This window comes from Eschscholzia californica, unplaced genomic scaffold (assembly GCF_041429995.1).
Source record: "Eschscholzia californica isolate CP2 unplaced genomic scaffold, dmEscCali1.0.p SCAF_2, whole genome shotgun sequence".
Classification (NCBI taxonomy): Eukaryota; Viridiplantae; Streptophyta; class Magnoliopsida; order Ranunculales; family Papaveraceae; genus Eschscholzia; species Eschscholzia californica.
Window position 1 is genome coordinate 45126097 of NW_028238309.1, and position 72089 is coordinate 45198185.

A 72089-nucleotide genomic window follows, 5' to 3' on the forward strand; every position below is an offset into this window, starting at 1 on the left:
CTTATGAATTTCTTTGGAGTAAAAATCTTGTGACGTTGTTACCAATTGAAGAAGGCTCTGAAGAATTGAACTCCCTTCACAAACGGTTCGGGATGAGCCTCTTGAGAGAAGGGGAGGCTGATGCAGATAAAGTCGGGGTCGGACGGCCTCATCAATGTGAAGGATAGAGTCCTTCGGTTTGAAGGAGATGTCCTTTGAAGGAGTGTCCTTCGACTAAGGTGGCAATGCGTACAATTTGTTTGTTAGGATGACGACGACTTTATCCGGAAGATCATCTAGTCCGGTCCAATTAGGGATTGTAATGCTTAGCTAGAAGCCGCTTACGATCGTTGGATCACTTCGGTAATACGCGGCTAACATAGATCGGATCCTACAACGTGTTACACCAAAGAGTGGTAGTTTAATCGGAGAGAGTTGACTCGTGGGAGCTTGCCTATAAATGGATATAATCCAGTCTGATTGTGCTCAAAAGATAGAAAAGAATCGAGCTCGAAAGGGAAGCCCGAGAAAGGGCAAAAACCCACTTTTAAGGGCAAAACCCACTTTTAAGGGCAACCAAGGGATTCCCTTATAGGGAGATCCCTGGCCGACCACTTAAGGGGTATGGGCTGGACAGACTAAGCCCATTAAGGGCTAGTCTGGACGGCCATAGCATGAGGAAACCCTAATTAGGGTTTTATCCCTAATTAGGAGGTTCAGTTAGATTAAACTCTAACTTGTGCTTATCTTTTCTGAGAGACTTTTAGGATTCCTTATTTGAGTAGGACTCTACTAAGGTAATTCCTATATAAGGACCAGTTATGTGAACAGAAAATGTGTGGATTTTTCTCAGGAGAAAACTTCATCTCTCTCACAATATACAGCTAATTGGAGAGAGAGGGTTTTAGAGAAAAAGTTCCCAATCTATCTATGGAGTCAAAAGAAGAATGGTTCTTCTTCTCAACCTTCAATAGAGTTCTAGCAGACAACAAAGAAGGGAGATCAAGTTATTTACTCGGGTGAGGAGCTACATATGAAGCTCTCATCTTCTTCGGGATAAAATTAATGAAATCTAGTTTGTGGGAAAACGAATCCAGGTATTCTTCTTTCAGTTTCTAGTTCATTATTAGTTCATGCATATGATCCTAGTTAATTAGTGTTAAACATATGATGTTTGAGATTCCGCGTGCAACACTAGTTAGATGATTAGTGTGTATTAGATACGTACAAAGCCCTACACAATGGGCCTCACAGTCGAATCATCTAGAAGGCCAATCGCCCTAGCCCATTAGGGTTAGTAGTAAGTGTCTAAGTTTGGTTATATTCCTATTGAGTCTAGGTTTAGGAAGTTGCTATGTTTAAGTATTTCGATATTTAGGAATCCTAGTTTGAGTCTATCTAATAGAGCACCGAGTTCTTATAAAAGGGACGTTAAGTTTGTCATCTTTCAGAAAATTACCAATCAAAGTTTATTATTTTATCGTTATTCTTATCGTTTTGTATTCAAGTTTATTATCTTCTTTATTTTCGCTGCATCTACATCACAGAGAAAACTAATGTACAATTTTAGAATTTTTACTTGAAGCAATTGAAATAGTAAGTTCGTTAACGTAATACAAGTCGTTACGTATAATGCAGCAAATTGCAAACTTGCTGGTAAAGAATTTCAGAAGGTACACAAACATATTTTTCGTCTCCTTGTGTTGTTCACACTGTAAATCTTATTTTCAGAGATATTGCAAAAGCAGTTACTTAGTTTACAAATACTTATAGAAGTGGAGAAAAATATTGTGAAGTACTTTCTAAATCACACACATGCTTTAGCTTTATCTAGGAATCATTCAAAATTAGTACTTCTCGAAGTGGCAAAGACTAGGTTTACTTCACATTATATTTTGTTGAAGCGAGTTGTTAATTATAGAAAAGCTCTTGCAATTATTATTCTTAGAACATGGAAAGATGTAGTAAAAACTAAAGAAGAACACAATCGAAAAATGAGAGAATTGGTTACAAATACATTTAGTAGTGAAATATTTTGGGATGATGTGGACCATATATTAAGCATCACCAAACCAATATATTTCTTAATCAAGTTTTGTCAGAGAAGGCCAAAAAGTTGGTGAAATTTATGAAAGAATGGACAATATGCTTGGTGAAATAAAAGATATTATGTGTGAACGAAAACATGTTGACAAGTATTCTGAAATTGAAAGTTTTGTGTTCAATAGGGAGTGAAAAATGAATATTCCATTGCATTGTCTTAGATTTGCATTGCCCCAAGGTACTATGATCCTCTTATCTTGATTCACATGCCTAGGTGGTACAATAAGAAGATCTCTAAATCAAGACAAGAAGGTATTGATGGGGTTTTGGAAGCATTGCGTGAAGAATATGGGACATTTCACTTAAGAAAAGGTATATACGTCATGATGTATGCCCAAACTGATGTTGTAATATGAATGTTGTCGATTGGTGGTCCACATATGGTTCAGAAACTCCAAAATTGGTTGAAGTGTCAAAAAAAAGTAAGATTGTGTTCGTATTACTATTATTTATAATTTTCTACTATTATTTTCATAGTTTTAAAATGTCTATATTTTTATTTTTAGGTATTAACTCAACTAATTACTAGCTCATCCGCTGTAAGGAATTGAAACATATATTCATTTATACATAGCGTGAAGAAAAATAAGTCGAATTCTACAAGAGCGGATAAATTGGTTTATATTCATTCCAATATTCGTCTCCAATCACGTTTCACTAAGGGTTACAAGGAAGATCCTTACATAAAAGTGGGACACCGATCCTGAACAAACACACCTAAATAATTCCATTACCAGCCTAAATGATACGCGTCGGAGTTCCTTAGTAAATGATCAAGTTCATGATGATAATGAAGAAGATAATACACTATGTAACACTCATTCCAATATTAGTGACATGTTCAACACCCAAAAACATGCAATAACTTGCCCGCGTAATTTAGAAAGACTTAACCCATATTCGACAGAAAAAATCATCAATTGATTTCTTGAGAGTAATAGCACTAGTATTAGTGACATGTTCAAGAGTCAGGACCCAAAAAACACTCAATAACTTGCCCTTTGTTGTCCATATCAAACTACAATCGCCATTTACTCCTTGATTGATACATCGCGAGCCTCGTCAATAAAGTAACTATAGAGATTAGAGAAAAAATGTGCACTAACCTTGTACACCTATACCAATTTAGAAGAATGAAGTAGATTATAATATTCAATTGTTGGTGACTTAGTTCTCGAAGTCTTGGTGGGGCACTCTTGTATTGAGAGAAAGCGATGATAATTTATAAAGTAAAGATTTGGTCTTTCTAGAATTTTAGATCTTCTTAATAAGTAGTTATAGATATATAGAAAAAAAGAAATTGTTGAAAAAAAAATCATGAGATTTGAAGATTAGTTAGGATATATCTATGTACAAACTAGTCTTCTAAAGTTAGAAAATCCTAAAAATGGCTAGGAAAATATGGCCGATTTTAGAAACCTTAAAAATCCAAACTAAAGTTAGTTAACCCTCCCAAAGCTGCCTTGAGCTCCGACCAATCTGCTAAGATTCAATTCACGTCTAAGTATGGACGGAATAATCTACAGGGTTATTTCCCAAATGGCCCCCAACTTTGTGACCAGCTTCCTGCCTAGCCCTCTACTTTATTAATAATTCCCATATCGCCCCCTTTTTCAGTTACCGTTAATTTTTCGTTACTCTCTCTCTCTTCCATCTCATCACCTCTCTCTGCCACATCATTGATCACGCCACATCATCGTCTTCCCTGACAGGTTTCGCCGGCTGGCCAAATTTCCTGTCGGCGACCTTTAATTTTTTTCTCTCTTCTCTATCTTTATTTTTTTTTTTATTTCTCTCTCTCTCTCTCTAAACACTCTGGCGAAGGGTAATTTTTTTTTTTAGAACGAGAAAAAAAAATTTGAAGGAGGTGATGAGATGGAGGAGAGAGAGTAACGGAATGTTAATGGTAACTGAAAAAGGGAGCCATATGGAAATTATTGATAAAATAGGAGGCTAGACAGGAAGCTGGTCACAAAGTTGGGGCCATTTGGGAAACGCCACCCTTCAACCATTAAGCCAATAGCTTAATGATGTTAATAGCAAGCTACAACTACTTAGACTCTTAAGATATATATCTTTTTTATCATTAAATATCGTATATTAAATCGTAAAAGTTGAGGGGGGGTTTGTAGACCCTAGACCCTACGTGAATCCGCCACTGCTCGTGACCTTTAACATTTAAGCCAATGCCTAAAGGTAAGGCGGGAATTGGTATGGGACGAATACCCACGAGTCATATCATTCATCTGGTCGGGTCGGTCAGGGTCTGAAACTTCCTGTCCCATTAGGGCTCTCGAGCTTAATCGGGCAGGTTGTTTTAAAAAATTTATTGTCCAAAATTTATCCAAGTCGTCAAACCTTTCGGGTTTATTGGGTATCAGACCCTAGGGTCTCGGATTTTCAAGACCGAAGTACGTCTAATACTAAGATTTTATTAATCTATTTTATACATCCTTTTAGCGGGTCACCACTATATTTTGTCATCCTGGTCACCACCAGCATACAACCATCACATCCACGGTCCACCACCACTCCTATATGTAATATGTATATATAGAAATAAATATATATATGTATATATATATATATATACATACATGTGAGTATAATATTATATATGTTATACGTACGTACGTACATACATACATACATACATACATACATACATACATACATACAACAAATTTCTCTTTCCATGAACGATTTTCGATTTTCAAGATTTTTTTGGTAGCCCTACCTAAAGGTCCATTTGCCCTATTTGACGTGTACCAGTTCTCTTAACAAAAAAAAAAAAAGACATTCCGATTACATGAAAAAGACACCCAAATGAAGACAACCACAAAAACAATACGTATGAACAAGAAAAGACTACAATTTGATTGATTTCTTTAACACTTGGGTCACCGATAACATTTCTGGCAAGTAAAATAGAGAGAAAAAGTTTGATTGTGATTGAGATAGCAATTTTTGTTTGTCTCCTTTCAACATCCATGCCAGTTGCTGTTTCATTGGATAATTTTCCAATTTTAGTATTTTATTCCCAACATTTTCTTCAATCAAAAATCGTATATGTTGATGTCTTGTTGGATCAATTTTCATTTTGTCGACTCGCCACCATTCCGATTACATGACCTGCCTAATTCTCCTAATAATTCTTTTTGTTGGATCAATTAAATATTCCAACTGTTTCAACAAAAAAATAAAAATCAAGTATTCCAATTCCATTTTTTCAATGTCTTACTTAGGTTGTGGTGGTTTGTCTAGGGTTTTGATCTATACCATTTTTTGTAATTCTCTCACGGTTTGTGAAATCTTGAACCAAACTGAACGATTTTATGTCTGGTGATGTTTGAATTTATGCTCTATTTGGTTTAATGAGGATTTTGGATGATAGAGATCTCACGACTTGTGAAGTCTTTAACGAAACTAAGTGATTTTATGTCCGGTGATGTTTGAATTTATGCTCTATTTGGGTTTAATGAGGATTTGGATGATAAAGAGTTAAAGGTCTTTATCGCGTGTTTATAGAAATTTAAGAAACGGGGGATAGGTTAAAGGTCTTTATCGTGTGTTTACAGAAATTTAAGAGAGTCATACTTTGAATTACTTTTATGTTGTGTTTGAAAGGTAATATAGGATCTATGTCTCTTACCCAAGACCTAGAGAGTGGAAACCAATTTAGTAACAACTCTAATTTAGAGTTGTTGGCAATTTTGAACTACGTGTCTGAGGATCGGTCATATATGTGGAATACTTTTTAGTTTTCTTTAGAGGAAGAACTATTTAGGATATCTGGGTTCGTAATCTAACCTAGAACAGTCAACTGGTGATCTATCTAGGATTCAAAATTAATGGTATTCTATTCATGGAATTGGACCAAACTATCTTTTTAGTTAAAAAAACAGCTTATCTCTTTAACAAACTAGGCCCCAAAATAAGTTTTCAAAATGTTCTTTAAGGACAATTTTAAGGACACTTTATTTTTTAAGCTCGAAAATACCCTTTGTCTAACTAAAAATATCAGGAAACCCATAAAAAATACGGAGGAAGTTTCTTCAATGACTGAAATTGGGAAAACGAGCGAGGGAAATTGATCGATTTCGCGAGCTGAATCTATAGGGTTGAAGTTGATCTCTTGCTATCACATCATCAATCTATTTTAGGTTTAGGTTAGTGAATCTCCTTATTTTTTGTTTGAAGATGATTTTGAGGGTTTTGAGTTAGTTATTTGTGAAGATTTCGAGAGAGAGAAAGTTGCAATTTCTAATTTTTGAATCTTTAGGGTTGAAGAAATTTTTTGTTATGTTAGTTCCAATGTTTATGTTAGTTTTGATGTTTATGTCCAAACTTCTTTGTATGATTTATATGGAAGTTGTGGAAGTATAGTTGATGCAAGGAATGTGTTTGATAAAATCCCTGAAAGAGATGTCCGCTTGGAATGCAATGTTAGTTGGTTATACAAGATTTGAGTTGGTTGAAATAGCTAAGATGTTGTTTGATGAAATGCATGTGAGAAATGTTTCTTTTTGGACAATCATGATAGGTGCTTATGTTCTAATTGAGAATTTCATGAAAGCTTTGATAAAATGACAATTATGAATTTTTAAGATTTTTAGCTAGTTTTTGGTAAAGCATTCTGGAGAGAAATTCTAATTTCCTGGTTAGGGGTTTTGAGGGATTTAAACAAGTTTTCTTCACAATTTTCATCTGATAGACAAAATATTATAATGTGTAACAAATTTCATGTTAAATCAATTCAAAAACCAAGTTGCAAACCATTTACAAGGCACTACAAGGTATTTGCAAGGTCATTGCAAGCCTCTGCAAGTTGTTTGCAAGACACTGCAAGATCATTACAAGGCTCTGCAAGGATATTGCAAGGCAGTGCAAAATGTTTGCGAGGAACTGCAAGGTGTTTGCAAGGCAATGTGTTTACTAGGCAATAAAGATATTTGCAAGGCACTGCAAGGTGTTTGCAATGCACTGCGAGAAGTATTCAAAGCAATAATAGAATACAAAATGTAACTTTAAGAGCTTGAAATTTCTTTGGTAAATGTTGTGTTGACCTTCTTTTTATTGGGGTTCGGGGGTGGAGTCCCCGTTTTTTGCAGAAATTTTCAATGCAATTAATAAAACAAAAAAAATGTAAGATTAAGATAAACATTTAAGTATTATGTAATTGTTCTTGTAACCCTTTCAAGTCAATTCAAAAAATAATTTGTAAACCTTTTGCAATGCACTGCAAGCAGTTTGCAAAGCCCTACAAGCTCATTGCAAGACGTTGCAAGACATTACATAGTGTTTGGAAGGCACTGCAACGAGTTGTAAGGCAGTGCAAGGTGTTTGCAAGGTGCTGAAAGGTGTTTGCAAGCAAGGGCGGAGCCATGACTTAATTTTATACCTAGCTAGTTTAGTTTTTTTTTATAAAGAAAACTTGTACTTACGATAAATATATGCCCGCAAAAACTAATGTGTAGATGTAATTTTTTTTGTGTCATATTAAGGTTTTGCATCATAATCGTCACAAGCTATATATATCTTAATTATCGAAGCGACACATTGTTTATAAGTTGATATTATAATCTTTTAGGATGGAATAGAGGAGTTCCACCACAGCTTTTTATTGATCACCCACACAACTATGAAAACTAAAGGAAGAAAAAAAAAGAATATAATAGTTAGTAGTTACTATATATTATTCTTGATAAGTTACCTTTTGAAGGGGAAATGGAAACAATTTCTTGATAGGCATTATGTCAAACACCTTACGTGCATTTGATAACTTCACACGACCTTAAGACTACATGAAAGAAAAAGGTATGTAATTATGTTGGCTACTCAAAAATACTTGAACATGAGTGAAATGTAACATTTTATTATAAAGATAATAATAAAAGATTATTCAAAAGTGCCCAATCTGAACACCAAAACACTAAAATCAGTAACATTTATTTTTAAAATGGAACTGCATGAGTTGGAGATCAGCTCAAACAACAACAACATAGCATCATGGAGGCTGATAAGGGAGAAGCCCGAAAGGAGTTAAGACTAAAACCCCATAGGTTGAACGATTTCTTCACTCGTTTCTGTTCAAACACTAATGAGTTTTCTGGTTATGAGTTATAAAAGAAGTGCAAACTATTGAATTACCCCTATTCCTTAACCAATTTTACGAAATCTACCCCTGGCTGCAGCCAGGAGTAGTCTCTTCTAAGCTCCGCTTCATATTCTGTAAGGTGCTATCAAGCTAATGCATACTACATAATTAACATATTTGAGAACAAATTATCATAAGGGAAATCACATTCCATATCACATTCACTCATCAAATTATTCACAAACACATTCATCCATTTATCAAAATATTCACAGCAAAAAACAAATTCAGACGTCTTTTTTCGACTTAAACAAACATTATTTATCATTTGAAAAACACTTGAGCAACTATCTTTCCCCTCAATTTCCTCATTTGTTATGGTTCAACCTCCATTTCTTGGATATCTTCGCCTTTTGCAATATTCGAAATGAATAGGCATATGTACAACGCATAATCAACTCTGCAAATTAAAAGACAAGTCATTTAGCTGATGCAAATCAATTTAAAATATGATAGTCCACATCTCTCACGAGAGTGTCCAAAGCCTTGGCTATAGGTGTACGCTACCGCTTAGTAAGTGTCCAAGCCTTTTGGGAGGGCTCTTAGAGTCATTGGCAAGAACAAAACCTCGTACCTGTGCGTGGTGGCAAAACAGGGGACAATATCGATAACTGTCAAGGCTTGGGACATCACAATTTGGTATCACAGCCGAGGACGGCTCTTTGCTGAGGGTAGGGGGATTGTGATAGTCTCACATCGCTCACGAGAGTGTCCATAGCCTGGGCTATAGGTGTACGCTAAGGATTAGTAAGTGTCGAGGCCTTGGGGGGTGGGGCGGGGGGGGGGGGGGGGGGGGGGTCTTAGAGCTCTTGCCAAGAACAAAACTCCATACCTGTGCGTGGTGGCAAAAGTGGGGACAATATCGATGACTGCTAAGGCTTGGGGCGTCACACAAAAAATATTTTGCAACATAGTTGCAAGGTGTTTGTAAGGCACTGCAAGGTGTTTGCAAGGGTGTTTGCAAGGCATTGTAAGGTGTTTGCATGACACTGCAAACTCATTGGAAGCATTTCTTCGAGCAGGTCTTGTGCATCATTTATACGACCGGATTTCAGCAAAACACCAAGAATGGTATTGTAAATATGAGTTGTGTTTTTTTTACGAAGATTTGATTTCCTTAAACAAATCAACTTCAATTATAACATGATCAAACATAAATAACAGTGGGAATACCTTGAGTTTTTTAGTTCGTTCGTTTGATCGGTCTTAGAGAGTCAATCAATTGCTTTATAGAGAATAAATATTTGACAATGAAAATCAGTGCTTCAATTTTTGTAGTTCTTTAGTTCGATTTTAAAGAGGGAGAGGGAAATCGTGTTAGGTTTTAGAGGGAGAGAGGGAAATCGTAAAGGTTAGGGAGAGAGAAAAAATTGAAAATTATTATTTTTTTACTAAGAAGGTCAATTATGTCTTTTCACCATATTAGAGAATTACATAAATGCCACAAGAAGCTTAAGCCGATAAAACTTTGATGAGTCCTTTTTAACTAAGCAAAAGTTTTTTAGGAAAATATGGCCAAATTTTCCCTTCTTTTTTTTTTTCAAGTTTTTGGAGTCATTTAAATGAATGAAGATCGATAAACCACACCCTCATGACATTACAAGGTTATAGTTTCACAGTTCATGATGGAATTACAAGGTTAGAAATTGTTGATGTTTTCACATTAATAGGAAACATAATGAGATCCCTCATAATTTAGCCAAAAGTACTAAATTATTAGGTAAGGACTTCCTCCATCATACAACAAACTTTGTTTTTTGAATGGTAACCTTTTTCACCAAAAAACAAAGAAATTGTCGATGTTGAAGATCCACCAAGGATTTTACATTGTATCTTAGATTATAAGGGGGAGTGTGGGAAACATGTTACTCAGCACAATACTTATTATGAAATGCAATGGGGTTTTCTTTTAGGTTCGAAAGTTGGAAATCAAAGACTTGTGAAGAAGCTGGTAAGTTGGGTAAGCAATTTTTGTTTGCCAAACAGGAGACTAACATTAACCTAAAAAAGAGGTTAAGTAGGAACATTGTGAACAGTGAAAGTCAATTTGCCGAGTTAGCATTTGGAATAACTATAAGAAAAAGCCTAAAATAAAGTTGGAGAAGAAGATGATAAAGATATCTCTAGAAAGAGAAAGAATGTTGTGTAACAATTAGCTTTAGTCAAGGGCTAAACGGTCTATTTGATTGTTTGTCAAAATATACAACCCAAAATAAGTGAATTTGTCCGAATATGAATATGAGTTTCATTTGGAAATTAATCTGATTTTTATGCTTTTAGGACGATTTAAATTATAGGATATGGTGTGGATACATCAAATGATAGATTAAACCCATTTAATGCTACGAAATTTCACTACAAAACATGACGTTGACATATTAGAAGATTTTTATTTTGTTGCAAATGACATATTAGAAGATGGATCAGTCATATAATTGCCATGAGACATTGTTGTAAAGTCTCCAAAGCAATACATATGGACCTATAAAACTGTTTCTTTACCTTTAAGAGGCATTAGTTCTTGAGAATCAGTCTCATTTCATTCGACTCCTTCCTATCTTCTAATTGTGAAAATCAATAAGAGAAGAAGAGAAACATTCTAATGAAAGCTCTGGATTTCATTGATAAAACTAGGTTTACAATATAACAAATATATAGTAAAGATAAAAGACTAAAAGGCCCTTAAAGAGCAAATTACTAAACGATCCCTAACTATAATATATTATTCTAACACTCTCCCTCAAACTCACGGTGCGGTGTTGAAAAGCATCGAGAGTTTGCTAGCTAAGAAACGAAAGCGTGGAACCGAGTGTGACTTGGTAAACAAGTCAACAATCTGCATAGTGGATGAGACAAATGGCAAATTGATGGTGCCTCGAGTGAAATGATATCGAGTAAAGTGACAATCAATCTCAATGTGTTTGGTGCGTTCGTGAAAGACTGAATTATGAGCAATATGAATAGCACTTTGATTGTCACAATACATAGGAGTAGGCTCAGAAATGGAAACTCCCATGTCTGCAAGTAACTCACGTAACCAAACTATCTCAGCTGTCGTAGACGCCATAGCACGATACTCAGCTTCAGTGGATGATCTAGATACAACAGTCTGTTTCTTGCTCCTCCAAGAAATAAGATAATCACCCAAGAATACACAATAACCTGAAATAGACTTACGATCTGTACGATCGCTCGCCCAATCTGCATCTGAATATGCTCGCAAAGTCAACGAAGAAGTCGATGAAAGAAGTAGACTTTGAAAGCAAGTACCTCGAAGATATCTCAGGATACGAAGAACAGCTGCCCAATGAACTGTAGTAGGTGAACCCAACGAGAACCAATGGTACGTTTACCAGAGGGCAAAGGTACCAAATCCCATGTATCAGTCTTATGCAACGCAGAGAGTTCTTCAGCCATTACCTTTTGCCAAAGAGGATCAACGACAACTTCCTTATAGGAAGAAGGCTCAGAGTGACAATGAATAGATGCTAAGAAAGAAGTAAAAGATGGAGAAAAAGTAGAATAAACAAAATCAGGTAACTGAGTGGACTTACGAACACGATGAGGATAACGGGAAGGTGGATGTGCAATCTCATTAGGAGGTTGGTCAGCCGTAGGGATTGAAGGGGCATCACAAGTGAGAGGAGCATCAACAACATCAGGTGCAACAGGTTCAACATGAGCAGTACGAGTATCACAAACATCAGAAAATGGATTAATATGGATTAAGTTAAAGGGAGTCACATCATGAGCATTAGCAGGAATAGAATAATAAGGTATATGCTCTAAAAATACAACATGACGAGAGACATAAAATTTATGAGTAACCGGATCATAACATCGATAACCCTTCTGACCTTCACCATAACCAAGAAACACACACATGGCAGAACAAGGAGATAACTTGCTACGCTCAACACGAGGAAGAAGAACAAAACAAATACACCCAAAGACTCTTAAAGACGAGTAGTCAGGGGCATGCCCTATCAATTTTTGAAATGGAGACAAACCTGAATAATGGGAAGTTGGAATTCTGTTAATTAAATTTACTGCAGTGAGAACGGCTTCACCCCAATACTCACTAGGAACAGAGGCAGACAATAGCAAGGAACGAGCAGTTTCAACGATGTGCCGATGTTTCCTTTCAGCAACACCATTTTGTTCAGGAGTATCTGTACACGAAGATTGATGAACAGTTCCGTCCATAACAAGCAATTCACGAAACCTATTTGAAGTATATTCCCCACCTAAATCACATCTAAAACACTTAATAATAGAGGAATATTGTGTTTTAACCAAGGCTCGAAACTGTTGATAAACATCATAAAATTCATAACGATGTTTCATAAGAAAAACCCAGCAAAAACGAGTGCAATCATCAATAAAGGAAACATAGTATCGAGAACCTCCTTTTGTGGGAACTGGAGAAGGACCCCATACATCAGAATGAACTAAAACAAAAGGTTTAACTGAAACAGACAGACTCCGAGTAAAAGGTAAAACAGAAAATTTTGCAAGTTTGCAACCACTACAATCAGAAATGTTCTTAACCTGCAAATCTCCTAATGCACCAGTAGACACTAAATATTTTAGCCTAGATGCTGAAACATGACCAAGACGAGAATGCCATAAGTAAAAATTAGAAGAGGAATGACTCAAACGAAAGGATGACAAGTCAGGAGTGGAAGCTGCAACATCAGGTACTTGCAGCTTCTCTACAAAATATAATGCCCCGCGCCTACGACCTGTCCCAATCAGCTTCTGAGATTGTACATCTTGCACATAACACCCCGTGGAAGAAAATAAAACCAAACATCCAGAATCACACAACTGACTAATAGAAGCAAGATTTAAAGTAAGATTGGGAACATGAAGAACATTCTGAAGAGATAGATTAGGTGTGACAACATAACCAATACCACCTAATGACATTGGTGTGCCATCAGCGGTTCGAACCGGAAGATCAGATATATGCTTTAATGAAACAAAAGATGATAAGTCAGGAGACATGTGACGAGAAGTTCCAGAATCTAAAATCCAAGTTGAAGAAGGCATACCTGAAGAAGAAGAAATGCCAGAAAACAAACCTTCAGAAGAGGACAAGGCATGAAGTTGCATGGCTAAGAATCTCTGAAACTGATCTGAGAGTGAGTCTAATGTAATACTAGAAGACTTACAAGCTAAAGGGCCTTGCGGAGTAGATGTGGACATAGCTTGTGGCAGATCTGCAACGAGAAAATAACTTTCCTGCAAAAACCAAACGGTCCCCTGAACAAAAAAAAACAGTCCTTTAATCTCCAAAACCACCTACTTCAAACCCAGTCAAAACCACCTCCTAATTTCCACCAAAACAGCCTCCTAATTTCCACCAAAACCACCCACTAACAAAACCACGTTTCAATCCACCTTAATATCCAAAACCACCTATTTCAGACCCAACCAAAACAACTCCACATAATTACCAATCAAATTTCAAATTCCAAAACTGCTTTCTAAGCTTTACACAAACCACCTTCACCTTGTTTTGCCCCACACAAATCCACCAACAGTAAAACTACCTTTTAAATAGCCATCAAGAAATACCAAAATATCCCAAAACCACCTCTCTTTTGCTAGTTCCTGGTTTCATCACCCATCCATACGACCTCTCACTAAATCGCCAGTACCAAATCCTCTTTAAATCTTGAAATCAACCAACTACCACCCAACAAAAACACGTTCTCACCTTCTTCTCTCCTCCTCTAGTTCAAACCCTAGAAAATAAAATTGAAAAAACCTAGGCTCTAATACCATGTGAAAATCAATAAGAAAAGAAGAGAAACATTCTAATGGAAGCTCTGGATTTCATTGATAAAACTAGGTTTATAATATAACAAATATATAGTAAAGATAAAAGACTAAAAGGCCCTTAAAGAGCAAATTACTAAACGACCCCTAACAATAATATATTATTCTAACACTAATCTCCATTACTCTGAAAACCTTCATCACTATGGAAACTCCTAACTCTGAATTTATCCAGAAGTTTGCAGCACTAACCACGACGGATGAAGACATTCCGACGGTAGACAACACAGATAGCATAACTACAGAGGAACTCCCAAAGAGTGGTCTTCTCAAATTCATTAGTAACAAAAAGGTGGAAATCGGTTTGGTTATGATGAGGATCTCTAAAGTTCGACATGGTCCTCACAAATTCACACATATTGAGATCTCGGACAATGTTTTTCCCATATAGTTTGTTACTTCTAGTAAATTAGGTCTGGCCATAGAAAGTTCGCCTTGGGTAATAGTCGAGGATCTTGTAGTCTTACAGATCTGCAACCCTCAGTTAGCCCCAAGCGAACACAACTTTGACATGGCCTGGTTCTGGATCCAATTCCATGGAATACCTATTGGACACTTAAATTCGACAACCCTTAACAAACTGGCTGGCACATTAGGAAATTTTAAGTCTACTACTCTTGAAGACGCCTTTAAACGAAGCGTCTTTGGCAGAGTGTTTGTAGAATTAAATATCACCAAAGCTTTACCCCCAAGAGTTAATTTGAAACTCTCTAATACCAAGTTAATCTCTATCGAACTAAGGATTGAGAAATTACTACGATTTTGGACATCGTGTGGTCGTATTGAACATTTAATCAAATTATGTCCGTTCGTCCTTCAGTTTTGTGACTTATTAAAGATAAGCACTAACCCTCAACATCATGCTCTCGTAACTAAAGCCCCGATCCCTCGTTACAACGAGTCTTTCTGTGTCCCCTTTGCAGCCAGAGAAGTGGCTAAGGAACAAGGATCATTTTCCCTTCTGGATAACAGTACTGGAATATTAGGTCCTGTTCCTGAAACTCCTATGTCGGAACCTGTGCCCCCAATAACAGAAAGTTTAGGCGACTTACTAACTAAGTTGGCGCAGGCAAAAAAAAAGCAAAACTAACTAATACAGGTACTGTGGGTCCCAGCAGATCGGTGGAATATCAACAGATGTACTCAGAGATGTTGACTTCCTTGTCAATAGGGGTCTACAGGAGACTCCAATTATGGTAACATCACCGACTTAACAAATGCCACCGGATACACGGAAAAGACACACCAAGAGATCAGCCAACCACATCTCTGATGACAACATAACTATAAAGGTCACGGCAACCCCAATGTCGATGGAGCAATGAGTTGCCTAACATGGAATTGTCGGGGTCTCATGAACGACCCGACAAAATCAACCTTAAAAGCATTCCTCGATTCCACCACTCCGGATCTAGTGTTTCTCTCTGAAACCCAGCTTACTTCTATTTCCTCTATGTCCTCTTTTAATTGTCTAGGTTTAAATAAGCATTTTATTGTTCCCTCTTCTGGTCGCAGTGGAGGTTTGTTAGTTTACTGGACCGACACTATTGCTGTTAATGTAAATTATTTTTCCAAAAATTTAATCCATTTAACCATCACTCGTGATTCGTCCTTCACTTGGGACTTATTTTGCATATATATGGCCCTCCCAGACTAATTGGCAGAGCCAACTTTTGGACGGATCTTTCCCTCAGAATCCAAAGCGTAACCGATCCCATCTGCTGTATTGGTGATTTTAATACAATGGGTTCTTATTCTGATAAGTGGGGTGGTTCCGGTACCATTCCCCTTCTTAACCAGTATAATACTTTCATCAACTCTACTGGCCTCTTGGACCTTGCTTTCAATGGTCCAGGGTTTACTTGGACCAATAGTCGAGCACATCACCACCTTACGAGGGAGAGACTTGATCGGGCGATTTGTAACGCTTCTTGGCTTCTCAACTTCCCAAATGCGGGTCTTTTTCACTTACCTAAGTATAATAGTGACCATGCCCCCATTCTCTTGCGCCTTGAATCGCAAGATAAAACTCTGGACACTATTGCCAGATACGAGATCCACTGGACTAGGCACTCTGAGTTTACTGAAACTTTTAAGACTGCCTGGGAGTCAACCACATGTAATTTTCATGACAGAGTCGTCAAAGTTAAATCGTCCCTCCGTGTTTGGATTAAAAGGGCTTGTGGGGAAATAGACTGAAAATTCTTAGGAAAAGATTGTTAGACATACAAGAATGTCTACCAACATTAGATACCCTTGACATTGAATCTGAACTGCAGGAACAGATTTTTCACTTGGAGGAATTACACAGAACTAAAGTCGAACAAAGATCAAGACAAAAATGGGCCCAAAATGGAGACCGAAATACAAAGGCGTTCCATTTCTCCATGACTCAACGCAGACAAAAAAATAAAATCACTCAACTACAGAAAATGTCAGGAGATGTTTTAACAGATGAAAAGGACATAGCATCAGAATTGGTTGCTCATTTTCAGAACTTGTTCTCTTCGGAACCAGTGGGCCCATACCCACCTGAGATCTTACAAGCACATCAAGCCATATCAGTCGAGGCTCTGAGAAGCATTTATTGCATTCCCACTGAGGATGAAATAAAGCAGGTGGTTATGAACATGGGGTCATCAAAGAGCCTAGGACCTGATGGACTTGCCACTTCTACCAACACAATTGGGAAGTAGTGGGAGCAGCACTGGTAGAATTTATACAACAGGTATTCATCACATGTACCTTCGACCCCAGTCTCAACACTACTACTTTAGCCCTCATCCCCAAGGTAAAATCTCCACAACTGCCACAGAGTTTTGGCCGATTGCTTTATGTAATTTTGTCTACAAGTTCATCACTAAAATCATCGCTAACCGAATCCGCCCATTTTTAGATAATTGTATAAGTTGGAACCAAAACGCATTTGTCCCTGACCGACAGATTTTAGATAATATTATGATCACTCAGGAGCTTATGCACTCTATGCACATTTCTCTGGCCAAAAAAGGGGGTTTCGCCCTTAAAATAGACATGGCCAAGGCTTACAATCGGGTTGATTGGACTTTTTTAAATACGATTTTATTAGCTATGGGTATTCATGGCCCTATATTGGGCTTAATAATGCACTGTGTTACCTCGTCCTCCTTCAACATACAAATTAATGGAGGTCTTTATGGTAGTTTTGTGTTGAGTCGTGGCCTTAGGCAAGGGTGTCCTTTGTCACCCTACCTTTTTATTCTCATGCTCCAGTCCCTATCACTACTGATTTCACTATATGAGTCTCGAGATACATTTACATGATACAAAGCAAATAAAAACTGCCCTAGCATCTCCCACTTATTATTTGCTGACGATCTTATCCTATTTGGGAATGCCAGTGGTCATACTTACTCGGCATCAAAAATATCATTGCCAGTTACTCTAATTTTTCTGGACAAATGGTCAACCTGGAGAAATCAGCAATCTACTTTGGTTCTCGAGTCCCCTCGGAGATGAAGAATAGATACGCCCACGACTCCATACTCCAGTGATGGATGGACATGCCAAATATCTGGGTTCTTTAATAAGAAAACCTGGAAACAGAATCCAAAGTTACAATTGGCTAATGAGAAATTTAATAATATGCTAGCAGGATGGAAATGGAAGATGGTTACCCAAGCAGGCAGAACAGTATTGATTAAGTCTGGTCTAAACTCTTACTGTACGTATCCATTCAGCTTAAAAAAATCCCCAAACATACTATTGTTAAACTTGAAAAAAGCGAACGAGCTTTTTGGTAGGGACACAGTATAGATGAAAGAAGAATTCATTTCACAAAATGGGACATCATCTCTAGCCCAAAACAACAGGGAGGGCTACGTATCAGAACACTTGAGCAAGTGACTGACTCTCTCATAGCAAAGATAATATGGCGTACTCTGACAAATCCAACATCAATCTAGGTTAGACTTATGAAAAGTAAATACTTCAATCAAGATAATTTTTAGAATAACAATAGTTCAAGTTCTAAGTCAATATTGTGGCAATCAATTATAAAGATCAGACCATTTTTTAGACAACATGTACTGTGTTAGTAGGTGATGGATCAGATATTAAGCTTCAACATGACCCTTGGGTACCAAATATACCAAACAATACCCCTATACCTATCTCACCTTTACCCACTAATATTCATTGGGTGTCAGACCTTATTGATGTCCCCAATCATAGTTGGAACCTAAACATGAATCAACAGTACTTCGATCCTGTAACTACAAATGCTATTTTAGAAATCCAATTAATTACCATCACTATTCAGACCAGATAAATTAGTGTGGTGCCCTCATCCTTCAGGAAAATTTTCCCTAAGTCTTACTATGCTTCTATTCGTAGCCAACCTGCACTACCCACCAATATCACTGATTTTCTTGGATGAAATTGTGGGGCAAAAAAAATATGAGCCCCAAGATTCAGATGTTCATTTGGCGTTTAATACATGATGGAATAGCAGTTTTAGGAAATATAGGCAAGAGAATGCAAATCACTGACCAAGAGTATATGTCAAGATGGTACAGAAACTATACAACATCTATTTGGAGAATGCCCGAAATATAAACAATTCATGGAGCTTATTGAACCAAATTTTCAACAGCAATTAACCACATACCCTATTTCCAATTTATAGAATCTACTAAATCAAGGAGAAAGAGGTGATAAAAATTGGAATATATACTTATCTCCTTTGGTCTTGGTGGGTGGGAAGAAATGATCTTCACTTCAATGGTATCCAACCGAATCTTCCTCGGATCTACAGATCGGCAATGCAAAACCTCAGGTATGTACCTTCACTTAATACTCCTAACAATCCAACTTCAGACTTGCAGATATCGCACTGGAATCCCCTTTCTTCTGGGAAAATAAAGATAAATGTTGATGGAGATTTCACTCTGGAGAGAGGGTCAGCAGCGGCCATTGCCAGAAACTCCAGAGGTGAGATTCTAGCGTCAAAAAGAGAAGACTTCGACCCGAAATCAGCCACAGTGAGCTTAGAGCAGTTCGGTTAGGGTTGCAAATGGAAACCCAATTGGGGATCTTGAGTTTTATAATAGAATGTGACTGCCTCTCCATCGTTGGATATTTATCTAACGGCTCAGAGGATGCACCATGGCGTTTAATAGATCTTATAGAAGATACACGCGTACGGCTAATACATGCCCAGGCAGAAATAATTTACTGTCCAAGAGAACAGAACCAATTAGCGCACCTGTTTGCTACTCCACCCTAATTCTTTAAGTTTTGGTTTTAGTCCTGCATTTTTGTTAATTTTATCTTTTTTCATGTACTTTCTTGTATCTGGATGCTTGATCTATTTTATTTGTTTTCAAAAAAAAAAAACTTATTAAAAATATGTAATGGGTCTCTAATATGTAAACCTACAACAACTCAAACTCAAAGGCTACATCCTTATACTCCCTCTGTCTCAAATTAAGAGACCCAGTTTCCCTTTTGGTTTGTCTCAAAATAAGAGACTTTTTTTCCTTTTTATCATATAAAATTCATTAAATTTCCAACATTACCCTTTATCTCTATATTACACGTTTGTGCTCAAATATATATTGGCCAACAACCAAAAAGGTAACTACATTAAAATTACTTAACTAAGAATTCTATAGAAGTCTATTTGTATTTGCTTGATTATTGGTAACAATCTAACTTGGAGGAAAAATACCATCAAATTTAAAAGTAAAATACCATCTAATATTAGGAACAATTTATATTGTATCCAAAATAATTTGACCATTAAATTGAAATCCAATTTTCCTCCCCCTATTTTCGGTAAAGAAATTCATTTTAGATTTAGTCTAAAAAAGAATCACACAAATCTGAACATTAAATGAGGGTATAAGTGGAAGAAAAAATACGTGCAAATTTTGAAAGATTTTAGGTCTGGGTCTCTTAATTTGAGACAGAGGGAGTAGTATTTTTAGGAGACACCATACCAATTAACTGGAAACTGCAACCTCTTAATATTGAGGGACATCAGACCGACTAAGCTACCAACGTATGTACTCTAAACTGTTAGAGCATCTCCCGCGCAAAACTCAAAAAAACCTCTATTCATCTTACGTGTCAAGTTTCAATTGAGATTTTCACTCTTAGGTGGCGAAAATAGAGATCCTCAATTTTTTTTTGTCTCCAATGCAAAATTCTAAACTTATTTCATTTACTTATGTTGCATAGTTATTTTTGTAAATAAATAATTAGTTATTCAGAAAATTTAGAAGACTCGATTTCTATTAGTTGAAAATTAAATAATTTTATTCAAAAAAAATTAAATATTGATAAGTTGGATAATTAGAGATATCTGAAGGGGACATTTTAGAAATAAAGTGTCATCTTGAGATATTTCTATTCTACCATCGACAATGTCATCTTTTTTTTTTTTGTTGAAAATCGACATGTCATCTTAAAGATCTAAATATAATTTTGCATTGGAGAGAATTTTTAAGAAAAAACTTAAAAATTATATGTAACAGTTAGAGTTTCAAAAATTGAGTGTTGCATTGGATATTGTAGAGTGTTTTGTCTTTCAGAACCAACTCAAAACTGATCGAATCGTCCCACCAAAAGATGTGGAAAAGGATTGGTGACTATAAACCAAACAAGTAGTGATATGGAACATGGAAGTTAGCAATTCGACTCTACTAGAGTTACTTTAACCTCCAACTCCGATTACCCTAACCCTACTCATCTCGGTGTATTTCAATTAATAACGCACCACTTTTGTCTTGATTTTAGAGCATCTTAAACTAATTAATGACTTCTCGTCTTACAATTTCTCGTATGACGAATAACTCGCAAATTATCACGATAACTCAAATTAAGTACTACAATAATTTCAATTAATCGAGATTAAAGTCAATTAATCACATTAATAAGATGTGTTAGTTATTGTTTTCTCGAAACAGTATAACAACCACCCTGATGCACTTGCGAGATTTTTGTTCTAAGGTATCACTCCATTTTAGAGAGAGAAAGTAGAGAGAGAGAGAAAGTAGAGAGAGAGAGAAAGGGATCCGGAAGAGACATTTGAGGAACAGTGGACGAGATCTTGAAACATTTGATTTTAAAAGACCGAAAGCATCGGAGAAGAAGAAGTAGAAATTCTGCTTTAAAATGGACTGTTGATTTACTACTACTGGAGTATTATTCAGAGGTCTGTATATCTGTACTGAGTCTTTTTCAGAAAAACAAGAATAGAAATGAAATTCAGTATGAGAATTTCATTTCAAAGGACTGATTGAGTTCAAGTTTGATTTTGATTTTCCCTGAAATGTGTGAAATCATTGTCTATTTGATTTAAGTTTGGTCTTGATTTTAATTCATGTGTTTAGTTACTGAATTGAAGAATCAAATTGAAGGAATTTGTTTGGATTTTGGTGGATCTCTTGTTTATTTGGAGGTCTAGAAGAATATTGATTGGTTAATTTGTTTGTAAGTTTCAAAACTAAAAACTAGGGTTTTTTTTTTATCAAATATAAGGGATAGAATAAGAACCTTGTTAGAGTTTTAGGTTTTTATTACAGTTTACTTGTAGACAAGTCTGGAGATTTCTGGCAGAGAAAAAGAAGAAAGGGAGTTTGGTTTCAGATTTAGTTTTGTTGTTAAGTTTTGATTTTGTGGAAATATCTTCTTTGTGCTTTAACTGGTTAGTCCAACTTTATTCTGTTTGAATCACTTGTAGAATGATAGCATTTACTGATTCAGCTAAAGAATCAAACAAAGAGATGGAGAAATGCTTGGATTCTCAACTATGGCATGCCTGTGCTGGCGGTATGGTTCAGATGCCCACTATAAGCTCGAAAGTTTTCTACTTCCCACAAGGGCACGCTGAGCATGCTCATGGTAATGTGGATTTTGGAAATTCGTTGAGGGTTCCTGCATATGTACTCTGCACAGTTGCTGGTGTGAAATTCATGGCTGACCCTGAATCAGACGAGGTTTACGCTAAGATGAGGTTAGTTCCGACGAGGAACGACGAGCCTGATTATGATGAGGATGGGGCTAATGGAAATACAGGATCTGAGGTTCAAGAGAAACCTCAATCGTTTGCCAAGACTTTAACACAATCTGATGCTAACAATGGTGGAGGTTTCTCTGTTCCTCGTTACTGTGCTGAGACAATTTTTCCTCGCTTGGACTACTCGGCAGATCCTCCTGTGCAAACTGTCCTTGCGAAGGATGTTCATGGAGAGGTTTGGAAATTCAGGCACATTTATCGAGGTACCCCACGCAGGCATCTCTTGACAACAGGATGGAGCACCTTTGTGAATCATAAGAAGCTAGTTGCTGGGGATTCGATCGTGTTTTTGAGAACGGAAAGTGGGGATCTTTGTGTTGGAATTCGAAGGGCAAAAAGAGGGATTGGTGGTGGACCAGAGTGTTTATCTGGGTGGAATCCTGCTGCTGGAAATTGTGTCTCTCCATATGCTGGGTTTTCTGTTTTCTTAAGAGAAGATGATAACAAGTTCCCAAGGAATGGTAATGGTGGTGGTAATACGTCCATGGGTGGTGGTTCGAGGGGTAAGGAGAGAGTGAGGCCTGAATCTGTGATTGAGGCTGCAACTCTAGCTGCCAATGGACAGCCTTTCGAGGTTGTGTACTACCCACGAGCAAGTACTCCAGAATTTTGTGTCAAAGCCTCATCTGTGAGGACAGCAATGAGAATTCCATGGTATTCAGGGATGCGGTTCAAGATGGCTTTTGAAACTGAAGATTCTTCAAGGATAAGCTGGTTTATGGGAACCATATCATCTGTTCTGGTTGTTGACCAGATCCGCTGGCCTAATTCACCATGGAGGCTTCTCCAGGTACCCTTTCGCTCCTCCAATATTTTGTCGATAGTATGCTCTAATCTCTATACATCATCACCAACAATTTGGAGTTATTTATATTTCAGTTTATATAACATATTTATACACAATGATCTAGAATTTGTTTTACAACTATTTATTCTTAGAAAAACCAGCATTTGTGAATCTTTTCAGTTGACACCAATCTATTTCTTCTTATTTGAGTTTGAATAGGATGAATATCAGTAGAGAATCTCAAGGTAGTTTCTGCTCAAACCATGTATCGGATGATAGATAAATCAAATCTCTGGTTGTGGCTCAAATATGCAATTTAGTTCAAACTAGTATATATGTACGTACGTTCATTTAAGCATTTCTGTCTACTAATTACTTTGCTTGAAACCCATGCTGTATAGGTAAACTGGGACGAGCCAGACTTACTACAAAATGTGAAGCGTGTTAGCCCATGGCTGGTTGAACTAGTATCTAACATGCCGGCCATGAATCTTTCACCCTTCTCACCACCAAGGAAGAAACCACGACTACAATCATACCCCGATTTCCCCCTTGAAGGCCAATTTCCACTACCTTCCTTTTCCACCAACAACCCTTTAGGACCCAGCAGCCCATTGTGTTGTCTATCAGATAACATTCCTGCAGGCATACAGGGAGCCAGGCATACTCAATATGGTACATCTTTAACAGATCTCCATCTCAGCAAACTGCAGTTGGGCCTTTATCCGTCCTGTTTTCAGAGCTTTAGTCACCCTTGCCCACCCTCCAGAACTTCAGATAGCCTCGTAATGAGTAATGCTAATAACAGTGACAGTGTTTCTTGTTTACTGACTATTGGTAATTCTACTCCGAGCCCGAAAAAATCTGATGAAGGAAAGAAACCTCAGTTTGTCCTCTTTGGTCAACCAATACTCACCGAGCAGCAAATCTCTCTTAGTTTCTCTAGCGATACAGTCTCCCAAGTTCTAACTGGAAACAGTTCCTCAGATGGCAATCTCGAGAAAGCGTTGAAGTCCAGTGCAGGTTTTGCTTCTGTAGATCATCAGCGTGGCCAGCGAGAGAATTCTTACTCCGAAGCATTTCAGTTTTTCAAGGAACGTCAGATGATTGATCTAGGGTTGGAGACTGGCCACTGCAAGGTTTTCATGGAATCAGAGGATGTGGGTCGCACACTTGATTTGTCGATACTTGGTTCATATGAAGAGCTATACAGGAAGCTAGCAGACATGTTTGGTGTTGAAAGATCAGAGATGGTGAACCATGTGGTCTACCAGGACGTGACAGGTGCAGTGAAACACACCGGTGATGAACCATTCAGGTAAAGATTTTTGCACAAACCCTAATCTTGTTTATCTTGCATTCTCATCAGATATATCAGCATCTGCATCATCAGGATTTTCATGTTTCTTCAATATGATGGTTTTGAAATTCTATATATTAAAAATGGCAGTGAGTTCAAGAAAGTAGCAAGAAGACTAACAGTCCTAGCTGATTCTGGTAGCGACAACTTGGGAAAAAGGTGAAAATCTGAAAACTTTCACTTCCATATTTGAAATTTTATACACTCTTTAAGAAAACGATTTGTTGGCATACTCAGTTTAATTCTTCATAGAATTGTATAGTGAAAGTTGATAATTTCTTTCGTTTTTGCAGGAAGTGGACGACCGGGTTGAGAAATGTAGAAACAGGGGTGAACACTTCAAGTAAGACTGGGCAATTTAGTATATCTGCTTAAGATTTGAAAATGTTTGGTGAGGAATGTTTTATTTTTGTAAGAAGTAAGAAATCCTGAGGGTTTCTTTTTTATGTTACAACTTTAATTGAGGAGAAGTTTTATACTAGAGTTGGCAAAAGAAATTGTTTATATGTTTCAATGAATATTCATGTTCTTCTAGACTAATATCTTCATTTCTGAGTTGTTCCATGATGTGAGCGGGAATCTTACCTGCATCTCTCTCCCTCTATATATATAATGTTTCCTTCTGTGTAAGAGCATCTCCATTGGGACTTGAGGAAAAACTTCAAATATTCTTGGTGTGTAAGATTTTCTTTTCTAAGTGACACGCCCCTCGCCTTCATCTTCACATCTCTTCCACCAACACAATTTTCGACCACCACCACCATTATTGACCAACGATCACCTCACTCGTTCTCTTTCTCTCTCTTTCATTACAAGTGTTTAAATTTTCCTATCTAAACCTGGCCCGACCAGGAACCTTGCCCCGAACTCGTTTGGGATAATGATCATGGTCGGGCATAGAATCATTGATCTTTTTCGCCGTTGATACTATATCCGACCATAATCTTGGCCAAATCCCGTAACTTTCTTTCACTAGATCTAGACTGCTCATGTACCCTGGTTGAGAGTCGACCGGGTCAAGCATAGAGTCACTAACCTTTGTTTTTTAACTTTTTCATCAACTGGAAATTTCAAAGATGGGAAATGATAAAGTTACAAAAGATTTTGACAAAAAAAGGTTCCCAGCTGATGTGGCGGGTGTGGTTTCAAACTTTGACCAAATCTAGGCCGTTGAGAGATGAAAATCACAACCGCCACATCAACTGAGAACCTTTTTTTGTCAAAATCTTTTGTGATTCTAGCATCTCTCTTCAAAGATAGATTTGTTTGCGGTTTTAAAAACTAGGGTCCTAACATGTCTTCTAAGGTATATGTGTCCTAAAAATGTGGATTGGAAAATTAGTTTTGACAGAGTTTAGGAAAATAACTTGACTTCAAATAACCTAATTTTTGGGAAAATTGTATTTTGATCGTTTTGAGAACTCACATTTCCAACATCCCACGTGCGAAGATCTTGGGTTCAACCAAATTGAGCTCCCCAAAATATCTTTGTTGGTGATCTTCACATGTGTGTGGTAAATGCTAATATTATAAAACTACTTCCAACAGAATGTAAGGGTTGAGAAGCTTCCTAAGCGTGTGATTTGATGAACCAATAAATAAAAACCTAATTATATACTTCAACATAAAATTTGAAAAAAAAAATATTTAATTTGGGGAATCAAACATTGAGAAAAACTATTCATATATATATTTCACACCAAGGGCCTATATTTGTGCCGTAAACCTGGGAGAAAATTTATTTATGGGGATCATTTTTCTATAAATTTATTATACTCAAACAACAACAAGATTTGAATATAAATTAGGGTTGATGAGAGAGATAGAGACGGGCAGCTTTGGAAGTCGTACGACAGTTGGTCGTCCTAGTTCTCCCCCGTTACCCGATGAGCGATGACTCTGGTTAACCGACATTTTCATTTCCAACCATAACTATTTTATTATCCGATAAACCGACTTATATTGTACACACATTCCTCTGTCTCACTCAGTAGAAAAGAAAACAACCTAGTGGGTGATGATATGAATTTATTATTACTAGTAGTTAAGACATACGCGAAATGCGCAATGCTCTACTGAAATAACATTAGTTTGTGACGTCTTAATTGCCTAAGAGAGAGAAATAGAGCATTCACTTTGTTGCAATGTTCACGGATCGCGTGTTTTAGGGAGAGTAACTATTTGGCCCCTCACAGTCTCAACTAGTTTCCCTAGTTCTATTTTGGTCTTGTGAAGATACTGACCAAAATTACCCCCTAAAATTTACCACCTTCCAAAAATAATTTATTTTTCAATTTTTGGTTAGTCAATGGTTTGTTTTATTTTCTATTATGTCTTTCAAAATTAATTTTCTTTATGTTATTTCTTTATTTTTTTTGTTCAGAGAAAGGGTTGTCATCTTCTGTCGCTAACTTTTTCTCTAACGAAAAAAGAGAGATAGGACATAAAAAAATTATTTTAAAAATAAGAGCGAAAGAAAGTATAGATTAATTGTTAGTTTTTTTTAAATAACTTAAATTAGTTATTCATCTTTGGTGTCAAACTAGGGATTATCTGTTTTCTTTTGAAACCAATCTTATCTACTTAGCAGTCAAAGCATCTAAGGATATAAGAAAGAAAACAAGGTGTAATTAATATGGAAAAACAAAGTCTAGCCCCACAACCAGACAATATTCATAAGCATATAAATAAATGTATAAGTTAGGAAATCGTGTCAGCAAAAAAAAAAAAAAAAAAAGTTAGGAGATCGAACCCTAATATAATTCAACATCTTGTTTTCAGGGTCCAATTTGCAACCTCCGATGTCTGCACTAATTTCCAAAGACAATAACTCAAAATACGTAGACAAGAAAAAGCTATTCATATAAAAAATATGCTGGAGTGTCAAGTGTGAAAGTTAGAAGCAACCTTTACTTACATATCATATTAGAAGACACCAAGGGAGCGACTTTCACTATCCAAAATGTTTCTTAGTTTAAGTAAGAAACCATCTGCAGATTACAATTATATTCAGATTAATAAAAATACATTTAATTAACGACGACGAGAGATACTAAATATCTAGTATATTATTAGGGTAGGTAAACCGAGTCAGATACACGGTGGTAAACATGTCATCAACGTTTTCTCTGTTTCTCTTTTTTTTCGTCTCTCTCATTCATCAAGAATGCCTATTTACTTATTGCGGCTTTCTTTATTTATTCATCATAATTTTGGCTTAACCATGAACAAGAATCCAATATATTTAAAAAGAGTTTCAATGGTATGAATCATCCCATAACTCATAGTTATAAAACTTAATATATTAAATCCATTATTGGTTTATCCTTGGATGTAAGTCCAGGTTACTGAGGCAATCATTGATTTCATTTGACCAAGTTAAAGATGTTAACGAATCGACTTGAGCAGCACGTGTCAGCTTCATCTACACGTACACAGAATGAGTCGTTGATAGAGCTAGCACAAGGGTGGACCGAACTTTGTCACCTAAGAATCCCTTCACCAGGAAGATTGTAGGGGGGGGGAATGAGTCTTTTAGACACGTTGAATTCTGTTATAGTCTAGAGGCAAGACGAGAGCTCTGACCTAAGATACAAGGCAACGAGGTCTATAGAAGTAAACTTGGAACCTTGAGCTATACTCAGGGTGAAAGAACTACGGTTACGCGGAAGGCCATATATATAATGCCAAAGATCCACTTTCCTAACTGGAGCCGTTGCTGACAAAAATACGATTAATTCAGTTAATATTGACTTGTACGATCATGTCACATGGCTATCCACTGATGTTGGGTAGCCATCCTGATGTAGATTGTTGCGGAAGCGTAAAAGTAATGGAATCCACCATTGTTATAAACTAAACTGATAAAATAACGATTAATAAACGAAGAACAACTGAAATAATTAAAGAAGAAGATGCAATCAAGGAGATTTTGTATTTGATAATTCAATTCAATGTTTAACAAGACAGACTGGATTTCTCTTATATAGAGATTATATTTTCCTAGTTAGACTCAAATAGAAAAATAAGATAACTACTAAGGATACTTTCCTTGATTGTTAGGACTTTAAACATGAAAACCCTAAATACTTAAATCTAGAAACTACGCTAATGTAGTAACCTGGCCGTTAGGCCCACTAATGACCTGGCCGAGAGGCCCAATAGAAGATGGTCGCCATCACATCCAGTCTCAAATATATTAGGTATCACACAAGTTTTCCCTAAAAGAAATCTGAATCTAATCCTTACAACTGAATTGATTTCTTCATACCTGCTCACAAAAGTTACTTAGGTGTCTTTGCAAGTACTCTACCAGATATCCATTATAGGAAGAAAAATGAGTCAATCAAGGGCTACACTAATTTGGTGCTCGAGAAAGGGCGACACTTCAGCAAGTCACCTACATTCGTTAAAAATACATGAATTATACAACATCAACACCATGTTTGGAAACGATAATTTAGCACAAGAGGTACCCCGTTTGAGAAAATAAAAGAAATGAGATGCAAATTGCACTATCTATGATACAAACAACTCTCATGAGGTTGGCACGAGTCTTCTAAGCACCTTAAACTCTGTTATAATATCAAGGCAAGCAGAGAGGTACATCCGTGTAAGCTCTGCCTTTGGACCCTGCTTTGACCAGTGAGATATAGCAATGAGGGCTGCAAAAGTAAGCTCGACACTTTGAACTCTGCTCGGGATGAGCGAATGACAATTATGCGGAGAATAGATAACGTCAAAGATCCTCTTTCGTAATTGGAGTCGTTTAATGAATCAATCAACGACTCTAATCAAGGGTTACGAGATGAATGAATCAACCAAGGCGAGATTACTTTTGTTGTGATATTCGGGAACCCATTTTTCCACATATCAGATATTGTGCGGAGATCTTCGACTGAACCACATTAAAATGTGGTTTTCACTATTTTATGTTCATCTCTACGATTATCACATAATTGTAAATTTAACAGTCGAAACACTTAAAAATGAAACCACTCGGGGCTTATGTATTTCTAAAATGCGTACCAGTCTCGATTTCGTGGTGGTTTCATATAATATGCATATATATACATAAACACATGTATATATAGAGTTGATTGTTTTTCTTTTGTTGACAATAGAGTTGATTGTTAGTATATAAATTCCAATTATTTGGAGTATATTCACTTTATTTTTATTATTTATTTTGTAGTTTATAAAAGTTAATTAAATCAGAGTAGGCTAGCTATAGTGGACTAAATAAGCATGTCAATAACTCTTAACCCCCTTGCTTCTACACTACTGAGTTATTTCTGTCCACACGATAACAAATTTTCGTTTTCACATTTGAATATCCCTAGTGATGTGATCCACAACATTTGACTTCATAATGAAACATTACTAATTTATTCTCCCTTATTTCTAACAACCAAAACTTATTACAGTAATTACCATCAAATGTGAATGAAATTTAGTATATCAAGTAGTATTTCATTTCCTTCATCAAAAAAAAAAGTAGTATTTCATTTCCCATATTCTTAAATACTTTAAAGTCATCAACCTTGAAAAATGTCATAACTTCGATTGACATTTTTCTACCTCTGATTACCTAGCCAAAGTTTATGTTTTCCTCCCAGAATTTCGAAATATGTTTCCGAAACTAAAACACATTATAATGTGTTTAAAGCTAATTCTTTGCGATCACATCTCTAAGTCATGTTTTTTCGAAGCTAGTTCTTTTTTTTTTGATGAGATTCGAAGCTAGTTCTTGATTTATAACTTTATTCAATAGGTACTTAGGTCAAACAACTACCTCTGGACCTTTGCCTTCACGATCCACAAATTAATTAAGTTAAGGCCATGAGCTTAATTTATTATAGCTTTGAGAATCTGGAAACAAAAAGGTATTTGAGCTGGAAACTATTAATAGTTTACAAAATAGTATTCACGTTTCTTCCCAAGATCCAACCATAATTGCATTCCAACTCCGACTATAATATAAAACTATATTGGCAATCTCAAAAATAAAGATCAGATAGTCAAGATAATTGACTCACTTCTGTAGTTATATAAGTAATTTTTGTGAATGTCATTAAATTAATGGCGTTACTAGACTTTAAGTGCGAAATATGATTCAAAGTTCGATTGACATGTTAGAATAGTCTCACATATGAGAAAAATGATCCACTACTCAAGAATATAACATTTAAGTCATCATTGTTAATTGTTTTGAGTTAAATGACTACAAACTTAACAAAGACAACTCAACGGTCAGAATGGTTGATTTTGTTTTATCCCTTATGTGTGATACATCTTTATAATGAACTAGGGTATATCCCGTGCCTTAGGGCACGGACACTTGTATCATTTAAATGTTACGAAATTTATTGTTATATTTTATTGAAAGAGAGATATTTTTATTAGTTATTATTTTTTTGTTTCTTTTCTCTTAAATTAATTATTATTTTATTGAGAGAGAGAGATTTTAATTTATTTTTTATTAGTTATTATTTTTTATTGTTTATTATTTTTTTGTATTATGTTTTTGTTTCTTTTCTCTTAAATTAGTTATTATTTTATTGAGAGAGAGAGATTTTAATTTCTTTTTTTAACCCCTGAAATTTATTTTGTTTCTTTTTTCTTAAATTAGTTATTTTATTTCTAAGAAGGAAGGATTATTGTTTTTTAAATAGGTAACTTTATTTCTACGAAGGACTGTAATATAAATTTTGAGAAGGGCTTCCAAACAATATGCTTTATTAAAAAAGGGGTGTTTGTCCCAGTCATCGTTTTCCCTTCTGTTTTATTATATAGATTATTCAGTCAGATGATTCAGACTTAACTGAGTTAGATTGGAGGTGAGATACCGGGCTGAGTCGTCCTATGTCTGTCTTTTCCGTCAGGGGTAGCTATGGTAATTTTTCTGTTTTTATTTTTTATTTTTCTTATTTTTAGGGGTAAAAAGTCGAAAGGACAGAGATTGGACGTGACGTGCCGTGGTGGTTTGTTCGTGCGGTGGGTCCGACAAGACTGCCACGTCATGATTATTTTCCGACAGACATACCAGCTGACGAGTACAGTGCCACGTGGTACAATGACGTCAGTTTATGTCCTTACTTTTTCGTCCTCTTGTCTTTCCCTAAGATATTTGGACGGTTGTGATTTCATAGATTCCAGATCGTGTTGGACTAAATAGTATCTCGGTCAAATCATAGTTAACCCTTTGGGTCAATAGTTAACCTAAGAGGTTCATATATCATCTAAAGAGATATTGAATTATCTCATGAAACGAGATGTTCAAAATATCACTTTTTAAGTTTTTTATATTCTCATTTCTCCTTTTCTCTTTTATTTTTTTTTTTGTTAAGAGGTATTAGCAAATTAAGAAATCAAAATGTTATTACAATACAAAGGAAATAAAAAGAAAGGTATTCTATTCCAAGATTCCGCTTTATTCTTCTTCCTCGCACGTTTCGCTAGCTTATCCGCTGGCCGATTGAAATTCCGGTTGATGTAGTTAAACTTCACCCTGTTTATCCTACTTGCAAGTTCAAGGATTTTGTTGATGTGAACTCTAGATTGCCATTGAATTTTCCTATTGGAATTCTGAATATGTTCTATAATGTTTATGTTATCGCTTTCAATGATGATGTTTTGATAATTCTGTTCGACAGCCCAGATGAGACCATTTAGGATTGCAACCGCTTCGCCTTCTTCACTATTTCTGTTCCTGGATATATCTGTATGAGCTTCTATGAAGTTTGAATTTGAGTCATGTATAATTAAACTCGTACCTGTAATTTCATTAGCATTTATAAAGGATGCATCAACATTTATTTTCAACCAGGGGAAGTCTGGCGGGTTCCATCTAGTATTTATGGGTTTAGTTTTGTTACTGTGTAAATTCATTTTTTTAGGAAAATTACATATCATTTTAATAATGTGGTTAAGATCATTGATTTCATGCTGAAAGCAATGATCACATCTAGTTTTCCAAATTATCCATAATATAGTGGATAGGAGGTTTTGAACAGTAGTATCACAATATTGAGGGTTGTGATCCCAGGAAAAGATCCACTCTGCTACATTCTTAATATTCTCAGATATAATATTGAAATAAAACCAGATGTTCCTAGCAATAGGACAGTGAAGGAGGGCATGCTCTATAGTTTCAATCTCAGTACAATTAGGGCATATGAGGTTAGAGTCAATGTATGGACCAATTCTCACTCTGACCGGTAAAGCTTTAGTACAAATCTTCCATAAGAAAATTTGTATTCTGGGAACATTTTGGATTTTCCAAATGAAATTCCAGTTGGGGTTGAGAGTTACGGGAGAATTCATACTGGTGATAAGGTAGTTGTTGTTGCCTGCTTGGTCTTATGGTATAGTAATTTTTTTGAAGATGCTCCCACATGGCGAAATCGTGCCCGGTTAAGTAACCTCAATAGATAGGGTTCAGTCTGTCCATGCAGGGGCGGATCCAGGAATAAAACTCAAGGTATGCCGAAATATTATAGAAAGAAAAAATATTCGAGTATTACATAATCAAATATACTAATGTTTTAATTACAACTCAAAATAAAAATCTCTTTCTAGTCCAAGCGTAAATTCATTCTCCTTTTACTCATTCCTTGAAAGCGCTTGATTATATCTTTATCGTCGATTGTAGCAAACACATCTTTCTCCACAAATGTCACTAAACAATCATTAAGCCATGGGTTAGACATTCGATTTCTCAACTGATTCTTCACATATTTCATACCAGAAAATACTCGTTCAACACTTGCGGTAGCCACCGGTAATGACAAAGCTAGCTTCAAAAGAGTGTACACCCATCCAAATGTCTTGTGCTTTTTTGTACGAACAAGAGTCCTACATAGATCTGAAATACCCTTCAAATTCGAAAAATTATCGTCCATCTTGACACACTCAATGTAAGTCTCAAGTTGGCTAGACAACTCCCTATCACTAACATCCTTAAAGTCATTTGGGTAGAATCTTGCCAACCTCAGAAGTGAATTAAGGTCAAAATCTTGAAATGAAGAACAAGGGTTCAAACATGCCACACAATTCAACAACTCAACATTTTCCGGTGTAAATCGATCATCCAACTCTTTCATTACAAAATCAATGACATGTAAAAAGCAATCGTTTTTGTAATAATGGAGATTTGTCAAAAATGAAGCAAGTCTTTTCGATTTATTACCTTTCACATACCTTGACTCCATGTCGGGCACATCGATTCCAAGATTTCCACAAGAACTCACAACTTTTTCATAAAATGCTTCCCATCCACTATCTCTCATTTGTTGAAGCTTGTTCTTACTTACTTGAACAAGTTGCATGGCAGTCACAATATCTTGATCCGCTTTTTGTAATGCTTGAGACAACTCATTTGTCAATGATAAAACCTCAACCATCAAATGCAACATAAAAACAAAACCAAATGTTTGCATAACAATCAACAAACTTGTTGGTACACCATTCGAATTTTTGTCACTTTCCAAATCTTCAAGAACTTCAATAATGGGAGTAAACAAATCAATCAACCTACTAAGAGTACGAAAGTGAGATCCCCACCGTGTATCACCCGCTCTTGCAATAGACAACTCTTGGTTCAATCCGGTACCCGTTTCCACCAACTCCTCTTCGATTAGATTTGCAAAATGAGCAACTTGTTTTTTACGAAGCAAAGATTGCCGTTTGTTAGAAGATCTTAAAAAGTTCACAATACGCGACACTTCAAGAAAAAACCAATCAACATATTCATGCTTCCTAGCCATTGCAACAAGAGCCAATTGAAGTTGGTGAGCAAAACAATGCACATAATAGGCTTGTGGATTTTCTTTTTGAATCAAAGTCTTCAATCCGCCAAATTCACCTTTCATATTACTTGCTCCATCATATCCTTGTCCTCGAATTTTAGATAGACACAGTCCAAAGCCCCCCAACAATTTTCTAAGAGCATCTTTAAGAGATAGTGCAGTAGTGTCCTCAACATGAACAATGCCAATAAATCGCTCAACAACGAATCCTCTATCATCAACAAACCGCACAACTACCGCCATTTGCTCTTTATTAGAGCAATCACCAGATTCATCAACAAGAACACAAAAAAAACCATCTCCAATTTCTCCAACTATCTTCGTAACAATTTCTACCGCACATGCATTTGCAAGTTCCTTTTGAATAGAGGGACAAGTCATCTTACAATTTTTTGCACCATTTATAAATGCTTCTGATATTCTGTCACTGTTTCTCTCTAAAGCTTCAATAAATTCTAGAAAATGACCTTTATAAGTAGAATTTTCCCCTTCATCATGTGCCCTAAACGCTATTCCACCTCTAACAAGGAATTTGACTGCTTCAAGTGATGCTTTTACACGAACAAGATAATCAGCTTCTGCTTTTGTACTATGCTTCACAAATGAAGATTCAATACCTTGATTTTTCTTCATAAGATCTTGACATGCTTTGACACACTCTCTATGATGACTATTGTGATCACCAACGTGTATACTCAATTTATTCTTTAAATTCCAACCCTGAAAACCATCAACCACAAATGCCGAATTACTAGTACCTTTATAGAACAAATAACAAGGCAAACAAAACACACGATTTTCTTTTACGCTATACTCCAACCAATCATTGTCTTTATACCAAGTATTATTAAAACGACGTTGTCTTTTCCCAATTACTATAGGAGGATATTCTGTCATGGTTGGTCTAGTTGGTCCGTTTACAAGATACGCTCTTCTTACTTCATCTTGATCATTTGGATGATATTGAAGAATTTGAGTTCTTTTTCCAGGATCCAACTCCAAATATCCCCCCTTTTTAAATATCTTATTTGAAGATGGTGAAGCAAGAGTAGAAGAAGGTTCTTTGGATGGTTCGTCAATTGAGTTATTTCCGATAGTATTAGACTCAGTAAATCGAGGGGCAGGCGTAAAGAACTTGAATAACATCCTGTTAAAATATCAAACAATCAATAAAAGAACAAGTTTCAAACAATCAATATAAGAACATGTTTCAAACAATCAAATAAGAACATCTTTATACCAATTAACTTCAATCTTATTTTATACAAATGGATAAGATTAGATAAGCTAAACATCAATTCTATAATTGATTATATGAATATCTTAATACCAAGTTACCAACTGGATGTTAGGATTTTTAGTTTATTACCTGAATACCTATGCAATTTAGAGAGGAAGACTAGAGATAGATTTTGGAGAAGGAGAAGGGGCTAATGGAGATGAGATTTTGAGGGAGACAATTTGAAGATGAAGAACTGATTGGGAGAGGCAAAGAATGGGGGGTTTAATTAGTTTTTTTACAAAGAAATGGAGGGGATAGGTAGGGTTTTGGGGTTGGGTATACGTAGGGTTTTTTGGGAGGAAATTAATGGTAAAAGAAATAGAAGGAAAAAGGGACTTTTTAAGTGCTGCCAATGGGTCTCGAACCCAGCACCTAGGGCATAAATCTCACTAATCTTACCACTGAGCCAAGTTGGTTTTTAGAGTATAGGGTTGTCCATGGCATATATGGCAACCCTATAAATCCGCCCCTGTGTCCATGGCCGGTCCAAACATTTGGGATGCATAAAGTTGAATCACTTGGGGCCTAAATTTACACTCGACACAAACTTTCTTTTTCAAACCTCTTTTTCTCAAATGTCTTGGGGTCGTGCGGCTCCTGCGTCCACCTCACAAGAAATATTTTACATTCAGTTCACTTTTGTTCTTTCCTTTGTGTTGATGGTCTGAGGGTTAGTTCCGTCACACGGCGCATATGTTTAGCTTCTTGAATTGTCTCATGGTCGGTTGAAGGTTACCCTCTCATGTTCTACCTAGTGCATTTTTGTCCCTTGTCTGTGTTCTTATATGTAAGTTATGGGTGAAAGATGAATATTGACAAATTTAAGTTTGAACATTGACAATATAACCATTGGTGTTAGTAAAATAGCATTTTCCAATGCCATTGAAGGCAAACAAGTTTTGAATGACTTTGACTGTTTGAGACACAGTCACTATTGTCTAGGAGATGGGTTGTTTTTATCTTTCATTATTGAAATTCCAACAACATGAACCTAGGTAAGTTAATTTAGTAGTATTACATAACTATCAATTTGTTTTGGATTTTGTTTTCCCTTTGAAAAAATTAGAATTAGATGTAATTAGGTTAGGCCTACCGTCAAAGTTAACCCTAATTTCGATTTCTTTTAATAATTGTATTTTATACAGTGAGGGGTAAAATAAGTAAGCAGAAAGTATTTCATGACTAGTAAAATACAACGCCTGACTCTAACTTGATCCAAAGGTCTTACAATTTTTTATAACAACTCCGAATATATTTTCTTTATTTTTCCTTAGAAGGCGACGACGGGCTGCCCAAGTCTTTTTATATAGGTACATAAACACTGATGAAGTATAAAGACCTCACAGTGCAAGAATTCTCCTTTTATATTTATAAAGAACTAGCATGAAAAACATACGGATAACAAATTATCATATGACTTTCAACAAAATAAAAAAAACAAATTATCATATGAAAGATGAAAAATAACCACTGACCACATTAATGAAAAGAAATACTAAAAGTAGTTTAGTCGTCGTCAGTTACATGTTACCAGAATGACACAAATCGAAATTTAGATGTAAGCAATGATTCTCTAATAAGTTCGTATGATATTTCAATATTTGTCTTTAGTTTATATCATGTCCTAAAATTTAATCGACCTCCGAGATCAACTAAAGGTGAAATTGTTAGAAATTGTTAGAAATCAGGAGTTATCTCAAAACCAAGTCAGAAGTCATGAGTTATCTCGAACCCAAGTTAAAAGTTAGGCGCTATCGAGAAATCAAGTTAGGAGCCTGGAAGGTCAAATCAAAGTGTTCATATTGCTTACGCAAGTTCGTCTGCTTTCAGAACCGTGAAGTACCACCGCAACCCTGAAAGAAAGTCATTGAATCATGAGAGACATACAACCAACTGTTGGCACTGTTACATGGGTGTAAAATGTCTTAAGCAAAGATAATTTATTATTACTTCGACTTAATCTACTTTATGTATATCTCGATTCTGTCTGAATGAACGTTTACTGTTAGATAGTAAAGTAGTCGATCTCTCTAGTAAGAGAATGGGCTAATTTGTCTGAGTTCCGCCAGAAAATTTGTGATGAAACAGATAGAGTGAAAACTCAAAACATTGTCAGGGTATTTTGTTTCAACTAGAACAAAAACTCGGTTTAAATGATTAAAATATAGAGAGTCCAGTCTAGGAATCAAACCAGGCTATCCGAAATGGAAAGACATATACATTGCGAACACAAGTAGAGCTGTAGAGGGGTCCTTACATTAAACTACATTTCTTAAACACCCAAAAATGATGGGACAACCTAACTACCAAAGCTTAATTTTGTTTTGCTTTTGATTTGAATGTTTTATCAATCACACCAACTCAAATTAATAGTGGTTTAGGATAATGACTCCCACCTAAACAAGTTTTTGTCTATCTCATTTTCTTGATTTCCCCGATATTTCGATGGGGTTTAGACCATTTAATCAAAGGTTAATTTAAGACCTTGAGTTAGTGAAAGAAAAAGTGCTCTTGATGGATTGGATTGAACATTTGAACTTGTCCTTTGCCCCTTAAGGCCAAGGGAAGTCCAGTAGTCCACCCCACTCACCTCATAGAGTTTCTACCATTGCTACTGAAATTCTAGGATATTGACACTCTCATTCATAATATAGCCCCACAAAATTAGATATAAGAGGCCTGCTTGGACAATCCAAGGAGCCAGTGGACAGGCCGGGAGTCTAGTTGCACAATAAGGAGGAACTAGGAAACTTTATAAGCGCTCTAATTCTTGGTGTAAGGGTTCATATGTGAAAAGGAAGCCTTGAGGAACAAACCGGAACACGTATAGAACGACCATTGACAAGCTGCAACCTTCATGGTCGGACAACCCATCCAAACACAAAGGACATGTGATATTGCCATGTTCAGTTTGAAGTTCTATATAAGGGCCGCATGTTAATGCTAAAGATGATACATTTGGTTTTGGACATATGCTCTTCACAATTCACAAAATTTGGTTGTAGGAGGTGCCTTAGCAATATTGGGCGCCTGTTGAATACCATGTTAAGTCTCTGTATAGCTTATGTCTACTTTTCCAGTTAGTCGGTTGCGGCGTAGTCATGACCACGTCTTACGGAACCATTGCCATCTTTATTGTGATCATGACCACACCTAAGACTTTAAGAGTTTTGTTGTGATCAATACGACAAACATGCCCCTCGTTTGATCTATCGTAGGTTGGACGGGTTCCCAGGTTTTCCAATAATATTTTCATTAATTTATTCTGTCACAAGAAGACATTTTATCAACTCAAAGTTATTTTTAAAACCTTTATTCCTATATTGTTCCTTTCACATTCATGTTCGATGCATGATTTGGTTTAGCGTTGTTTTATATAGATTGGTAGTCCTATCTTAGTACGGATCGAAAATAAGTTATGAGAAAAACATGGTGTTACTCCCTATTTGCTTGTTGGTCCCTCTTGGTTATTATCGGGACCTAATATCATATCTTATGACGATTGCAATTACCAAAACACGAGTGTTAGATTGATGTCTTAAGGTGGATTGAGCAACACTCAGTTCGAAGATCTACATTGTGAATTTAGAAATAAGTTTACGCCTATTTGCATTTTGGTGTTAGATATGTGACTGGTTGTTTACTATGGTGTAACTGCGACGCAATGTGGAGTGATTCCTAGGTCATTTTAATTGGTTTCATATATGTGATTTCTAAGTTAGTTTGCAACGCTCTTTAGCCTATATGAAACCTTACTGCAATGGTAAAGCTGAACAATCATTCTTACTCCCACACATGAAACTCTTTCACATTAACCTAATTTAATATTCTTTGGTTTTATTAACACATTAGGTACAACCCATGCCTATAGGGCACGGACAAGTTTGTTGAACATTACAAGAGATTATATAAGAAATGACAACGATTCAAGATCTAAATGAAAATTAATCAATAGTACACTATCTAAAAAGTAAATAGAAAACAACATCAAACCAAATTGTAAAATTGGTTTTGAGTATCCATTTGTAAAGTAGCCATTAAAGTTATACTACATCCCATGCAAATTTTGACAAATAACATCAATGTGTGCAACTTCTGTCTTACCATGAAAACTTAACGTTACAGACTTTAGGTTGACTTCGCCCGTAGTTGCTTGTCATTCATAAACCTGCAAAAGTACAAAAAAGTGATAAAAACTATATGAAAAAGAGATAAAAAAAGAAGATACGATAGAAAAAGCGTATTGATACACAATGAGAGTAAGAAGATGATAAAACACCGAAAAACCAATAAACTCGTTTCTAAAGCGGACGTCGGGGTTTTAGCTTAAAAAAGTTGTTTGAAACACTAACAAAAGATACCATAATTCATCTTAACCAAATAAGAGTTCATCGTCGCTAATAAAGCAATAAGCTCTAAGAACGCTACTGGAGCACGAAACACTAAATGAGTTTCATCAAGCACCTAGTTTTGAAAAGGTTGAATTGTTGGTGGCAGAAAAAGATAAAATTCCTTAAATTTTTAAAACATATTTCGACACTGAAAAATGCCTCTTAAACCCTAAGCAGTCTTGTAAATATCATTACAACAAAACCAAATGACAGCGAAGAATATTCGTCTATAATGGAATAACGCAGGAAGATATACATAAGAAAATAGGAGAGTCTTACAGGTTTTCTTACGAAAATCTCTGAACTCGATTGAGGATTTACAAGTTCTCCAACAATAAGTTTTTTAACTTTTCTTATTACACACCAATATTTGACGCACAAATTCTCTAGAAATGAGCTTCAAAGTTAATGGCAGCGAAATAGATTAGTCCTCTAGAGATAATTACCAACGATTGACAGTTGGTCCAACATGTTTTTTGGTTAGAAATGTACATAGTAACACTTTATTTTAGAAAAAAGTGACATAAGAAATGAACATTAATACATTTAGAAACTTCGTGTTATCAATCAAAATGTCAAAAAAAATCATTTACAAAAATCAGAAAGAGAAGAAGCTCACCTTGATAATTGTGAAGCTTACAGTAATAATTGTGTAAAAAAAGGTTGTGTATCTTTTATGTCGTTGTTTCTTTTTTCTCTCTTTTTCGACAATGATGTGTGATGTTGTTTCTTCCACCCTTTCCTATTAACTAACAAGACCAGTAAAAAGGAACACATAGTATTTCTTAATACTCAGAATACAGAATTTAAAGCAGGGAAGAAGAAGATGATCAAATCATAAATATCTGAAGAACTATCTATTTCAAGAACGTAAAAGAAATCTAAGAATCGAAATAAGCTAATCTTTCGAGTGAAACTAATACTTCAACAATTGGTATATTCAACAAAGAACCAGTAACATTGACTTAAGCATTTGGTAAACTAAAAGAACATTCCAGAAATATGATACCAAGTTACCCACAGAATTGAAGCCAAGGTTGATTGTGGCTATTTCAGCAATCAAGCTACCAGGTGCCTTCAAGTACACGTCATTAATAACCTAGAACAAAGAAATACTCTAAAACTTAGAATAATAGATGAAAACTCAAATTTCCCAGGAACCAAAAATAGATAACACTAAAGTAAGAACTTCAAAAATTGACATGTTAGCCAAATATGACAAGGTCGAGTTTCTCAATGTAAAGTAAGAGAGGATACAATATGAAGGAATATCAACATGCATTGCTACATTAGCACCCACAGCAAGCCCAACCCTGAGAGTAAACTTATGATGCATGTCCAGCCTTTTGGATTTGTGATGAACGATGAACTGAACATGTTCTTGAACCGTTATGTATTAAATTAAATGATTTCGTGTTTGCTTGTTCCCATTCTCTTCTTATCTCTCCTATTAGGGTTTAATGGGATGTAATGAAATTGAACGTTTAAAGGGGAAAGAAAACAGAGACCAAGAAAATAACGAAAGTCATTTAATGTGTATAATGGGGGTACTATAAATTGAGGATATAAAGGCCAAGATTTTTAATTGAACTCACATTTGATTTAAAATGAAATTGACAACCAAGATCAAACAGTTGTCCACCACCCTTTGGTGTAACGGTTGGACACTCCTCTAAGTCCATGAGGTCGTGGGATCGAGTCTCGGTGGAAGCAGTTTGCCATCAAGATTTATCCCATGTAATTTAGGAAGGCCGCGGCTTTGGGGAATAAAGAAAAATCTCAGGGGAATAAAGACTAAGTCAATCAAGGGGTATGTTTATTGTTTAGTCCACAAAATGTTTTTTTGAAATTTTTGCCACCTAATGTCGATTCATCCTCCCTTCCCCTTTCTAGTTTTTTCTCTCTTGTGGATTCTTTCTAAACAATAATATGATCCCTAAGTCAATCTTGGACTTTATTCCCCGAAGATTTTTCTTTATTCCCCAAAGCCGCGGCCTTTAGGAAATATATAGTAAATATTATAACAAATTTGTCGGGCTTTATGCCTCTTTCACAATGTCGGGCTTTAGGCTTCTTTCATTATGGTTTAAATGAGGCGGTTATCGTGCTCATCACATCTTCATGATGTATCAATGCCTTGTAACGACTAACGTAGATCGTAGTCGATTACTCAAAAAAAAAAAATTGATCAAACAGTTAAAATGCTAAATGAAACGAAAAGGTAAATTTGGAATCCTGGTAGTAAACGGGGGATGGGGAGAGATAATGGAGAGGCCAACAACACCTATTTAGTATCATGTAATGGCTAGGATTTATGAGACATTAAGGATTATAATAGATTATGGTTTAATGACCAAGATTCAATCTAACCAATCTAACCCAAAATGGACGGCTGGATTCATCTCTATGTTTGTCCCAGAGTTTGTCCCAGTCAACACTCACCATTCTATAGAATATAATAGATTAGCCTTATTTAATACACTCAGTTTCATATGATGCTAGAGACTTTATTTGAAAAAAAAACTTTTTTTTTAATTGCTATCGTTTTTTCCTTTCTTTAATTCCATAACGCTTTTTTTTCCTTTTATTTCAGCTCCCCCGGGTTTTGGCTAAAATTTTATCGGGCATTTCCAAGATAACAAAGTGAATACGCTTTTAGGTAAGATCGATTTTGGGTATTTATAGTTTTATCCAACCTCATAATGTGATGTTGTAATGCCATGACCATAATGGAAAATATTCTTGTGGTTGTGATACTGTATTTTTTTTTTCTACTAGTCCCTTTGAGATTTGTCTTTGTAATGTCATCTACCCTTCATTCAATAGGTTCTTATAATAGATATAATTGAACAAAAGTACAAAACACGAGTGCTAGATTGATGTCTAGAGGTGGATTGAGCACCACTCAGTTCGAAGAACTACATTGTGAATATAGAAACAATTTGGTGAGTATTTGCATTGTAGTTTTCCTCTAAAGGTGGCCTATTTAGTATGGATAAAGGATTGACCTTGTCATACCACCATAAAATGCATCTTGTGATTTTTTTTAGCTTATATAAAATATTTAGAAATAATTTGACGAGTATTTGCATTATAGTGTTAGATATGTAATTTCTTGCTTATGGTGGTGTAATGTTGATGCAATGTCTGTCTAGGTCACTCTGCTTAGCTTATGTTGTGCACTTTTTTCGTATTAAAAATGGACAATGGTGTTAATTATGAAATTGAGACAAGTACACTTGTTTTCTAGCAAGTGCACGTGTTTAGTTGTAGTACATTCAATGGCAAATCCGAGTATGTCAAACCCAAGGGAGCTATGGTCAAGATGATGAGAAAGTGAAAACAATTTGTTAGTATAATTACAACTATATATATATATATATTAGGATACTTACTACTATAATATATAAAGGGAAAAAATTTATACTATAATTAAAGCAATCAAATACAACATGGGTAATAATCATACTCCACTTGCAGTATTATTTAGGCGGTATAACCGGCCATTTATAATAGATATAGACAAAGAAAGACAAGATTACATTAAAGAAAAATTAATACGACGTGGGCAATTGTTATACTCCACTCGTAGATGTTAGTGAATTGGTAGTTAGTAAGTTAGTAGTCCTTCAAATTGTCCAAGTCAATCTTTCTTTCTTTGGCAATTTTGTTTTTGTAGTCCAAGAAGCTTCACTTTTGATAAGTCTTAAAGGGGGTGTTAAAAGAAGGGGGTATTGAAGTAATAAGGATCACAAGCTAACTTGAGTCCAAAAGAGATTTTCTTTTGTTTTAGATTTGTAGGACTTGCTCTTAATTAACACTAAAAAAAAGATTTTTTTCTTGATTTATAATTATAGGATGGGATTTGAGGGTATGGGGATTCTTCACCATGGTATGAATTAATTTCCTAACTTTTTGTGTATCAAATTGGGTTTTTCACAAACAAGTTAAAACGGTCTAGTTTTCTTGTTTTGAAACAAACCATGACTAAATAAAATATCTAATTTCAATAGAAATACTACTTTAGCAAATTTCGTGTCACAAGACTCAAAAGATGTCACGAAATATAGTTGCTCCACCGCACACTTTGACGGTTGAAAAGAGTGTCAATCAACTTTAATTTTGACAACTTTGATTCACTAAAAGAGATTTTACTTGTATTTAATTTGAAAGGGGGTTTGTGAAGTGAAGGATTTAGATGAAATGCATTTCCAAAATGTTGTATGAGAAGTTGGGATTATGTACCATAAAATAACTTCTCCTACATGAAACCTTTTTAAACCAAAACATGAAAAAACAAATCAATTATAACAAAATCTTCACTTACTTAACAATGTGATTCCAAGAGTATTAAAATTAATCCTCCATGGTATTATTGTGATGCCCCGTGTCTCAAAATAGACAGGACCACGCCCCGACAATTCACAGACGAGACAAAAATCCGACAGAGTCTCCTCTGTAAATCGAACCGGTCGAACCTGGAAAACCTGTCATGCAAACTATACATTCGCACATACAAGAATAAACTATAGAGCGGAAGCTAAACATACTCAACATAATTTCGGGTCGAAATCCGAAGCACAAAAAAACTACAAAAGCCTCTTACACATAGATACAACTTATAAACAACTTTAAGTGTTATATATATACATATTCGAGTTCCTTTCTGCAATAACTACATAACTTTAAAATAATGGAAAGCTAATAAACGACAACCGAAGAAAACGACGCAACACCACTAGCCTCGTCAGACAAGATCCCTGGCCGGAATACGCACTCCACCTCGAGACTACATAAAGCACCTCCACACTAACAACTGGTAGGGGGTCAGAATACTCACCGACACGAGTTATTCTGGTAGAGAACCAATCCAAAACCAATCACGTTTTCAAAAGTTCATTCAATAAGTTGTAAACATCATGACAAAACGAGTTATCAAACCAGTTACTATATATACTATATACAAAATCATTTTCCTTAATCTAGCAAGCAATAGCAGTGATTAGCTGCCCACCCATGGTGCGCTCCCAATTAAGAGGAGAGCTCCTCAGGAGAACCTAGAGTGCGTTAGATAGTATCAGTCCATTTAGGCACTAGCTAATGCACTAACGTCTCCTCGAGAAAGAGACTTACCCCTAGCCGGTAAGCCCCTCTCCCACTAAGGGACTCCGCAATCATTGAAGAGTTTACCTCATGATACATATATACCTTAACAATGTTGTTTGAGGCGCAAGGCGAGGCGAGGCGATGAGGTTCTCGCCTGCGCCTCTCACGCTTCTACGTGCCTTGTCGATCGCCTCAAACACTATAAGTTGCAAAAAGTTAGGGTGAAGAAGAGAAGAGTTGACGAAGTTGCAGAGTTTTTTTGTTGTTGTTGAAGATGAAAAACCAACTCACGGATGAAGAAGAGAAGAAAACCTAAAGTGTTTTAATTGTAGCCCTTATTTATATCAAAGGTTGAGATTTGTTTACCTTTTTTCTAATTATTTCTTACTGTCCTCCTTAATTAATAGGGTTTTCTGTCCTCCCACTTTAAAATTTTCAAACAAAGGAAAAAGGGTATATGGTACTCCTCACCTCCAATCTATTTTAAAATTGGCCAAAATTTGGCCACGTCACCTTTTTTCCTCCCCTCACATTAAAGCTCCAACTTTACCCAAAACCCTAATGTCTCTTCTCTTTCTTCAACCAGACTCCGTCTTCTTCTTCTCCAAACCCTAAAAATGGCAGCCACAACCTTATTTCTCATTTCTGAATTTTTGGAAACGCCTCAGACTCGCCTTCTTCTCTCCGAGTCGATCAAAGGCGATCGCCTTGGCGCCTCAAGTCGACACCCGGAGAAACCAGGGGAAATCGACTTGGAGTAAGGCAATCATCTTCATCACCTGGCGCCTTTGGCGCTTAAGCGTCGCATCAGCGCGCCTTTAACAACATAGTACCTTAAGTATCTAAATACGTTTTAGATCACCGAGTTCGAATAAGAAAGCTGTCCCTCAGTACCCATGGAAGGACCTAGACCTCATTCTCTTCGGTACCCTATGATGCATCTAATGCGATCTTTCAAAATCAGTTTCATTCGTATATCAAAACCATATTCTCATATTCGATTCAAATTAGTTTCATTCGTATATCAAAATCATATTCCCATATTCAATTCATTATCTTATCAAATACGAAAATGGAACAACCAATAGTCATATCGCACACAAAGCAGAGGGATTCCCAATCAATGTCACCTCTGAGGCGAGCGGTCAGGTGTACGTCCCTGAGCCTCGAGCTGGAGGCACGAGCACCAATGGCGAGCAAGTGAAGCACTCTACTCCCACGGGTCTCATGACTAATGTCGCCCACCTCACCGGTCTCACACGTGTCACACCCATGTCCACATGTCATCCTACCCTCAATGGCTACGTGCCCGTAGGTTGACATAATCCGCAGTCGGGTACATACAAGAAAATCCCACGTAGTTCGCAGTAATAGCAAAAACAAATCGAAAGAATTTCTCGTATCGCAGTAAAACCATTCAACCATATTTCAGTTTATCACATAAATCGAGTTTCATGCTACCTAAATTCTAGTTATAATGGTGCATATATAACTATAGAATCTAGCATATTCATTATCTATAAAATCATGCTGGGTCAAGAATTCGGAAACCTTACCTGACGGTACTCCAACTCCGCCGAAATCGTAACATCATCGTCAACGATAAGCTCCGGCTCCCCCCTCTACCAATCCATAAACAAAATAAACATTAGGTTCTTCGATAAGAACCTCGGTACAACAAAAAGAATAGATAAAGAAAAGAAAGAAAACTTAAAACATCAAAACAAATTCGTCGTATTCGAAAGACTTCGAGTAAGCACACGAATCAAACTCTAACGTCGTAGTCTTGTCCAAATAACACCAATCCTACATTGTTTATAAGACATTTACTTCCTTAACATTTGTATATTAAACATTTTCGAACTTAACGAAATATCTCAGATGTTTCCTAACATTGCATTGTGTACTATAACAGTCACAATTCTCTCATCGTTGATCGGTTTCAATCCATTTTTAAGTCGTTGGAAAGTTTATCTCATTTCGAATGTTTTTCTCGATGGTGGTTTCTCCTAATTCCAACTAAAACATCTCCGAAAACCACAAAATGTACGTAGCAGTGCATCAGTTTGACTAACCGTACGCTGCGTGTTCGAACACTCTTATTTCCCTCATCCGGACTCCAAATAACTCGTACTATATCTTTCTGGAATCGTCACGAGACGGACTACAATATTGATGAAGACATAAACATCTGTTGAAACCTTTATGACTAGCTAAAAGAGTACAACAGTGAGCAGTTTTCAGGTTTGCTAAACTGCACGCTGCTCACGAAAACAGTCGTAACTCTCTCGTCCGATGTCGGAACGACTTGTACCATACCATTCTGGAAAGCTAAGATCCTAAGTAGGGGCGGCCCTGGCCCAAAGCGAGCAAAGCCTCGCTTTGGGCCACCAATTTTGGGGGGCCTCCAGCTATTATGTGTGTTACATTAAAAAGAAAATTTATGGGCACCATTTAGAACTTCCCTTCCACTTTATAAAGGACCATCCCATTTCAACTATGAAGTCACGGGAATTCAAGGGAAGATCCTTCTTCAATTTATGTAATCTGATGCCCCACTTTTGATTTTTTTTTTTTGACGGAAAAGAGATACCATTGATAACATCCAAAGGATGAAATGTTTACAAGCGTACATATCCACAGAGGATTAAATTAAAATACAGTCTATTCTAGGGATTTAAAACTAATTTAGCCATTTCGTGAGGGGCTGAATTCGCTTCCCTAAAACAATGTGTGATTGCCACGTCCCTTTGAGCGAGAAAACCACGTATCCTATCTAGATCGTTTACGTGGCGCCACGGGCTTGCATCTCGGCCTTCCATTATTAGGGTTACCATCGTTAAAGAGTCTGATTCCAAATCGAATGAGAACAGCCCCATTCTCTCTGCTAGAGAAAACCCCCTTTTAGTTCACTGTGAAGAGATGAAATCGGCGGAAATACTTGTGCTTCAGATTCAATCACCTCTCCTCTCCAATTTCTAGCCACCGCTGCTGCTGCTGCTTTATCTCTCGTGAAAGCTCCATCTACATTGATTTTAATTCTCCCACAGGTTGGTGGTTTCCATGATTTTTCCTGCGAAATAGTCGAACAAGAAGAGAATACAGAGAGTAATGGTTGGCGTTTGAGATCAAGAGAAATATTATGCCAAATTCGATTCATGTTAAAATCAGAATTTTGAAAATGCTTTTCATTCCTTGCTTTCCACCAATGCCATAGAAGATAAGTATACTTGTACCATAGCTCATTTGAATTATTTCCTTTGTTGAGAATTTCTTTGAGGTTTTGAATATAGTTGTCTGTTAGATCTGTGAAATCATTATCCTGCAAGGAAAAAATAAACGATTTAAAGGTATTGCATGTCCCAAAAAGATGAATCGCCGTTTCAATTTCTGCTTCCGGACACATCTTACAAGTCTGGTTCGTATGTTGTATTCTGATCTTTATGTTTGATAATGTTGCTATCCCATTATGAATTAACCTCCATACGAACATTTGAACTTTAGGATCCATCTCCTTTTTTTTTCCAGAATTTAGTCCAAGGAAAATCACTAATCTCAGGTGGTAATATTGGTCTAATTTTAATGGCTGAGTAATATGATTTGGTTGTGAATTTGCCCTGTTCTGTGTTCTTCCAAATAAGTCGGTCCCTCTCACAAGTAGATGATATAGTAATATTGGTGATAGCCGTAATGGATTCAGTAGTAAAATATTGATGTAACATCTGCAATTTCCATGTCTTTGTTTGTGTATGTATCAAATCTGCAACCCATTTAATATTATGAGGCAAAGTCTGAATTAATGTAGGAGTATGTTCTGTGATTTCAGGAATCCACTTATCTTCCATTATTCTTGTATCAGTACCATCCCCGATCATCCAAATTGTGTTGTTATGTAGGGTTGATCTACCTTGCAGGAGAGATCTCCAAAAAGGGGAAGCAGGTAAATTCTTGTCTACAGTCCAATAGTCTCCATGCTTTAAATACTTTGAACTCAATAATTTAACCCATATTGCCTGTTTATTTGTAAGAAATCTCCACGCCATTTTGGCAATAAGAGATTCATTAACTTCTCTTAAAGATCTAATACCTAGGCCTCCATGCTTCTTAGAACTAGTAATTGTTTCCCAATTTATGAAGTGTAACTTCCTGTCGTGTATACCATGTCCCCACCAGAAGGACCTTTCCTCCTTTTCTAGATGATTGATAACTCCATGAGGTAGAAGTTGATAACTAAAAGGATAAACACATAATGGACTCAGTACTGATTTGATTAGCATCGTTCGACCAGCCTGTGATACTAGTTTCTGTTTCCAACCCGATAGGGTTTTTTTGAATTTTTCCTGCAACCAATCAAAACTTTTAATTCGATTACCTGGTTTGAGAATGAGTACACCAAGATATTTAGATTGATCTGTCATAATAGGTGCTTGTAATGTATTGACAAATTGTTGTTTGATTTCAGGAGTGACTCCAGAGCTAAAATAAATGGATGATTTGTCGTAATTCACTGCTTGACCTGAAAAGCTCGAGTACATGTTCATAAATTCAAGAATAGCAGTGAGATTGTTAGTAGTTGCCTTACCAAATATGATCAGGTCATCTGCAAATGATAGATGAGAGATGGAAGGACTAGAGGGATTAATTTTGTAACCTGTAAACAGACATTTCGATTCATAGTGATAAATAAGAAGAGAAAGAGCATGAGAGGTGAGGATGAAAAGGTAAGGGGATAAGGGGCATCCTTGACGAAGGCCCCTCGAGCCCTTAAAATTACCATATAGCCGACCATTGAGCTGGATACTGAAATTAGGTGTAGTGATACACTGCAGAATGAGGTTGAGAAAAGGGCCACTGAGACCCATAGCTTTATGTACTAGCTCCAAAAACTCCCAGCTCACTCTGTCATAAGCTTTGGCCATGTCCATTTTTAAACAAAACCCTCCAGTTTTCGCTCTAGAGCCATGCATAGAGTGTAAGACCTCTTGGGTTATAACTATATTATCTAATATCTGTCTGTTAGGTACAAATGTATTTTGGGTCCAGATGATATTATCTTCGAGAAAAGGTTTTATCCGGTTAGCTATAATCTTCGTCATGAATTTGTAAATGGATGTGCAAAGAGAAATAGGTCTAAATTCAGAAGCGCATCTCGGAATCTTGACCTTAGGAATTAAGGCCAAAGTAGTATTATTGAGGGAAGGGTCTATCATACCCGTGAGGAAAATATTCTGAATATACCCAATGAGATCTTTGCCTATTTTGTCCCAGTTATGTTGGAAATATTCACAAGGAAGTTCGTCTGGATCTGGACTCTTATTTGTGTCCATTTTCATAACTACTTCTTTAATCTCCTCTGTTGTTGGGATTCCTGAGATGGGGCGCTTAAATTTTCAGGCGATATTACTTTATATGCACTTAGAATCTCCATTGGCGGTTGAATGACCTGTTCAGCTGTAAACAAATTCTGAAAGAAAGCGATTAATTCAGTAGCTATTTCATTCTCATTAGAAGTAATATTACCTGATTGTGTTCTTAGCTGGTTAATTTTGTTTTGTTGTTTTCTGATAGACATAGCTGTGTAGAAAGCTTTTGTGTTTCTATCTCCGTTAGTAGCCCATTTAAGTCTAGAACGTTGTTCACACTTTGTCCGCTCTACTTCCTCCAGGTAAATAATCTCCTCTTGAATCGAGCTCTCGACCTCCAAAGATATTGCTGTCGGTTGAAGTGCCTGTATGGTCAGTAATCTTTTTCGGAGTGCCTTTAGTCTATCTTTGACTATATTGAAAGATCTTCTACTCCAAATAAGAAGTGTAGATTTGACTGATGTTGCTTTATCATAAAAAGTTCCTGTTGCCGAGTCCCAATTATTCGAAAAGGTGTCTCTATATTCTCGATGGTGAGTCCAATATTTCTCGAATTTTTGTATCGTGGGGACAGTTTGACCTTGTACTTTGAGTTTGAGAAGTATTGGCGCATGGTCACTAGCATATCGAGGAAGATGAAAGACTCCCGAATCCGGAAATGTTAGCAGCCAATCCGATGAGACCATTACCCTGTCGAGTCTTTCTTGGGTCAGGTGGTGTCGGTCACGATTATTTGTCCAAGTAAAAGCAGGTCCATTGAAACCCAGATCGATTAGTCCACTCTGTTGGATGAACGATTGAAATTGGTTCATGAAAGAGTTTGTGTGGGATCCGCCTCGTTTTTCCGAAATATGGCCAATAGCATTCGTATCCCCAATACATCAATAAGGGTTAGTAACTGAAGAAAGAATAGATAAGAAATTAGTCCAAAAAAATGTCTATCTTGCAAATGAGGAGGACCATAAATAGCAAACAAATCCCAATCAGAATTGAGATTACTATCATGTATAGTGGCATGAATTAAATTAACATCAGAGGAATTAATACTAATATTAATATTATCAGTCCAAACTAGTAGAAGGCCACCACTTCTGCCCTGAGAGAGAACTTGGCGACAATTATTATAACCTAAACTATGCAAAAAAGGAAAATTACAAGAATAAGAAAGTTTAGTCTCAGAAATAAATACTATATCAGGCCTGGTGGCCTTCAGGAACTGATGGAGAGCATTTTTGTCGGGTTGTTCCCAATTCCCCGACAATTCCACGCTAAAATACTCATTCTTCCATCAGCTTTAAGGTAGCCGTCACCTTTTCAGCAGTAGTATTTGTAGCATTTTGTCTAGCCATCCTTTTGTGTGGCTTGTTCCCTTCCATCTTGTTGTTGGAGATCGTCTCATTTAGCACTTTCCTCAATTAGTTTTTAAATACTTTTTTTATACTAAATTCTCTATTTCTAATATAAATTAATGTTAAACTCTTCATTCTTTAAGTTTCTAAAGTAAACTAAACTAAACTCTTTTCCCCAAATTACTTTCTAACTCAAAAACCCTAGCTTTTTTCTTCTTTGTTTATTCTTAAACTTCAAGTTCAAGATTCAAGAAGCCATTAGAGGTTAGATATTAATTTTTATCATCTTCAAAACCTACAAAATCTTTGTTCCTTTTCAAACCCTGAGTCTTTTTCATATCCAAACCACCACCACTAGAAGTATAAAACCAAAATCCTATTTCTCACTCAATATTCAAGTTTCAATATCAAGCACTCTCTAACTCTCTTCAATCTTCATACTTTCTAAGAAGGTAATTATTAAGCACCTCCTTTATTTTCCTATCTCTTTGTCTATATATATTAAGCACCTCCTTTAGTTTCAACAACAATGTGGCAGCCTAAAATTGCATCCCCGATGTAGAGACCCGATAGTAACTCACCTATGCTTCGCCGATGACCTAATGGTTTTTATGAGAGGAGATGTAGGGTCAGCTCAAGCCTTAAAAGAGGTAGTGAACAACTTATTAAAAGGAACAGGTCTTGCAGTAAATGTGGGGAAGAGCTCAATCTTTTGCGCAGGTATGTCAGAGGAGCAGAAGGAGGTGGTTAGAGCAGTACTTGGGTTCCAGCTGGGAACCCTACCGATCAGGTACCTGGGGCTACCTCTACTAGCATCCAGACTAGCTTACAAAGATTGTATTCCGTTATTAAACCAAATTCAGACTCGAATACAGTCTTGGAAAGTACGATTCCTATCTTATGCAGGTCGTCTACTGTTGATCCGGACGGTTTTAGGCAGCATGTTAGTTTTTTGGGCTTCGGTCTTTGTTCTCCCAAAGAGGGTCTATAAAGAAATTAATCGTACATTCAACAAATTCCTATGGAAAGGACTCGAGGAGGGGAGTAATAGGCCTGCGGTGAAATGGTTTGATGTCTGCTTACCAAAATGTGAAGGAGGGCTTGGTATCCGAGATATAGAAACTATGAATCTAGCAATGAATCTTAGGCACATATGGGACTTAATCAGTGAGAAGAATACTTTATGGGTTCGATGGGTAACGAAGAATCTGATTCGGAAAAAGAGTTTCTGGACCATGAAAGTCCCTACTAGTTGTTCGTGGTGTTGGAGACGTATACTTGGTTGTAGGGATCTGGCTAGAGGTATGGTTCAATACTTGATACACGATGGCACAAAAACCTTTTTCTGGAGAGATGTTTGGCACCCTATGGGATCACTTATCGACTATTTCAAAGCTAATGGTCGATTTGTTTACAATATGAGGGAAGACGCCTTGGTATCGGACTTCTTACTAGAGGGTCGTTGGGAGTTCTCTGACCAGATTGGGCATGTTTTCGAGGAGGTTTTTAATACTCTAAATGAAGTTGCGGTGGGAGGGATTGAAAAGGATACGGTGGTATGGAAGATAACTAATACGGGCGACTACACGGTTAGAGATACATACAACTTTATAAGGCGAAAAAAGCAGCTAGTTCCCTGGTCAAAATTAGTTTGGTGTCCGGAGGGGATACCAAAACATTCATTTATAACCTGGATCGCCATGAAACGAGGGTTAAAGACCAAAGTAAAGTTAAAATCATGGGGGCTGGATATAGATGAGGTATGTCCACTTTGTAAAGTAGCTGAAGAGTCCGATGAACACCTTTTTTTTCAATGCTATTATTCTCTTAAGGTATGGACAGATCTTCTAATGTTAATGGGTATTAGGAAAAATGCAACAGGGTGCTGGGCTGACGAAATTGAATGGTGTGTTAACACTTTCAAAGGCAACTCCATTATAGGACGACTTGGTAGCATGGTATTTAACGGTTTCTTCTATCACATTTGGATCGAACGCAATAACCGAGTCTTTCGTAGCGAGGAAAAAACAGAACAAATCCTATTCAGGCAAATAGTCAGCGACATCAAAATAAAGGTAATGACGTGGAAACGTAAACCGAATGGGTTGGATGGTGCTCAACAGATCTTAGAACGATGGAATCTGACTGTACCACTATCAATTCAAGTATCGAAAACTTGTAAATGGGCAGGCCCTAGTATGGATCAGATTCTAATCAATACCGATGGGGCATTTGATGAAGTCTCAGGAGGTTATGGTGCGATCTTGAGAACCTCACGAGGTGAGCCTATAATAGCAGCAGCAGCATGGTCAGAGAGGAGGTCGGTAATTATGCATGAGATGCAGGGAATTTGCTTAGGATTAAAGCTAGCGGCGAAATCTGGTAAAAGACGAGTTAAGATCGCTACGGACTCCTCCCTTGCTGTTACGATTTTGTCTTATGAGGGGAAGAAGCCTCCCTGGCAACTTATCCGTGTAGTCCGAGAAATATGGGAGTTATGGAGGCAAATGGACGAATGCTCTATTCAACATGTTTACCGAGAAATCAACCAAGCAGCAGATTACCTATCGAAAATGAAGCCAGTATCGGGATATATAGAGATGTTACCACATAATCTACCTGCTGACCTTCAGAAGATTGTAGATGACGACAAAAGAGGAGTTATTAGAGTACGACGTAGCTAGTTAGCAAGACAACATTTGCTCTATTCTTTATTGTTTATTCGTTTATTTGTTTCTCTCTTGACTTTTTGATGTTTTATTGCTTTTTCTCTAGTTTTTTCTAGTCCTCTTTGTTCGGGTTCGGGCCCTTTATTCCCGCTGACAAATTCAAATAAAAAAATATGTATATTATATATGTTTAATGTTGGTAATAAATTACATTGTCATATTGATGATTTGGTAAAATATCAAAATCTAATATTATTTAATTTTCTCTCTCACATGTTTTTCTATAATATATCAACTCTTCAAACTTCAAAGTGGAAGGTCAATTTAGAGATCAAAGAACTGGAATTTTTATGTTTAACTATTAAAAATCTAACCGGCATCAAGGTATGTAATCGTTACTCTATATTCTCATTGTTTTGTCATTTATGCTTTGGATATTGTTATATTTAGTATATCATCATCATCATTGTTAGATTCGAAGATTTAATTATGCCTCCAAGTAGATCCAGAAAGCATGTATCCGGGTCGGAAAGAAGAAGAAAAAAAAGAAGAGAAGAAGAATTAGTGAAGTCTCAAGCCGGTGCACTTGATAAGTTCTTTAAACACGATAAAGACAAAAACAATGAAGATATGGAAGATGTTTCAGATGATATCAACGTGAATGAGGATGATATGAATGATAATCTCATCCAACCTGTGCATGATAATACAAATTATGAAGACCTCACTCATGAAGATAATGGTCCTTTAAATATTTTTGATCCAGGTAATTGGGATATCATAGATCAAAATTTGATAGACTTCTTGGTTCAAAAAGGTCCGATAAGAATTATTGATTTTGACTTTCCTTCAGATGTACATGATAGACGTTTCTCTCCTTCATATTATAATCGTACTGCTATTAATGGTGATAAATACGACAGGGTGTGGCTTGTATACTCAATGTGTAAAAACAAAGTCTATTGTTTTTGCTGCAAGTTGTTCAACACTCATGGGAGTGGTGGTAAATTAACTAATGAAGGATTTCAAGATTGGAGAAATCTTACAGGAAGACTTCAAAGTCATGAAGGTAGTGATGAACATTGTGAAGCTTTAATGAAATGGCATGAGTTGGAAGTGAGGTTAAGAAGAGTTTAAACAATTGACAAACATTTACTAGAACAACTTAACAAAGAAAATGAACATTGGAAAGAGGTTTTGAAGAGGATAATCGGTCTTGTAAGGACTCTTGCTAAGAGAGGTTTAGCCTTTCGAGGAAAAAATGAGAAGATCGGTCAAGAGAATAATGGAAATTTTTTGGGCATAATTGAATGGGTTGCCGAATTTGATGAGGTACTAAAATTGCACCTTCATCGTATCCAAAACGGTGAAATTCATTATCATTATCTTAGTCACGAAATTCAAAATGAATTGATATTAATGTTAGCTTTTGAGACTAAAAATTTGATTATAAAAAAGATTCAAGATGCTAGGTACTTCTCAGTGATACTTGATTGCACTCCAGATGTAAGTCACGAAGAACAAATGTCACTATTTATAAGATGTGTGAATGTTGCAGTAACTCCAATAAAAGTTGAAGAAGATTTTCTTGGGTTCATGAAGGTGGATGATACATCGGGGTATGGTCTTTTTGAAGTTCTTAAGAATGAATTGGATCATCTTCATTTAAATATTGAATATGTTAGAGGACAAGGATATGACAACGGATCTAATATGAAAGGAAAACATAAAGGTGTGCAAAATAGATTGCTTGAATTAAATCCAAGAGCGTTCTACACACCATGTGATTGTCATAGTCTTAATCTCGTACTTTGCGATATGGCCAATTCGTGTCCTAAAGGAATTACTTTCTTTGGAGCCATACAAAGTATTTATGTATTATTTTCATCTTCACCTAAGCGTTGGCAAATTTTGAAAGATAAGGTACAAGGCTTTGAAGGTATCACACTTAAATCACTATCCCAAACTCGATGGGAAAGTCGAGTTGAAAGTGTTAAAGCAATACGATACCCAGCTTTACAAGTACGTGAAGCGTTACAGGAATTGGTAGAAACAAGTAATGATTCCAAAACAGTTCATGATGCCGAAAACATCATAACACAAGACTTTGGAAATTTTGAGTTGTTGCTTAGCATGGTTATTTGGCATGAAATTTTGTTTGCGGTAAGTTCCGTTAGTAAAACACTTCAAACTGAAGATATGGATATTAATATTGCATTAGAGTAGTTGAAAGGACTTATATCTTATCTTGAAAATTATAGAGAAGTGGGATTTCAAGAAGCCATGATTGAAGCTAAAGAGATTGCAATTAAAATAGGCGTTGAAGCTACATTTCGAGAAAAACGCATTATACGTAGAAAGAAACATTTTGACGAGAATATAACCGAAAATACATCAATGTCAACGGAAGAATCATTTCGAGTTAATTACTTCTTATACATATTGGATCGTGCTCTTTCTTCTTTCAATAGTAGATTCGAACAATTTCAAAAGTATGAAGAGATATTTGGTTTTTTGTTTGATTTGCATAAGTTAAATTCTAAAGATGATGGTCATTTGAGACGCTCGTGTGCTTGCCTTGAAACTTTTCTAAAACACAATGAGTCGTATGATACAGATGGATTAGACTTATTTTCGGAGCTCAAAGTGTTGAGGCGTCTTATACCAAAGGATATTAGAAGACCAACTGAAGTGCTAAACTACTTGAAAGATATAAAGGGGTGTTACCCAAATTAATGGGTTAGTTACAGAATTTTGTTAACCATACCTGTCACCGTTGCTTCCGCAGAAAAGAGTTTTTCAAAATTGAAGTTGATTAAATTTTATCTTCGGTCTACAATGTCAGAAGAAAGGTTAAATGGGTTGGCCATTTTGTCTATTGAGAAAGATATAGCCGACACACTTGATTATTCAACAATTATTTGTGATTTTGCATCTAAAAAGGTAAGAAGAACGATGTTCAATTGATTGTAGTTATCATCACTTTTTTGTTACATAATATAATGAAATATTTTCGGTACTTATAAATTTTTGCAATAGAATTTTACAATTCGTTATAATTGAAGGGGCCACATTTTATAACTTCGCTTCGGGCCACCAAAAACTCAGGGCCGACCCTGATCCTAAGCTACGACTCTCGTGCTTTGGGAAAGTCCGTCCAAGTAACATATAAAGCCCAGAAAGGCTCGGACAGTAGACTGAATTCAGTCCCTCGAGTTGGCAATCGATCGATCGATCGATGAATTATATCAAATAATCTCTCTAAAGTTGCTCATATACTAAAATTAATCAATTCCCAATCATATAAATCCTAAACTACATGAATCATGAAAATCCCCAATTTCATAAATCACAAATCTTAGAATTAAGAATTTTGACATTAAATCATCGAATTGGTTGATTTCTTACCTTGATTTGATTGAATTCTAGTTAGGATAGCTTTTCCTTGATCAATCCCTTCACAAACTTCTACAAATTCAAAGTAATATATCCATTAAAATCCAAAATATAGAAAATTGGATTTTTAGAAAAAGTATGAAATCCTTACCAAAATCAATAAACCCTAACTTGAATCACTCCATTAGAGTCGAATCCAACAAAAATTAGGCTTCCCCTTTGAAATTATACTCGAAATTCTCCACTCGGTCGATTTTTTTTTCTCCCAAAGACAGCCCTAGAAGTGGAAACGAGTTGAATGGAGAAAGAAGTCGGTTCTGATTTCTTCAATTACATCTGTCGAATTTACAGTTAAGTCCCTGGTTCTGGCTTGACTGCAACATACCCCCCCCCTGGTCTGCACTGTTTGCTGATTTAGCCCCTGTTTTTACTTGACCAAAATGTTAAATAGTCCCTCAACTAACCTTAAAAATATGGGATGTTACAATTATCACCCCATAACCTCAAATATAAGACTTAGCCTTCCATTAAATTGTAGAATACTTCATTAATTTGACTCATGGTGCAACAAATTTGCAAGCAGCTAAAGAATAACTTTGGAAAGAATTAAACTTGTTATAAGAGATTTTTCTTCGAAATGTGGTGTGTCTTACAAATGAAATGAGATTGGCTATTTATAGCCATTTTACAACAAGTAGTACAAATCTTACTCATCTCAATAGTGTGTAGATAACACCTTATTTAATGCCATGTTTTTTTTCTTGATAAATTTACTTTTACTACTAAACTATTTTCTACTAAACTATTTTCTACCAATTAACTCATTTTCACCAAATCTTATTTTTTTTCACTAAAGTAGAAGTATTTTTACTACAACTTTTTTGTTTAAACTAAATCACCATTATTTGGGGTAATCTTCATTTGCTTATGATGAGCAATTTAATTCACTTGTCTATTTGGTGGTACATCGTCTTCATTAAGTAGAGTTTTGGTAGATTTAACACTTATATGTTTCTTCCATTATTATCTGCAAAATATTCACTACAACAGAGCATTAAACAACTAATATGGACTAACAGTAAGTATTTTTAGTTGTATTTTGTACACTTTTCAGTGTACAACAGCTTCAAATATGTAATTTCTTGGAAAACTAATTTACCCCGTAGACCTTTCTTTGAGTTTCATTATATGTTTTGTTTTCATGAGATTATTTTAGTTTGCTATGTTTGAAATCTCATCTTGATACTTGAATAACAAAATTATTTTCGATCGTTTCATGAATTTTTGCAACAATCCTCTTTCGCATCAAATGGACAAAAGTTAGACGCACAATCATATAACACTAAAGAGTACATAAATGCGTTGAACGCAATTTTAGATTTTGCCTTTACCCATGGAAGAGTTTTTTTTTACGGAGAAGTTGTGAAGTGGCCTTGCATAGATTGTGTCAATTTAAAGTATTAGAACAAAAATTTACTCTATCAGCATTTGATTTGTCGTGGAATAATGGTCAATTATAAGGTTTTGCTATTTCCACGGTGAGAATTTTTTCAAGAGACCAGTATGAGGTATTGACTACTAATAGTGGTGATGATACTGAGGAAGGCGATGACATAAAAGGTATGTTGTATGATGAATGCAGGATACCAAATGGGGGAAGCGATATGGTTATTGGTGCTGAAGATTCCAATCATACACCCCTTGGTAAAGATGCTGAGCAAGTTTACAAATTGTTAGAAGAATGGAAGGTTGAGTTATATCATGGTTTTAAAAGTTACACAAAGATATAAATTTATTCTTAGACTATGGAAACTCAAACACCTCAGTGGAATTAGCAATAAGATATTCACCGAAATACTTGTATTGTTGAAAAAGGCATTTCCAAACGGGTGTACGTTGCTTGAGAATTTTAGCCAGAGTAAGAAAATCATTAATGATTTAAGTTTGGCTTGCAATAAGATTGACGCGTGTCCGAACAATTGTATGTTGTTTTGGAAGGAAAATTCAGAAGTACAAAATTGCACCATCTGTAAGGCTTCAATATATGTAAAAGATAGTGAAATTTTGAATTGAAAAATTGCTACAAAGATTCTTCATTACTTTCCATTTTAACCTAGGTTGAAACACTTGTACATGTCATTTAAGATTGTTGTAGACATGAGATGACACGAGGAAGGCCACACTAAAGATGGTGTGCTCAAACATCATGCAGATGTGAAGGAATTGAAGCACTTTAATGAGTTATATCCGAGATTCGTTTCTGATCCTAGGAATGTAAGACTAAAACTAGCAAGTGATGGATTCAATCCCAGTGGAACATATGAGCTCTGACTGCTACGATGAATCCCGCTTTGCTCCTCTTGATGTGGGGGCGAATTCTACAAGGAACTGGGAAACCTCTCCAACGATCAAGACGATTGTGGCCCTTGTAGTGAAATAATAGAGTTTTGAGAGATGCTGACTTTAGGAGTTGACGACTTACTCATTGGTTGCCCAGTTTAGGGTGAAGTTGTACATTTTTATAGGCTTCTTTAACCGGTTGTGTATAGGCAATGTTGATCCACCGTGTTGGATTAAACTACTATTTCGTAGTTGCAAGATATTAAAATTCCTCTTTGGGATTATCCCTTATATTTGATATACGCAAGTTTCCTCATTCAAGGATATTTAGTGTTTTATACAGGTCGAGTTTCTGATCTGGCAGCTTCTGAAGGGGAAGTTTTCTCTTTGTGAGCTTCTTGTAACCCAAGTTCAATAAATACTCAAGATCCTCACTGATTGGGTTCAGGATTAAGTCGGTAAAGCATCATGCACGCTTTCCCCCCATATTTCAGGATTAAGGTATTGAGCCCACTTACGCGGACCCCCTTGTCTTCTCTTAGATCTCAAGGCGGATCGAATTCTAGTTAAGCTGGAGCAGGGCTTAGGCGCCTCAGATAATCATACGGACCCCCAGTTTTGGGTTTGAGTGGCATACCTTTTTCAGATTCAACCTCCCTGTTGACTTGATACAGGTTGACCCGTTAGGCTCTTGGTCTTTTCTTGACTTATTGAACGTAGTCAATTGATGTAGAACAATTTACCCCGTAGTTGTGTATGAAGCAACCTCATATGATCTTATCATCTTTAATGCTTGCTCCTAAAAGCCTAGGAAAATGTTGACGTTTACATGAGACCTTGATGAACTGAAGGAATTATGGGAAGAATAAGTGAAGACGTATGGCACATCAAAAACGAAATGTTCAAGATGCATGTTGTTGTAGTATGTACAACTAGTGACTACCCAAGTTTGGTAATGCTTTTAGGTTGGAGCACGAAAGGGTACTTTGGCGTGTATAACATGTGGTACAGACACCTACAGTAAATATCTAAAAAATAGGAGCAAGATATGTTACATAGGACATCAATGCTTTTTAACGATGGATCAGATCGTAGGTTTCGTCAACTTACGAATAATTTTGATGGAATGACCAAAATGAGAGAAGCCCCAACTCAACTTATATGGGTTGAAATATTAGAAGTACTTCAAGGAATTTCACATATATCTGGAAAGATTCTTACTGAAGTAGATGTTTGCGGTGACGAAGTTAATGAACCTAAGAAAAAAAACCTCGAGTGAGATCAGAGTACCCAGATAGTTTAAAGGTGAGCACGACCTAAAATAAATGGAGGATAGGCCCGAGCTTAATGCACAATGGCTTGAAGATAAGAGAAAATGGTAAATTACTTCTACTTGTTATTCATTGACTAAGAGTTAGAAACAAACTTTTTGCAAGGTATCGAAGAGTTTGAAAGTCCCAAATGAGTTTTTATTTTAACTTTTCAAGATGCATTAAGGAAGGAAAGATTATTGGTTTGAAAAGTCATGACTCGCATGTTATTATGCCTCAATTGTTTCCGCTGGTTATTCGAAATATTTTGCCAAATCAAGTTGCCTCTAGTATAATAGAGTTAAGCATTTATTTTCGTAAATTATGCGCAAAGATCTGAGAAGGTCAGAAGATTTTAGAAGGTTATGAGAAAACATTGCACTCATAATTTGCAGTCACTACAACAGTAAGTAGTTACTCAAGTTCTAAAGACAATAGGTCAGTTGAAGCAGAGGTAACTTACTACGAGCGTTTGATCGACATAATAAAAGTAACATATCCTTAGGACATACTTTTGTACTTTTCTAGTGTTAATATGCATATGTCAATATAAATAAAGGTATAAATGCCCTGGGATTTACACTCAATTTCGCACATACATTACCTTCACAGAAAGATGCATGTATGTGTTGGTCTCTAAGTTAAACAAGGTTTCTATGCGAAAGACTAAATTGCGACAGATTGGCATGTAGTTGTAAAAAATAAATCGAGAGATATTTTCGATATGGGAAAAAATGATGAGGTATTAACTCCTTATTATGATATATTTGGTAATCTAACTCAAATTGATGTTACATGGGATGAGAATGTGAATTTGGTTTGTGAAGAAACAGCTGAAGGCGCACCACCTATTGCGGATGAATTGATGAATGAAAATGGAGGTGAAGTTGAAAACAAAAATAAAGACGAACAAGACATAGAAGATGATATAACTTATCATGATCACTTTGATGTTTGAATTTATATGATGTTTACTACTAAGTGATTTATTTTTAGTCTTTGAAGTGATACTTTATATACATAAAATAGCAAAAAAAATTACAAAATATGAAGTTTGATATTAATTATTTAATTATGGTGCTTCAATAATTAAATTTGATGGCATAATGCTTACGAATTAATGTTTGTCTTTTGATCTTAACTTGACATGTCTAAGTTTTCTTTAATGTTAATGGACGAACCACAAGAACATGATACTCGTAACAAAGGAATAGGAAAATAGAAGTTCAGTTGGTTGGCAAACATGACGGAACCATTACAAGTATCTTAGAAACGTGGCCAACCAGTTGGAGAAAACTCGACAATGTTAACTTTTTTGGTTGGTAAAATTGATAGAGATGTAGGGATTTACACCCTTCTACTAGTGTTTATAGCGGAAATATGACATCTAATGTCTACACTAGTATTCCCAGGATCACATGCAAAACTAGTAATTAATCTAATGGAGATAGTAGATTACCTTAATCGCTTTTCCCTCGAACTAGTTGAATTGATTGAAGAAGACCAAGAGCTTCAAGTGTAGCTCCTCTACTTGGGACACGAGCAATCAATTTGATCTCCCACCTTGTTGTATAGCTAGCACACCAATGGTGGTTGGAAAGAAGAACACCTTCTTCTTTGACTAGATTGATAGTTAATGGGAATTAGCTCACTTTCTCCTCTCTACTTGATGTGGTAGAGTAAGAAAGCTTAGAGAGAATTCCACCACTTATTCTCTGCCCTAAGAGTGTTTATATAGAACCCTAATAAGAATCCACCTCCTTTTAGGTTTCCTAAAACACCCTTTAGAATAAGATTTAGGGAAATAGTCGAAAATAGCAACTATTGGTATTTTCTCAATTCCCTAAGGAAGAGGTGTCCAAACACCACGAAAATTGGCAGATATAATGTTTATTATATCAGCAACTAACCCTCCAAAATTCAGCCCAATCCGAGTCCTAGAAGTACCCGAACCGGTCTAGGCCCAAAAACCCTGTTTTTGGCCTTTTTGTACTATCTTTGCCTAATTCCTTTTTAGGCCTATGAGATATGTTTATGGGACACTCCCATGATTATATCTCACTCCCACTAGTCATATCCTAGATCAATTTGTCACTCTTATGTGTAACCCGTTGTAGGATCCGATCGAAGTTAGCCGCGAATTACTTCGTAATTCGACGATCGTAGTTGGTCTCTAGCTACAACTCTACGATCCCTAAATCAATCGGACTTGATGATCTTCCACATCAATTGTCCTATCCGACAAATTGTTCGCATTGTCACCTTGGTCGAAGGACATCTCCTTAAACTCCTTCAAGAGATACCAATACGTAACCTATACACATGGCTAATGGAAAGAGATTCCCCAATAGTGCATAAACATTGCAGTCTGCAACACAACTCACTATTTTTCCATCCAGGGAAGAACATTGAGTGTGTGCTTGATAGATTAAGTGTAGAGTGGAGAGATAACAAGTATGACTTAAATTCAAATACTTTTATCATTTTTCTACATTGACAAAATGACTTACTGACCTCCCAAAAGAAGTTCCTTTGGAATTATGGAGATTGACTATAAATATTTGGGTAAACAGTGAAGTTGCAGTAAGTTTTGAACTATTTTACGCTAGTTCTTGTTATTATCATAATGTTTCTCTTACTTTATAAGATTTTGTAGCTCTAACCACTAACTATATTTACTTTGTAGGAAAAAAAACAACAAAAAAAACATAAATATTCACATATTTGTGGATCCAAGAACTACGCATAATGCACATGTCATCAATGTACGAATTCATTGTATTCAATAAAGTTTATTTAGTATATTTTTTTTATTTTTCAAATAGAAGAGGATCTTGAAAGAGTTGCACCAGCTAGTGCACCTACTTCCCAAGTTGAATTATTTCTCAAAACTCACACAAAGAAGAATAAGGAGTCTCAATAACACCCGAAGCAGGTCAAAAGATGGTAATGCTAAGTTTAATTAATATTACTTTTCTTTTACGTACGATTTTTTAGTCCTTGTATTGTTTTCACCATTTGAAATATGAGATGCGGGACTTGGTCACGAGGGCCAGACATGAAGGATTACCTACACATAATGATGGACCTAACATACTTTCTAAGGTCATGGCACCTGAAAGAAATGGGTTCGTCCGTTCTTATAAGAAAGACTCTTCAAAAATAGTGGGGTGAATCATCAAAATCTAAATCTCGTGCGAACGATGAATTTTCAAACCTAAAGAGAAAAATGGAAGAAATGCTTCTCGCGCGAACGATCCAATCACCAACCGAACTACTCAACCTCTCATGCTAAAATGTGGAATAGTTATGGATATATACACTAATATCTAAAATTTTAAAGAGGGCCCTGTTGTGGTTGGGGGCGCAGAGCGAGCGCCCTGCCCGCACTGGCCCATCCACGATCCTGAGACAAGATATAAGCATAAAACTAAGGGTGAGCAACGGTCGGTGTTTTTCGGTTTTGGCTCAAGCCGAAGCCGAATCAATAAGTCGAGTCGATCATTCAGCCGACCGATATGGTTCGACTCGGTTTGGTTCGGCTCAGTTGAGTTCGATTAATCGGTTTAACCGATCACAATTTAGAGAAAATTGTAAACTAATGTTATTCATTTCATTACACATACTAAATAAAAATTAAGAACCATCATACTTTTCCGCCATTACATATGCCGGAAATAAGAATTAAAAATTCATCGTACTTTTCTACCATTACAAAATAAAAATAAAAATAGAAGTGCGAATACAAAATGTATAATTTTAAGTTACTAACTAAGAATAGGTTGTGGTAAATAGAAAATCAGTGAAGACTTACCTTTAAAACCCTTCAATCAAGTTGAATAGGTGGTTGATGAAGTCGATAACAACAACTAGAAAGGAGGACAGATAGTAGTATGGAAGACTTGATTAGGGGTTTTCTAAATTTTTTCCTTTTTAATTTGACACTTTCTAACTTTACAAAATTATTATTTCATTTTTCCTTAGGATTTGGTCGGTTCGGTTTGGGCGGTTTCTAAAAACTCAAGTCGAGGCCGAATCATAACTTGCATATTTGTGATTCCCAATATATTGTTTGTAGTCGTAACTTGCATATTTCCTTTGTAGTCGTAACTTGCATATTTTTACTAACTTCATAGCTTTCACAATCTCCTGATCCTTTCTTTGTAATGCTTGTGACAAACCATTTGTGATTCTCATATATTGTTTGTTAGATGGAGAGATAAAGCAAAACTAAATGTCTGAGTAAAACTTAATAAAACTTTTGTTGTAAATTTGTGGCCAGATTTGTTGTCAACGGCCACAACGCCAAGTACATCTATTATAGATGAAAACATATTAATCATTCCTGATGAAGTCTTATAATGTGATCCCCAACGTGTATCACCGACTCGTGTAAGACATGTTTCTTGATTCAGTCTTTGTCCACTAGAAAATTCATTATTACCTAGGGCATCTAAAATAACATCAGCATGCTTCTCGCGAAGAATATTAAGACGTTTTGGTGATGCTCCAACAAATTTAACAAAATTAGCAACCAAAGTAAATAAATGGATTATTTCTCAAATAGGCTTTGTTACCGGTTTCCTGCCTAGCACCATGCTTTGTCAAAAATACCCAGATGGCACCCTTTTTGAGTTACCGTTATGACACCGTTAACCAGTCATCAATTCTCTCTCCTCCATCACATCATCTCTCCATGCCACCTCATATTCTCGCCACCTCATCGTTTTTACCGGCGAAGGTTGCCGACCGGCCAATTTTCCGGTCGGCTACCTTCAAACATTATTTTTTTATTTTTTTCTCTCTCATCTCTCTCTCTCTCTAAAAAACAACTTTTTTTTAAAAAAAATTCTCTCTTCTCTCTCTCTAAATGCTCCGGCGGAGGAGTTTCCCTTCGCCGGAGCTAGGTCCCTTCATTGAAAAGAGTCTGTTCAATGAACAGACCTAGCTCCGACGAAGGAAAACCCCTTCGCCGGAGCATTTAGAGAGAGAGAAAGAGGAGAGAGAAAAAAATAAAAAAAATTATGTTTGAAGGTCGTCGGCCGAAAAATTGACCGGTTGGCGACCTTCGCCGGTGAAGACGATGAGGTGGCGAGAATATGAGGTGGTAGGGAGAGATGATGAGATGGAGGAGAGAGAATTGATGACTGGTTAACAATGTTAAAACAGTAACTCAAAAAGGGGGCCATCTGGGTATTTTTGACAAAGTATGGTGCTAGGCAGGAAACCGGTAACAAAACCTATTTGAGAAATAATCCATTTATTTACTTTGGTTGCTAATTTTATTAAATTTGTTGGAGCATCACCAAAACGTCTTAATATTCTTCGCGAGAAGCATGTTGATGTTGTTTTAGATGCCCTAGGTAATAATGAACTTTCTAGTTGACAAAGACTGAATCAAGAAACATGTCTTACACGAGTCGGTGATACACGTTGGGGATCACATTATAAGACTTTATCAGGAATGATTAATATGTTTTCATCTATAATAGATGTACTTGGGGTTGTGGCCGCTGACAACAAATCTGGCCACAAATTTACAGCAAAAGTTTTATTAAGTTTTACTCAGACATTTAGTTTCGCTTTATCTCTCCATCTAATAAACAATATATTGGGAATCACAAATGATTTGTGACAAGCATTACAAAGAAAGGATCAGGAGATTGTGAATGCTCTGAAGTTAGTAAAAATATGTAAGTTACGACTATAAGAGATGCGGGATAGTGGTTGGTATTCTTTGGTTATTCAAAAGTGACTTCTTTTTTGTGAGAAACACAACAATGAAGTTCCTAATATGGATAATGTGTTCAGACGTGAAGGTCGTTTGAGGCGTAATACTCAAGAACCCACAAATATGCATCATTATCGTGTTGACTTTTTCTACGCAGTTGTTCATATGCAACTTCAAGAGTTAAATAATCGATTCAATGAGGTGAACACTGAGTTGCTTATTTGTCTAACTGTTATGAATTCAATCGAATCGTTTGCAACATTTGATGAAAAAATTTGTTCCGTCTTACTAAATTTTACCCACAAGATTTTTCTAGGACAGATCTAATGGTGCTTGAAGACCAACTTTAAAATTATATAATTGATATGAAGTCTAGCGATGAGTTCATAGGATTGAAAGGGATCGCTGATCTTGAATAAAAAAACGGTAGAGAAAAGAAAAGATAAGGTGTACCCTCTTGTTTACTTACTACTGACATTAGCATTAACACTTCTAGTTACAACCGCTACAGTAGAAAAAGTGTTTTATGGTATGAGTATTTTGAAAAACATATTACAGAAGCGAATGGGAGACGAATTGATGAATGATAATTTACTTGCATACATTGAGAAGGATGTATTTGACACTATTAGTAATGAAGTTATTATGCAACAATTTATGCAACAATTCAGAAGATGAAAACTCGTCGAGGACAACTATAAAAATGTAAATATTATGAATCAATAAAAGTCATTTTCTTGTAGCATATGAAATTGTTATATATTTTGACTTAAATGTGCCCCCACATCGAGAAAATCATAACTTCGCCACTTTCTTTTCTTGCCCATTAATGGTGAATCAAAACATCTCGTAATGCATAATCAGTCTGATTATCTTTATCTTCTTGTGTCGAGATAAAAGTTATTGAAAATGTTGCGTCTCATCTTCTGGGATATCTACATTATGAGGAGATGTTTCATATAAACTATTAACGCTCACAAGGTTTTCATGTCCATCCTCTGTAATCATGTTATTCATTATAATGCACGCGGTCATTAGATCATGGAGTACAAAAGAATGTGATGGTCTCTCTTCACAATGAAAAAATCGGGCTTAAAGTACTTCAAATGCCCATTTAACATTTTATCTATATGTTTCTTGCATCATTGCTAAATGTTTTTTTTCAAACCTTGAGGTTGAGAGATAGTCTGAGCAACATTGACCATTTGGGGTACATTCCATCAGCTAAATAATACCCATTAACATTATATTCAGTTCCCTGAATATACCTTCAGCCAAATCTGCAAATAAATTAGATAATTGTAACATATTAATGTCAATGTTTGATCCCGGAAGTCAAAAATCTCATATCCAGAAATCGTACGACGCAACTACCTCTAGAATTGTAGTTACATGTTCACTACGACCAGAATACCAGCCAACCCAAGCTGTAGGACAATGTTTACAGACCTAGTGCATGCAATCAAAGTTCTCTAACATTCTTGAAAAATCTCGTTCTTCACATGTTTTCAAAAATTTTGCAACATTAGTAGCAGTAAAAGTTCTCAAGTATTGTGCCGCAAAAACCTCGACAATTGCTCGACAAATTTTTTTAAACATTCAATTGATATTGACTCACTAATACTTACGTATTCATCAATTGAATCTGTTTGTGTTTCATACGTTAAAATTTGCGTGACAGTAGTTACTTTTTGTAAAGTAGATAATCCAAGTTGTTTTTTACATATGTGTTTTCAACAAAATACGTATCGTAAGATTTCACCGCATTGTTGATGCGAAGAGTAAATCGATACTCATTTGAAAATGTTTGCGGAAACATTTAGGTCCCCATGTTGGATTATCTGAAAACTTCTCCTTCCAAGCTTAGCGTGTCCTTCTTTTGCACGATTAATCGCTCTATGTCCAGGAATTGAACCTTCATGGAGTAGTTCAACTTCGACTTATAAAAAATAATTAATCATAGTATTGTGACGAGTATTTAAATATTCAAAATATTGTTGTTGTTGTTCGATCATCTTCAATTTGTTCTTCAAGTTTTTCATCATAGTTGGGACCATGAGATGTGCCTTCACCATAATTCATTGTTGTTATATAGATATGGTTGAGAAATATAAATTTTGTTGTGATAAAAAATGTAAAAGAAAATGATCATTTATAACTAGATTTACGTATAGACAACTACTAAATCTACCATATCTTATCTTTACTCTTTTTTTGTACATTTATCTAAAGACGAGTTGTCACTTCATCTATTAAGGTTGTGTTTGATAGGTACATTTCCCGGAGAAAGTGGAAATTTTTATCAAAAATTAAAATTTTCTTGTGTTTGGTAGCAAATTTAGAGAAAATATAGTTTAAGATCACGTGACTTATTTTTCCAATATTTACCCAAAATAGGTGGAATTTTTTACCCTCTTACAACTAAAGAAAAACTTTCCCAGTCTTGGTAAAAAGCTATGACAGCGACCTCTCTGTACTCTCTCTCTCTATAAAGTGACAAGGAGTTCTCTACTCTTTCTCTCTGTAAAGTTACCAAGCAAGGGTGTAGAGAGAGAGAACAATAAAAACAGAGACTGCATAAAAAAAGGCAACCTAAGTCCTAATATTTCAAAAACTGATCTTGATTTAGTTAATGGGCTTTTAAAAAAATTCTACTCAAATAAATATGTTTTATTATAACAGAATTGGAAACTTTACCTGTAACCTTTGTATATGAGAACTCTCAATTAGGGTTCCCACCTATTCACGTGATTAAATACATGAGAAGAACTCTGGTTACCTAGTTAAAGAACTGCTTGTGCTAAGGACATAATGAAGAGGAGATTAAACATTATTCATCTGTTTACTACTCCATTAGAATCTATATCTCCATTTCTGTGGAGAGAACTTTTCAGCATTTAGAAAACAAGTATATAGATGACCATTTCATTTCCACGAAAATTAATTTGATATAACTTCTTCCCCTTGTATACACTTGGTCACTGAAGCTTTCAGTACATGGGCTCAAAATTATATTGGTTAATTAGGTTTTAGACTTATATTTCAAAAGATACTTAAGCAATCCAGGAGATGAGTTGGCTGCTATCATTGTTGGAACTGGGAAATTAGTGGTGCAGTTCTTGACTTTGAAGATGGTACACAGGAATTTTTGGATGAAGTTGTTATCTTATCAAGCCAATGAACCATCGGTTCTTATGATGAACTATCGTTTTCGGATATAGTGTCATTTCTTCAACTGGGGAGTTACTTTTATAATGTTTCAGTCTCTTTTAGCATACTTCTATCTACTTTCACTCTATATACTCTCTTTATCTTTTCTAAGGTTACCTATTTCAAGAAGTAAATTTGGAAAAAATATAAAATAATTTGTTTTTCTCTTGACGAACCAAACAATAGAAAATGTGAAAAATGTGACGAAGAAAATGTTTCTTGGTGAAAAACTTTCTCAGAGTAAATTTTTCTCTATTTTTTTTTCCTTTCTCCAATTGCTATCAAACACAACCTATATCTACTATATCTTATCTCTACCTCTTTATTGTGCAGATTTATCGAAAGACGAGTTGTCTCCTCATCTATTAAATCTACCATATCTTATCTCTTCTCTTTTTTAATAGATTTACCTAAAGATGAGTTGTTACTTCTTCTATTAAATCTATCATATCTTATCTTTATCTTTTTTTTGGATTTATCTAAAGACGAGTTGTCACTTCATCTATTTAATCTACCATATCTTATCTATTACCTCTAATTATGGTAGATTTACTTACAAACAAGTTGTCACTTCATCTATTAAATATACCTTATCTTATCTGTAATTTTTTTTTGCATATTTATCAAAAGATGAGTTTTCACTTAATTTATTAAATCTACCATAATTATCTCTTACATGTTTTTTTTCTAGATTTATTTAAAGACGAGTTGTCACTTCATCTATTAAATATGACCTATCTTATTTATTTATTTTTGCAGATTTATCTATAAATACAAACATACTTTCAATGCTCTAACATATCCATATTCTCTACACATTTTAAAATATCTAAATATTTCCCACCTTACAAACATGGTAAGTAAAAACACGTATCTCGTGGTCTTTCATTTTCTACAGATCAAGACATTGCTATATTAATGCATTTCTGCAGCAACACGCGATACAAGGTAACTTACAAAAAAAAGATGCATTATGGTTTCGAATTTTTTAAATTTATGAGAAAAATTAGCCCACTAACTTAAGTATGCAAATTAGAACGCGCAATTCTTTGAGTTGGCGATGAACCGCGATTACAAAAGCATTAAATGAATTTAGAGGATGCGTGTGTCAAGGTGAAAATCAAAATCAAAGTGGTGCTAGTCAGTTAGACATTGTAAGTATTTATATAAGCTTGTAGTGTAGAAATACAACGTAGTGAAGTTAATATCGAGTCAATAACAACATATTACGACATTAATTTTGAAGTCGGTGCATCAGAGATGTAGTACCCCCAATGAAAGAATGACATCTACAACAGTGTATATGACTATCTTACTTTTAATGTGTTCGATTAGCTACTTAATAATGAGTGTGATGAAATGATTGATCTAATTCATAACCTCCTGAATAATATTTTCTGACATGTTAAATTTTTGTTATCATCGTAATTTATTTATTGTTTTACTTTTGATTATTGTAAAAGAATATAATGTTTCTATGTAGAAATTATATACATACCCTCTATCGAATTTTATGCACAAATTTCTTATGTTTTATCTATGTGCATGTTAAGTTATGAATCTTAGAAGTAGACTATTATATTGTTACCACATCGTAAGTGAACGATTGACGAGAAATTGTATTGAAAAGGAAAATTGAAGAATCACATGGTAAAAAGTGATCTACTAACGAGACATTGTATTGAAAATGAACTTTGAAGAATATGTAATGCTTTAAAGGCATACGTCAAAATGGTTATTATTTTGATATTATAACTGAAAAATTAAGAGTATATATTACGTTAACTACTTTGGGCAAAAAGTGGTATCTAGAGAGACTGACAACTCTCTCTTGAAGT

General features: G+C 35.8%; 2 protein-coding genes, 1 long non-coding RNA gene and 1 pseudogene across 5 annotated transcripts; 2 read left to right on the forward strand and 2 right to left on the reverse strand.

Annotated features, from left to right (window-relative positions):
• Window positions 1-20858: 20858 nt before the first annotated feature.
• LOC147558270 (auxin response factor 18-like) lies at window positions 20859-24829 on the forward strand. Of its 2 annotated transcripts, none has more exons than XM_086659882.1 (5): window positions 20859-21284; window positions 21836-22938; window positions 23337-24253; window positions 24386-24454; window positions 24589-24829. In XM_086659882.1, exons 2-5 carry the CDS (start codon window positions 21856-21858, stop codon window positions 24668-24670), a joined length of 2151 nt encoding a protein of 716 aa, XP_086516008.1. In that variant the 5' UTR covers window positions 20859-21284; window positions 21836-21855; the 3' UTR covers window positions 24671-24829. The 2 variants fall into 2 exon arrangements, with proteins under 2 accessions (XP_086516008.1, XP_086516007.1); XM_086659881.1 differs by having other exon boundaries at window positions 21010-21284; window positions 21813-22938.
• Window positions 24830-32871: 8042 nt separating this feature from the next.
• LOC147558271 (uncharacterized) lies at window positions 32872-35250 on the reverse strand. Its single transcript, XM_086659004.1, has one exon. The coding sequence runs from the start codon at window positions 35248-35250 to the stop codon at window positions 32872-32874; it is 2379 nt and encodes a 792-aa protein (XP_086515130.1).
• Window positions 35251-43999: 8749 nt separating this feature from the next.
• Window positions 44000-58131, reverse strand: LOC147558272 (uncharacterized). 2 transcript variants are annotated; one of them, XR_015235465.1, is made up of 3 exons: window positions 57812-58131; window positions 57673-57732; window positions 44000-46505 (listed from the first exon to the last, which is right to left on the reverse strand). It is a non-coding gene; the product is annotated as an uncharacterized LOC147558272 (long non-coding RNA). The 2 variants fall into 2 exon arrangements; XR_015235466.1 differs by having other exon boundaries at window positions 44000-46689.
• LOC147558273 (uncharacterized) lies at window positions 55978-57231 on the forward strand (annotated as a pseudogene).
• Window positions 58132-72089: the final 13958 nt, after the last annotated feature.

What these genes read in the sequence shown, in the direction of transcription:
- LOC147558270 (XM_086659881.1), top strand. Translation starts at nt 21,814, where the DNA reads ATGATAGCATTTACTGATTCAGCTAAAGAATCAAACAAAGAGATGGAG. An exon ending in CACCATGGAGGCTTCTCCAG is followed by an intron (nt 22,939 to 23,336) that starts GTACCCTTTCGC and finishes CATGCTGTATAG; the next exon opens with GTAAACTGGGACGAGCCAGA. An exon ending in ACCGGTGATGAACCATTCAG is followed by an intron (nt 24,254 to 24,385) that starts GTAAAGATTTTT and finishes TAAAAATGGCAG; the next exon opens with TGAGTTCAAGAAAGTAGCAA.
- LOC147558271 (XM_086659004.1), bottom strand. Translation starts at nt 35,250, where the DNA reads ATGTTATTCAAGTTCTTTACGCCTGCCCCTCGATTTACTGAGTCTAAT.